Source organism: Pinus tabuliformis, chromosome 7 (genome assembly GCF_031772625.1).
Source record: "Pinus tabuliformis cultivar Carrire ecotype Pingquan chromosome 7, CPIR1, whole genome shotgun sequence".
Taxonomy (NCBI): Eukaryota; Viridiplantae; Streptophyta; class Pinopsida; order Pinales; family Pinaceae; genus Pinus; species Pinus tabuliformis.
The window spans coordinates 869,166,675-869,238,763 of NC_142293.1; positions in this window are offsets into that span (position 1 = coordinate 869,166,675).

Consider the following 72,089-nt stretch of genomic DNA (forward strand, 5'->3'; position numbering starts at 1 on the left):
TTATGATGCCACATGGTAAGAAACAACATTCATAAGAATGGCATGCTCCATTATTGAAACACCACCATCAATTAAGGCAACTATAATCATGACAACGGTATTCACAACATCAACTTTATCAACATCACCTCCAACAACAACAAGAACAGGCTCTTATTATTGCCTTCCACATTCCCCCCACTCCTCCTATCGGCGTGGGGGGAATGTGGAAGGCGATAATCAAGTGAAATATATGGACAGTGAAATACAATCAAATGCGGTGCGTACAAATGATTAGTTGAAAGGTACTTGATCTTTCTCAGATTTCTTCTCTAATTTTTTTTAACGTTTGTTGGCTTGAGGGGGTTTGGACCCAAGTTCAGATTTCGCTGCGCTAACCAACAAAACCCTACACTACTGGCCCTTTCGGCAACAACATGCATAGTGTAGGCTGCAGTCTCACCCAAGACAGTATTGGGGGATGCTAGAACCAAACTTCTGCATCTAGAAGGCTATTTAATGTGGTTTAATGTGCTTCTATAGTTTTGGTTTTGATCTGACCTTCGCGAACCCTTATTCATGAAACTCAAATGATTTTCAGTTAAAGAGAGTTATAAGCTTTGTGTAACCATCTAATCATGCATAAAATAACATCTAACATTTGATCCAGATCTTTGCGGAGTAATTAAGATAAAATACAGATAAATATCATTCAGTTGCGCGTAAGTACAGAAAATACATAAGTGCATAAAAATAGACATATAATTGCTTGAAATATATTTTATTACTTCAGATCTTCCTTATACAACTTTCCAAACCCTGTGCACATAGCTGCAGGGGCCTACACACTCAGCTGCAGACTTACCAAGGTCTCTACGCACTCAACTATAGGAGCCTTCCCCTCGCCCAAAACAGAGAAAGATCTATAGTTATAGACTCAAAGTTGTTTCATCCATCCAATACTTATCTAATTGATTGCCTTAGACTCGCTAAGACACCCTTTTATATATTTTTTTCTATTACAATACCACGGTCTATAAACCATGGGCGGATCTCAAAACAATACCAAAATATAAGGGGTTTTGACCTTCCTAAAACCCCTTGACTCCTATTTGACCTATGCTACTCATGCTCTGCTCCTCAAAATGTGGAGACTTACAATATTTTAACAAAATTGACCCAGGGGACCCCGTCCCAACAGGGTCCAACAAAATTATGTGACTCGTCCTTGAGTCACTCTGTTGGTATGCTCTGGATATTTGCTTTCAGGCTGGTGAACGAAGACTTCACTAGGTGAAGTGCCTCCATGCATTGAATGGCTTCCTGTCGAACTTCTTCGACCAAATTTTTCATAGTTGGCCCGTCTACTACTAGGCCGATGGTGCATTATGTCTGTTGCATACTCTTAAGTGTGCCTTCCACAGTCTGTGAGAGATTCCCTACTTCTTCTTCCCATGGCTGCATTCGTGCAGTGATGATCTGCATCTTCTTCCGCAGCTCCTCGATTTGTCCTTGCAAGGGTGTCCCCTCTTTCAACCGGGTGAATCATTGCACAGCGGCTAAGGTGCATGTCATTGCCTTTATCTCGTCATATTGCAACTGCTTATCCCGAATAGCGACTTCGATCTTCTTCACCTGTGGGTCCTCCTAAAGTGAGGCCCACAGTTCGAGAGTCTCTTCAAACAACTGGCTACACTCCTTGATTGCAACATCAAGCTTCGTCCTATCTATTTTGATGGTAGCCTCGCGCTGCTCTCGAATCTCTAGTGGTGTGGTGGGTTGCAGCTTCAATGGAAGCTCAGTAATTTGGAGCTGGAGATCAAGGTGAACTTTATCCACTGGTGCCCTGGATTCTCTAAATGCATCTGCCAGTTGTTGCACTTTTTCTTTAGAAGTGGCCTCCGATTGAAACTAGAGCTTGGGGAGTTCACTGCATGCTCTGGATATGGCCTGCTGCATCTGTGCTCTTCTCACAGCTGCCTCATCACGGCCCTAGAGAGATTTGTGCTTTTCATCGCACATATGTTGACTGGTGATCTATGCATCCTTGATCACCATGAGAGCCCATTGCTCTCACACCTTAATCTCATCTGCTACACCCTGGTGTAGCTCATGCAATGTGGATAGGGGGAGCGCCACGAGGTTAATACTTATGTCTTTGGGCAGCTGGGCACTCTCCCGTTCTACGACATCGTTCAAATGTAAAGATCCATTAGGCATGGGTACAACGTGAAGCTATGAGGTGAAGACCGAATGCACACTACCCAATGTCATTGGCTTCGCGCTCGCTTGAGACCGGTTCGCTTGAACGATGCTCACTTGAACCTGGCTTGCCTGAACTTGCAACTTTGTGAGGCCCGCTTGGACCATTGTCAAAATGGATTGCTAATGATCTTCAATATGGCCCTACATTTCTTTTGTCTCGATCCTAATAATATCTCTAATTTCATCAAGGTCCCCCTTAGTGAGGACCATGGCCTCTGCACCGATGGACTTATCAAACTTGTGCTTCTTACATGCGCCTCCCATACTAGACTTTTGTCATTTTTTAAGAATAAAGGGAGAATCAACATTCTCCGGGTTTACAAAGGGGTCTTTGATACCCTGATCCAGTTCTTTGGTATGTTGTGCTTCATCTTGCTCATCCTTTGGTTCCTTCATGTATTTTTCTATAGGTAGATGGTCACCTTCTTCTTTTCCTTTCGCACTACTTTATTAGTCCCTGTTGTGCCTTCTACACTAGTCCCTATTATACATTTGACAATATCTGTTGGAATGAGCCAACCAATCATCCACTGAAGGACTAACCGTGTGATATCATCTTCAATGACCAAAAGTGGCAACGCTGTCCATTTCTTCATCAGGTCGCACCTCACGTGGATGTGTACATGATGGAAATCAACCTTAAAATCTGTGTGTCGATATTATTTGAACAGAGTGGGCGACAAACATGGTTTATGTTTAATTACCATACACAATTCCATTTGCGATGGCATAGGTGGGGTCCTTCATTGCCCACAACGAGGTAAATTTGGCAGCCTCGCACAACTCTGGATCCATCGTTGGGAACTAGGAATCCTCTAGCGTCCTCCAATCTATCAACACAATCAATAATAGTAGCCACACATAGTGGAATTATTTTCCTTCCTCTTGTGCTTCATGCCAATCATCCGATAATTCTTGGCAGAGTTACTTTTCCCAATTGAATTGGACCCCCTGGCTGCACTACGCAGCCAAGGATACCATTAGTGCTGGTACTTCATTGGCACGACACTTTCTCATGATTTCGCTTGCCAAGATTTGTGCAACAAACCACACAACTTCATCTGAGATAGAACTAATGGCATATCCCTGAAACTTCTTCACCAACTCAAAGTCACTTTTCATTTGGTCTGCGATATTTTTCTCCTATGACTTCCCCACAAAAGCATCTGCGGGGTTCGTGCCCTGATATGGTTGTGCTGTGATTCTGTGGATCATCATATCATCAATTGGGATGGGACCTCCTAGCTAGAGACACTCATCATGAACCAACACCAACAACTAGTGCACACAAATGGTATTAATAATATTGCAGCTAAAATGTGGGACATACAACATATTAAGCAACCTTGTGCGCTCAAGACTAGCCGCCCACTTCATTGGTTCAAGCCGTGTAACACCCATCTCCTCATAGTAGACTGTTTTCAAGTATTTACTGGGTTCCAATTTCAGAAGTTTCTCATGATCACCCAAATCCCAATCCTCTGTGTTCAGAAATGGTACCTGGGCCAACAAGTCACCCTCAATAGTTACTTCCTCCGGCAGCAATGGCATGAATACCTTGAATTTCAAAGAGTCAGGGTCCTTAGTTACTTTGGTAGCTGGTTTTCATGGGGGTATATATGGCGGCAGCCAAGGGCTCGATGCCTTCTGTGTTGATATCCTCAATCCCCATGTTCATCTCTTCTTCGTCCAGGTCTTAGGGTTCCATAGGCTGCTTGTTTTTATCCATACAACCCTTCTGTCTCTGCTCAATTGAGATTTTTCGTGGCGACTTCTAAACGGGGGGTTTCTGTGGCTTTTTCTACTTTTTCTCTCCTGCCGCGGAGGCAATAGGTTTTGGCCTCAGTGACCTGGGTGCTATAGAAGGGACTGGTGGTGTTGCAGTCATGATGTTTCCTACCCTCTCTTCAAGAATTCTTTCTCAACTTCTGCCCAACTCAGGTAACCGGTTATACAACAATACACTCGGCTCTTTAAGCGCAACAACACTTAACAAATTCTCAAGAAGCAAAGTGGCCAAGGGTGGAGTGGGGTGCAGAAACACTCCTTGTGGTGCAACTACCTCACCGAAACTTCCATCCACGCGTTCTTCCAACACCCTGCGCAACCTTCCTCCTTTGATAAAATTTTTCCTTGGCAGCATAGTTTATAGTCTTGCACTTTCTTTGAATTGCCAAAAGTACTAAGAATTTCCTGTGTTCATGTAGTCATTGTGTAGGGGCGTGATCATCCTTATAAACCTTCACCCTACTCCCATTAATCCTTTCTGGAAATACTTCCCCATACAACTTTGTGAGCTAGTGCATATGGTCCCATCTAGTGCATTTGAAACTTCCCTGAAAACTTGGTAAACTTGCTGTCATACATTAGTACCAAATCACCATTTTTGAAGGTGCATTGCTTGATGTGTCGATCGTGCCATGCATTTTCTCTATATTTTTGTACCTTTTGATGAAAGCCAACCAAAAAGTGATCTTCCTCTAATGCCAACAATTGCGCGAGGTATTCCTCCATGATGTCGCGATCTTCCAACTCAGTTATTCCTGTGATACGGCTGGGCACTATGTATTCCATCGACATTACCACTTCTTGTCTGTAAACCAGTCGAAAGGGTGTTTTCCCAGTTAATTTCTTACAGGTAGTCCTATAGGCCCATAGAACCATTGGTATGTGCACATCCCAATCATTCCTATTAACATTTCATACCTTTGTGAGGGAATTCTCCAAGATCTTGTTGAAAGATTCAATAGTGCCATTCACTTGGGGGTGATATGGTGTACTCTTCTGATGGTATATCTGGAACTCTTTTGTTAAAGCTGCGATTGTCTCATTCAGGAAGTGTGACCCTCTGTCACTCATCAGAATTTTCGGGCATCCAAACCTTGATAGAATAAACTCAAATATGAACTTCGCAGCAGTGTCTGTGTCACAATCCTTCACAGGCTGTGCCTCGGCCCACTTGGTTAATTATTCCATTGCAGTGATAATATAACGCGCTCTCGTCTTTTTTCCTGGTGGTTGAATAGGTCCAACAAAGTCAATTGCCCATTTATTAAATGCTTGTAATGTGACCCATGGATTTAATGGAAGTTCATCCCTTCGCGATGGTTTCCTAGTCCTTTGACACACATCAAACGCACTGCAGTATTCCTTGGAATCTTTATGTACTGTTGGCTGCCATAGTCCCGCGCTTAGGATCTTCTACGCAGTAGCCTTACTTGCATAGTAGCCTCCAGTGACACCACCATGTGCTTCAACTAGAATACATTGTCTTTCATATTCAGGTACATATCGACGTAGAACTTCATCCAACCCCATCTTATATAGTTGTCCTGCAATCACAGAAAAATCAATAGCCCTGACAACTAGTTCCTTCTTTTGCTGCATCGTATAACCTTCAGGAGCTACGCCAGTAGATAAAAACTGAATGATGTCTGCAAAATGCTCATTCGCAACCCTAATAGCAAAGAGTTACGCGTCAGGTAATCCTTCCTCAATATTTGTAGGCTCTTCACCATTTTTGATCCAAGAAAGGTGGTCTGGTCCAACATTCAATCTCTCGGGATTCACTATGACTTCAAAATCATATTCTTGAAAAAGGAGCAACCATCTATAGATTCCCCCCCAACACAGGATTATTGACCAGGTACTTCAAAGCAGAATGGTTCGTGTACATCTTAAAGTGCACACCTAGTAGATAATGCCTGAAATTTTGTAGTGCATAAACCATGGCCAAACCTTCGCACTCTGTGGTTGAGTAGTTCCTTTCGGCCTTAGATAGTTTTTGAATGGTGAAGGAAATCAAGTGATCGATATCTCCTACCCCTGGTTGTATTAAGACGAATCCCAACGCTATGCAAGACGCATCCACATGCACATGAAATTCCTTCTTCCAATCTGGGAATATTAGGATTGGTGCCATAACCATCTTCTCCTTTAGAGTATCCAATCTCTTCTGACAATCGTCATCCCAGCAAAACGTAACATCCTTCTTTAATAGCTTCTCCATGGGCATGTGATTTGTGCATATGCCTTAATAAACTTCCTATAGCACCCAGTATGACCCAATATTGTGCGTAGCCACTTCACGTTCCTAGGGAGATCTAGATTGATAATGACAACGATCTTAGCAGGGCCTACCATCAATCCTTTCTTACAGACATGGCCTAAGAATATTCCGTAAGGTACACAGAAAATACATTTCTTCAAGTTCAGAGAGATCTGGTACTTCCTACAGGTATCCAACATCAGGCGCAGACTAGAGACATGCTTCTTGACCAACCCAAACACTGTCCAATCATCGAAGTAGACTTCCAAAAACTTATGAATGAACTCCTTGAACGCCATGAAAACCACCCTAGAGAAAATTGCAAGAGCATTTTTGAGTCCGAAAGGCATAATTGTATACTAGAACGACCCCCATTCGATAGTGAAGGTAGTCTTGCTTCTATCCTCTGGTGCGATCTTAATTTGGTGGTATCCCGAGAATCCATCCGTAAATGAGTAAGCTTCCTATCCGCCAACATTCTTGAGAAATTCATTTGTAAACGGCGTAGGGAATGGATCATGGAAACATGCATCATTTAACTTTTGTAGATCTACGCAAATCCTGATATCACCTTTTGTTTTCTTCTCTTGGACCACCATAGGAATGACCCACTCAGATTCCTCTACAGGCTTGATTATTCCAACCACGAGCATTTTATTGAGTTCCTCTCGTACCTTTTCCTTTTATTTGGGGTTCAATTGATATGGGCACTTCTTAAGTGGCTTCACATCAGGTTTTAAATTGATCATCATCACCCCCAAATCTCCTACTATCCCCTTCAAGTTAGAGAACTTTGTTGGAAATAAATCTTGATATTCATGTAATAATTCAGTTACCTTATCCACTATATCTTCATCCCAATAGTCGCCAATGTTTGTGAATTTTGGTTATGCTTTTGAACCAATGTTCACCTGCTTTGTGCGCACTGGTTGCGAAATATCAGGGATTTCAGCACTAGGTCCCCCAAATTCGTGTTGTCCCTTTGATTCAGGGATATTAATATTCCGCAGATCCTCATCAGCTTCTTCGATTGTAACATTGTAACATTGTAACATTCTATAACATGCTGCAGCTGCGTACTGCAGTCATGCTGTACCCACGTGATAGGTTCGATGGGTGTTCAAAAGATTGTTGCTTTAATCTCCTGAAGTACTTCATCAATGCATGCGAACCCATCATCAAAACTGAACGTGGGCAAGAAAGTTTCTTTCATCTCATCGCAGTCAATAGTCCTGTGTCGTAACTCTGTTTCTAAATACCAGTTCTTCGGGATAACATCCAGCGTATGAATAAAGATATGCACCCACTCAGGTTGAGGTATTTCACCCCTCGCCTTAGTCCACAACACTAGATGTTCGCCCAAATCATCCTTCCGTGTGTATTTTCTAGGGAATCAGTGTTCGTGTAGCCAAATATTAATCGCATCATTCGACGATATTCCTTCATTCAACAAAATTATCCCTATGCGTACCCCACCATGTTGCAGGCGTAGCTCTTAATGCTAGATCTAAGGCATGGAACTGACGCTCCTCTGGTACATCCCTTTGAAAATGTTCAAGAATTATATTGTCATCACCCAAGCCATCATAATAGGATAACTTACGTCCCTCAGTAGATACACAACGTAGCAATTTTCTAAGCCGATTACATCGCAACGTAGAGACCTCATGCAACTGATTCTGCCAGTTTTCTATCTCTTCATCTGAGTCTGGTTGACATGAGCTGTCCTTCTCCTAGCTGATCCTTCCATCCAGAGTGGGATCGATCTAATATTCATTTTGCGCAGTTAAATTATAGATGTGCTCAATGTCGTCATCTTCATAATAGTCACGATTCGGTTCTGTGTATCGCGCACCTTCAGCTGGATCCAACGGGACAATTACTCAAAGTTCATTTTTCTCAAATATGATGCTTCGCTTCTTTAAGTTGATGATTTCCTTCATGCCAAAATCCCGATCAATCCTTAGCAACATTGGGTAGGGATTACTATGATCGACGATCTCAGTAACTTCAAAATTAACCAATGCTCTTGCACCTTCAATATCTACAGTTACTCCATGCAGGCGCCCCATTGGAATTATCTTCTGCTGATTCGCCATGCACAACTGAATTGGCGACCATTGTAACTTAGGCTTTCCGATACGTTCCTAAGTTTGCTTCGGAAATACATTAGCATCGAAGCCCAAGTCTAGGATTACTTGACCCATTTTGAAATCGCCGATCTGCGCAGTCAGCCTCATCTCCCTAGCGGTTCTTTTCTTGCTTTGGTTTACCTTATTGACTATGCGTTGTCCTAGTAACGACTTATCCTTGTTGGCACAATTATCTATCAGTTCTTGTAGTCCCTCCACTGCCTTATGATCTCGTAGTAAGTTCATATAGGTCTGCAGAAACGATTTCAACACAGTGGGACCTGAATCTTGGGTTGCAGTAGCATCTTCAGGTTTCTCGTTTTGTGAGGCTATCAGCGTTGGGTTCTGAGATGTAGAAGCACATGGACTTGTAAAATAATTTCTTGCCTCTTTTTCTTTATGTAAATCAAACCCAACATTATTTTCACCAGCTTTTCAGAACCATGACTTTGATTCTAGCTATTTGCCTTCAACCTTGTCTTCACCAGTGGCTACACCACTTCGCATGACTATGTTAATACTAGGATTATCTTTGCGTGGCTCAGATCTCATCATTTGAATATTATATGTCGACTGTTGGGTCTTCTTCTCCTGCATCTTCGCTATTAATATTGGGCAATCTTCTATAACATGATCAAATTGATGATAGTACTGACATGAAGGGTGTGTTGGATTCTGACAGTCGCGCGCAAAGTGGCCTAGTTCTCCACAGTTCTAACAAATAATTTGGCCCCAACCTCTTCCAGCTCCCCCTCCTCATCCTCTTCCCTGTGCTTGAAATCCTCCACAAGCTGTAGGTGAGCCTTGGTCATTCTACATGCGGTTTTCAATATGAATCCTATACAACAAATTTCTGTCTACCATTAGTTCATAGCTTCGACAATTCCTCTCATCATGACCAACTTATTTAAAAAAGCTACAAAAAATTTTCTTTGGAGACTGTATAAACTTTTGTAATAGGGAGCAATTATTGATTGAATGTTGTCTTGAAACTTGGAAAATACTACACTAGGTACTTGCACCAATGCTTGATCTAGTGGAAGACTCTGGTTTTAGTGGGTTAGGACCTCCCATAGCTATATAATCCTGGAATACAGGGCATTGATCCTTACGATGACCTTCGGCCTTGCATTTGGTGCACCGAACTTCAAAATGTGTCTCTGACTTAACCTCCTTTCCCTTCTTCAAATCCTGCAACTCCATATGTAGTCTTGTTAGTTGCGCCTAGATCTGCTGAACTCGTACATTCGTATCCTGGATCGGTGAAGCTTCTAGGTTCATCGCGATTTCCAATGCTTCGGCCTAAGACTCAATCTTCTGTTGAGATAACGATAATCTTAAGTGAGGTAATAGCGAAACTATGTACCGGTCCCTATGTTGCTCATCTGAGATCCGAAGGTTAGCTTGACTTAGTAAGCACTTCAGTCACTGATCTATATCCCATGAAAATTCATTAACCCTCTGCTTAATGTCTTTGATCTGAGTCACACACTGAACTTTTGACTTCAGCATCATGAATTCCGTGTTTAGCGCATCCTTCATATTAGCCAATGAAGTAACCGGGCGAGTTGCGATTTTCTAATATACCAGGTAAGTGCCCTGTTCTGTAGCGCTGTAACGAGTTGCGCTTTCTTCATATCATCATCATTGATATGCTATGCTTTCCACACAACTTTTTCCATATTGAATAGTGGAGGTGGAGGTGTAGGTGTATGAGGTGGAGGCAAAGATGGAGGTGGAGTGGTCGGATGTTGAATTCTAGAAGTACCTTGATCCATAGTTTGCGCTGCACCTCTAGGCGTACTAGGGCTACTTCATTCTTCTTCACTTTTAGACTCTCCCAATAAGGGAATGTATTCACTTTTGACAAATTTGTCTTGATCTACTTTGAATCGCTTTCCACTTCGCGTAGATACAGTTGGACCCCCTTCAACATTAAGGTAAAGGCATAACCCTCTTTTCACACAAAAGCATTTTAATCCAGGTTTTTAGCAATTTCAGGTACTTACCTCTCGAACCTTTGAAGAATCGTCATTCAGCTTCGCTATAGGACACAAATGTATCTATTGAAAATTCAGTGATGAAACCACCCAAGATACTATCAATTCGGTAATAAACATCCCTCGCAACCTTATAACTAGATTTTTTAAGACGTTTGACTAATTATGGAGTCCACACAATAGGATCGTCACACTTACAAGTAGGTTCACTATTTGCTAATTTGGACAACCACTCGTATAACTCACAGGGGAACGATGAAAAGAAGACTTTGTGTACTTCTATGTAATGATACCTTTGTAACCACTTTTCTTTTGATAAGCGTGGCTTCCTATTCTCCTGGTCTGCAAACTCATGTAACTTTCGATCTATCCACTTCTCGATTTCCTTCTTAGTCGGTATCCACTTATGCCACATCACACATCCCTCAGATAGATCCCGGTCCTAGCAATGGAACCATTTGTTGGCTTGAGGGGGCTTGGACCTAGGTTCAGAGTTAGCTATGCTAACCAAAAAAACCCTACACTATCGGCCCTTTCGGAAACAACCCACGTAGCACAAGCTACAGTCTCACCCGAGGCAGTATTGGGGGATGCTAGAACCAGGTTTCTACATCCAAAAGGCTATGTAATGTGGTTTAAGGTGTTTTATGCAGTTTTAGTTCGGCTCTAACCTTTGCAAACCCTTATTCATGAAACTCAAATGATTTTCAGTTAAAGAGAGTTATAAGCTTCACGTAATCATGTAATCATGCATAAAATAACATCTAACAGTTGATCTGGATCTTTGCGGAGTAATTAAGATAAAATACAGATAAATATCATTCAATTGTGTGTAAGTACAAAAAATACGTAAGTGCATAAAAATAGACACATAATTGCTTCAAATATCTTTTATTACTTCAGATCTTCCCTATACAACTTTCTAGACCCTACGCACACAACTGCAGGGGTCCGCGCACTTAACTGTGGACTTACCAAGGTCTCCGCACACTCAGATGCAAGAGCCTTCCCCTTCACCCCAAACACAAAAATATCTACAATTAAAGACTCAAAGTTATTTAATCCATGCATTACTTATCTAATTGATTGCCTTAGACTCACTATGACACCCTTTTATATAATTTTTTCTATTACAATGCCATGGTCCACAAACCATGGGCGGATATCAAAATAATAACAAAATATAAGGGGTTTTGACCTTCCTAAAACACCTTGACTCCTATTTTACCTGTGTTACTCGTGCTGCACTCCTCAAAATGAAGAGACTTACAATATTTTAACAAAATTGACCCAGGGGACCCTGTCCCAACAATGTTTTCCAAGATACTGTGATAGAAAGTCATTTCATTGAAACTTCAGCTAGAATTATATGAAGCAGGTCACTCCCATGTTTTGGCTACTTGTTCCACACTCCTCTTTTCGACTTTGCTTGCACATCACAATTTCGAGCATATATTATTTCTTAGACACTGCTTGTAGATCAAAATTTTCATAAGACTTGACATTCTTTCTTAGACCTTGCTTGTCCATCACAATTTCTGCACGACTTCTTTCTTGAGTGTTGATTGATCATTGCTTCCACTCATATTTTCTTAGGAATCTATCTCGTGTTTTTTTTCTCGGTAACAGTGAACTGCTTCGTCACATGATCAAGTGGCACTGCTTCGCCGTTGCTTTTCACATTTAGAAGAAAATGCTAGTTTAGGTATAATGGGCTATGAAACAATGAAAGTTGAAACTCAAACATCCAAAGTAAAAGATATGAAGGGAAAAATGCATCATAAATCCAACACAAAGCGCAAGGAAACTAATGAGTTAAAGAAGAAAAAATCTTAAAAAGTGAAAGATTTACTTTGATGTTGACGGTTGTAATTAGTAATCAAATATCCATCAAGATGAAATTAGATGGGGTTTTCATTTATTAGATAATAAACAAGATGATATTTTTCCTTCGTATGCAGTTCTCATTGTGCCAACTCGAATGAGTGTTGTTTGTGATGTAGGTAAAGTTCCCTCTGCAGACAGAGGCAACCCATCTAGCCCTACAGTGGGTCTAGTCACAACAAGAAAAATACAACAACTAATTCCTTAAATAGTCATTGTTGAAAGAGCCTACCTTATTCTGGTGTTTGATGCAGTCTTCGTTACACTGCTCCAGCTATCGTTTTCTTCTCCTTGATGAGTGATTCACCTGAAACAACACAAGAGAACAACAAAACACATAATAGAGAACAACAATGAACTATTTACTTACAAAGTCAAGGAACCATAAGCTATCAAATATATTTCATACATGATATAGGAAATAACCATTGATTGTATTAAATATGAGCAAAAGTAAAGCTTACAACCATGCCTTGACGTCGCAAGCTTCCTCGAAGGGTCCAGTCAGTATGTCTCCACAAGAATTCACTCTCAAAAGGTCTCCCAAAAAGGATGATGACTCTCTCTCTCACCCAAAAGCACTAATATAAGGCTAAGGCAATCCACAACCAATTGCTAGACTATCAGCAATTCACACTGCAAACTATCAATCTCACACCAAAACTAGCTAATTTGCTCAATACCAAAAAACTCGCTGATCATAACAATGGAGGATACTTTTATAAGAGGAGGAGACTCATAAATGAGGGGGAGGAAGTTTATCTTCATGGGAGGTTACTCAAAAGGTGGAACCACCATTTCAAATGAGGAAAGGTGAACTTCCTTGACCCAACAACCAGTTCTAGAACCACCCAGAAGCATTCTATTTGAACTAATTCGCCATATCTGGGTCGTCGTGAGGCAACAATATATTCAAATTTATCGTCGCAAGCAGGATACAGATGACTTGTGACGACCCCTAAAATCTATTCGTCACAGAGAACATATGTACTCTTGCGATGGTGTCGCGAGGTTCTGGTTTACTTTGGTCCATCATCGCAAACGTGATATTGATGTCCTGTGACGATCTTGAAACATAAGTAAAAAGGGGTCAACTTCAGGATTAATGAGAATGGTTGATCTTCTTGAGTGATGTGGAAGATGTGGACACATATTTTGATGTATGACACAAAATAGATGCCATTCAGTGACCGACTCTACCCGAGATCAGGGGATGCGGGATCGATGACAAAATACTGTGTAACAGATGCCCCCTAAAGCATGAAGGCCGAGAGAGTGGGAGGGGTGAAATGCTTTACGAAACCATAACTGAACCGGAACACCATCACGGAGAACCTACAGATGCAAGTACAACTGATATCTCTGATAGTGAAAGAAATACATGTAGTCGAGGTATGGGTGCAACCATCCAAAAGACAAATAGAATTGGTCTGTGGTATGGACGCAACCATCCAGTCGAAAATACCATATGAAAACATAGGTATGGTCACAACCATCCAGAAAGACTCAGGTATGGTCGCAGCCATCCAATCAAAGAGTCATGTATGCAATCATAAACCAATCCACGCAACCTGAACTTATATAATTTGAGTATGGGGTCTTGAATCCAACCCGATCATAGTACAATTTCTAATATGCGAATAAATGTGTTGAAGTCGAGCATACTAGAAAATCACTTGATTACCAGCCAATGATGTGAACCGTTAACAAGCACGAGAGAGACCACCAGTAATGTCAATGGTTCTCAAGGTACTGCTAGTACAATCCACAAAGTGTGAAGAATGATTTGGAGTCGAACACTTATGGAATCACCTGATCGAAGACCAATGATGTAAGTCTGTCGTTGAATGCGAACAACTTGCCATTAGGGCATGCAAGCTCTAAGGTACCTGAAAGGAGTCTCTAGATCAACTTCCTGGATAATGAGTCGATGTCGACAGGAAGTGATCCGTCACAGGAGGGCCATAATGTTTCCCACATCAATGATGCGAGACAAAGGAACAAGATGTAGATGGATGAAACAGAGAATTAGAGGAGGATGTAAGGGTGCAAACTGCAGAAGGATTAAGCTCTTGAACATATCGGTGACACAACTCCGGAATGTGGTAGCATTTTGGTACCAAGGGATCGAAGGTCATACGGAGACAACAGGGATCGAATGGAATGAGGCAAAATGAAGAACCCAAACCCCGGAAGGCCAATGATGAAGTGAGGATGTCCCAAACCCAGTGAGAAGCAACAAAGGTGTTGATGTTCAAGAGCGACAAGCTGCCATAGGTAATCAACATAATATTTCCAAATTTTCCCCACCATTGCTGGCGAGTACCCCAATTATTTTTGAAACACAAGCTTGAAGGGGATAGCATATGCTTGCAATATAAGTTTTTCCTTCGGACAAATCCAACCTAGTGAAATTTTAACGATCCCTAGGGAGGAGAATCTCGGGTATCATCATGGCTACGAGTCCAATGTCATCAGGTTTTAACAAGTCCAACATAGGTAAAACTCGGAGTCTTTTTCATGTTTAGAGAGTTTGAAAAAGACATAGACAAGAAAACTCCAGATGGGCCCTTTTCATAAGTTTGTGTCTCTCAAGACTGAAAAGGTAGAAAACAATACTTGAGAGAACTGCTTGACCATTGTCAAGGAGTACTTTTCGTAAATAGTGCCTCCAGCCTGAAAAAGTAAAAAACTTGCTGGGGACATGAAATTTCGTAACCATTAACGAACTCGAAACAACAAGGGCTCGACAATCTTTTCATATTTCGAGAGTCAGAAAAGAGCTTAAAGTTGATTCGGAAAGGGTTTTTGGTACTGCTTGAGTATATAATTCAGCGTCGATCATCACCAATGCTTAGAACACCTGTCACTACACACAAACAAAAAACGCAAGCATAAGACCTGTTTCACAAAAATACATGACTAACGCTCAAAAACCCTAATTCAAAACCCTAGAAAACCTTGAATTTTGAACAAAAAGGCTATAAAAGAGGCATTAGGGTAAAAAACAATTCACTTTGTGTTTTTCATTGTGGTAAAAAAACTTTAAACCTTGCGTACCTATGAAACTGAATGATCGATTCTGGGAGATTCAACGGTCCATTGCTTCTCATGTTTCCTCCAGGTAAATACCTCATCCCTATCTCTGTTTTTTCATCAATTTTAAATGCAATTTCATGTTTTAGACCAGCATTTGAAGAGGTTTTTTGAACAAAAATTCCGCCTTGGTCATCGCAGGTTTTCCCCTCGGGGTTGCGACGACCGAGAAATTTGCATTGAGAAAAATCGGGATCATCACAGGAAAGTGATGTACTCCTGCGATGACCCGAAAATTTCTGAACTGTGCAAATCGGCCCGTTGTAGCTATTTTAAAAACAGCTGCGACGAGCACTGGGATTAAAAAAAACTTCATTTTTAAACAGTTTTAAGAGCTAAAAACGGTTGAATGGAATTTAATAAAAGGATTTTGGTGCATGCAGGGATACAAAATGGCCTTCTCTTGGCAGGAACACACTCACGATGATGATGATGAAATGGGGGCAGCCGATCCTCATTACCAGAATATCCTATGGAACTGTGGGCTCTTGAAATTCTTCTTAACACCACTATTGAGAGCTCAACTAGACCTCTTGGAGTACCTTATCCAAGCGTGGAATCCAACGGATGGAAAATTTATCATCCGAGGGCAAGAAATCGAATTTGATGCCACAAACATCTATTTTTTGACCGAATTGTCACGGCGAGGGGAGAGACCTCGCATGATGGGTACTCAAGTTATAGGGGACTTACTAGACACTCTTATTGTAAAAGCGTGCCCAGGGGCACGAAAATCATCCACCAGTGGGAAACTGCAGATTACCTCGGTGAATGATTTGTCATTGCGGGTTTTGCTATTCACTATCACTAGGGAAGATGGCTCCTAGGCCTAGCACGAGGCAACTAAAACTCAACTGTGGCTAGCCTTGGACTGTCTAAATCCCACTATGATTGACTAGGCGGAGGCTGTGTCTCTTAACATGAAGAGACAATTTACCAAATGCCATAATGGTGAGAAAAAACAGTTTGGTTATGGATCGATCTTGGTACTGCTCACGTTGGAGTGAGTACTGATCCGTTAGCTATAGGACATGCAGGTGGGGTGGCCATGACCATGAGAGACCCAAATTACTCGGTGGGCTCTTATGATTCCGCGAGGAGGCAGTGGCCAGCCAGTGTCATGGGGTCCTGAGTTTATTAAGTGGATAAGCCGTCAGTAGGTCGTAGTCGAGGATTGGCCATACGCAGGGATGGACTTCATAGGCGACCCAGACATGCTGCTTCCTCCCGAAGAACAGTGGGATGAGAGAGGTAAAATACTCAGCTTAACTGACAAACTTTTGTAACTTTTTGTTGTTTTTGGATTTTAAATATACATGCCCTGATTATTATGTTCAATTCTTTGCAGATGTTGGACCTGAGAGAACTGTAGGTCTCACTTGATCTACTGCCCGGAGGGCTGCCAGAGAGATCGACCTACCACCTCCGGGTGGAGATGCTAAGGAGGAGATAGCCCGAAACCTAGAGGGCTTGACTGAGTGGATCCTAGATTACAGAGGTTTCAAGGAGATCCCCAGACAGTACCAATGACACACCATGGGTGTGTTGAATAGGGTACACCGACTGCTTAGACGGGTGGTCTGAGTAGTAGTCTACTATAGGGAGCGTCATCCATAGTAGACTTCTAGGTTTTGTTTTCTGCAAATTTTGAGAGACATGTGTCTCACGATGTAACTTGAACACACATTTTTTTTGTTGGACATATACATATTTTTTTAGCGCCTTGGTGTGCAACACATGATATGGATCTATCTATGTTTGACTATTTCTGCTTATTAAGTCTGAACGTTTGTCTATGATTTATAATTTGCGCAAATGTCTGTTTAATACATAATTCACTAATGCATCAGTCAATATACATAACATCTGCATAAAAGACAAAAGACACAATAAGCAAGAAATCACTTGACACACCAAACCAAAAGGTACATTGATGCACGGGTTCATTTTTACACAAGCTTGAACCGTGGAGAACTATGCTTGGATTCGGTTTCATTGTTTACACAAGCTTGAAACGAAAAACTATGCTTGAACAAGGTTCACATGCCCCCAACATAATAATCCAATCGAGGTACATGCCCCCCAAGCTTCATTGCATTCAACGAGGTGGATGTAATGAAGGTTCAATCACGAAAGCCAGGAAAGACTCGACTGGGATTTGACGAGATCTTAATCGAAGAATCGATTGGGAAAAGGGGGTTGTTTCATTTTTTAATGAGGTTGACACAATGAAAGAACTATCCTCAGTACATTCGTTTCATTTGTAAACAAGGTTGACACGAGATCAAGAACTCTCCTCAGGCCTCTTGTTTCATTTGTAAACGAGGTTGACAAAAGAGCGAGAACTTTCCTCAAAAACTCCTTGATTCATTTTTTGACGAGCTTAACACAAGATCGTGAACTATGCTCTAGATTCCTTGTTTCATTTTTTAATGAGGTTGACACAAGAACAAACTATCCTTGGTACCCTTGTTTCATTTTTTAACGAGGATGACAAAAGAAAAGAACTATCCTCGGGCCTCTTGTTTCATTTGTAAACGAGGTTGACAAAACAGCGAGAACTTTCCTAAAAAACTCCTTGATTCATTTTTTGACGAGCTTAACACAAGATCGGGAACTATACTCCAGATTCCTTGTTTCATTTTTTAATGAGGTTGACACAGGAACAAACTATCCTCAGTACCCTTGTTTCATTTTTTAACAAGGTCGACACAAGAAAAGAACTATCCTTGGAACTCCTGTTCACGGGCTATACGAGAACATGACTCCCAAGAGGTCTTCACAGGAAGAAAGAACAATGGTTTGGGAGGAATACATGTCATTGGGCACCAACGATAGATCAGGTTCCAATGCCCCCAGTACATGACGTACGAGACCATCTGTATGATCAACAACAGAGGTAGAGATGGAACAGGTAGCCACATAATTGACCTATGGTGGGGAAGGTACTGTTGGCAAACAAGAATCGATAGGGGATGGTGGTGGTATAGGAGGTACCTGGTGACCAAAGAATGACAATTGATCTATAGTCACGATTCTTCCGTCATGTAGAAAACAAACCACATAGAAAGTGAAGAAACAAGAGCCCCCATGACATAAATATAGTCGCGACAAAGGAGAAGATTTAAATCCAATGCACCTTGGACGACCATCACGTCTATATAGACGGTTTTACCTCCCAAAGTAACCAGGAACTTCGAAAGGATTCCCAAAGGTTGACTAGTTCCTCTGTCGAAAGCCAACAGATTTTGGGTGACAGGCACAAGATATGGGGAACCCAAAGCTTGCCAAGTAGTGGAAGGCATGAGGCTAACTGATGCACCCTCATCCAATAAAGTGCTAGGTACTGCCTTATTATAGGCGTGCACGGTGATCTAGAAAGGCACATAAGATGGGAGGCGGAAAGCAGTCAAGTGACTCCAGCCGAAGGAAACGACAGAACTACTTGTTGGGGGTACCATATGACTGCCCCCATGCTCTCTAGGAATCGAAGAAGAACTCTCCAGAGCAGCAGGGATAGGAGGGTCATCCTTTGATTCACAAGAATCTGACGAAACGAGAAGAACATGAGGAGTGTGATCATTACGCTCTTCAGGAATAGAGTGAACAACTGGTGGTGAAACCACATCGTCACTCTCGTCGACCAATGGTTGGTCGGGAACAAACATAACACGGTCAGGCTCAGGAAGAGCAGGGTGGACAAGAGATGAATCTAAGTCAATCTCTTTGTCAACTGAGAGAGGGTCAGAAGAAAGCCGTTGATAACCAACTGGAAGTTGGGGTGAAGGGCTATAAGATTTTCCAAAACGGCGGAAGCTTTATCCATGAGCGGACAAAGGTGAAGGAGATGTTCACCTTCACATAACTTACAAGGGAATCTAATCTTCCCTTTCTTCTTACCACTGCCAGTCGAGGGTGTAACATCGACATGAGCTTCAGAGAGTGATGAGGATGGATGAGTCAGGTCTTGAGACCATACTCTAGGATCCTAGGAATACCAGGACAATCACGAAGAAAATGGTCACCCTTACACAACTTACAAGGAAATTTAACCTTCCGTGGAGGTTTAGAAGGTTTTTCGACTGGAGGTACATTCGGAGCAATAGTTGCACGGGTGGCCTCCCACTTATATAACTTCTTCTTCTTTGTCTTCCTCTTCTTCCTATTAGCCTCTTGGTTACTGGATTTGGAACTTTCACCAGGCGAAGGAGGAGAGGAGGATGATGAAATAGGGGAAGAAGGCAAAGGCTCAACCCTAGAATCATCGTGTCATGATTCAAACAAAGGAGACGACGGAACAAGAGTCATGACGCTTGGGACCACCGAGGTTGAAAACAACCAAACGAGTAAACCGATGGTTAACCCAGGCAAGGACAACGTTGCCATATATGGAGCACCAACATTTCCAAAAGAAGGAAAAGGACCAGGATTCCCATATGGGGGGAGACCTTGACTGGGAGACTCTGGGAATGTTGCCATTGGGATCGACCTTGAAAGGAACTCTAACTATAACCAGGAATATTTCGTGGGCAGTTAATTTTATGACATTGAAACAAAACTTGGCCTTTTCATTTTTTAAGAGTCGAGAAAAGGATGGAAAGGTGACTCTATCACTTTCGAAGTTTAATGAGCATGAAAGGACAAGTGCTCAGATGATCCTTTTACTTTTAAAGAGTTGAAAAGGAACGAAAGTGACTGCTCTTGAGAACTAGACAAGAGGTTTACCAGACAAACCTCAAAACTGCATATACACCTTGGTGATCAAATGAAAGAGAAATGACCAAGTACTTTCCATACGACAGTCAATCTTCCCGAACGCTGTGTTCGGTGCGTTGTGATTCGTAAGGCAGCATAATCGTCTTCCTATGGATAATAGGATGATAACCTAGTGGGGTCTCGCAATATATACTCGACGGTACAGGGAGCACAAATCCGTACTAGTACCTATTGAATCACAGAAGGAGGAATCACCCAACCTTAGTGAAAACAATAGCAACTAGGTTTAACGACGTCGGAACACATCTCTAGCCTAGACCTCTAGATATGTGTGCATTAGGTTCCAATGCATTTTTAGGTTCATTCAATAGATTTTAACAGTTGATCTTGAATTAGGTCTTGGTTTCAAGGCCCTACCAAATGTATTTCAACAATTCCTAGGATGCAACTACAATGAGTAACAAACCATTCCTTTTGATGAAAAACTACCTAAATGAGGGTAAGGAGTTCATTTCCAAGTGAACGAAAACAATAACAAGAAAATGCAAGAACAACAGTGCATGCAAGCAATCCAATCACTAGGAAACACGATGCATCAATCTCGCTTATCTCACAAACATTATGACGAAAAATGAAAGATGCAAATTTCGCTTTTCAATTCCTAATCATGAAGAATCTACTAATGCAAAATGCTTTCACTTTCACATACTATATGAGTGCAATGTTTTTGATTTTTTGGATTTAATAACAAACAAGCAAATGCAAGCCTGACTGATCAAAACAAATGTAATCTATGTTTCAATAGTGAACAGAAATCAAATCAACACATCAAACTGGTTTGATGACCAATCACTACAGACCAATCAGAAAGAATCGACAAGCAGTAAGGGAATAGCTCCAAACAAGTCAATAGGATGGTTATGGATGTAGTTCAAAATCTTGGAAGGACAAGCAACCCAAAACAAGTGATTTCTGGATGAAACATCAAAAGACTTAGGTCACACAGCCCAAAAAACCCAAAATTCAGGCAAACGGAACAAAGAAGGATGTACCTTAGCAAACAGAATCAAAACAAACTTGATAGGATGTGAGAGACAATAGAGGACAAGAAACACTGGCTTATTCAGGAGGCAAGGCTGTGAAAAGCAACCCTACAGGAATCATCTCAGAGGTTAGACTAGGAACATGAGATGAAAGCCAAATTGTCATAGGCACGACATTAGCAACTTAGCGACGTCGTTGCAAGAGTACACATGTCTTCGGCGATGGTCTGATTTAAGGAATCTCCACAGCTGTATGACAAGATATCCGCGACGTACAACTTGGTCAAAGAGGATAGGGGTGATTTGTTGTAGCTGTTAGGAATTAAACAACGACGATCTCAACAGACAAGGAAAACAAGGCAAAAGCAACTGAAAGAGACAAGGCTTGTCACTCAGACAGTGAGGTGGAATACCAGAGCTACTCAAGTGATCCAAAACACTGATGGTTCAGTCCCAAAACAAAGAGACACAATGTAATTCAATCACAAACAAATCAAGAGCAAAACAAGAGACAACACACAAAGGATTCCCCAGTGGAGTCGCCAACTTGTGATGTAGGTAAAGTTCCCTCTGCGGACAGAGGCAACCCGTCTAGCCCTAGAGCGAGTCTAGTCACAACAAGACAAATACAACAACTAATTCCTTAAATAGTCATTGTTGAAAGATCCTACCTTATTCCAATGTTCAATGCAGTCTTTGTTACACTGCTCCAGCTATCGTTTTCTTCTCCTTGATGAGTGATTCACTTGAAACAACACAAGAGAACAAAGGAACACATAATAGAGCACAACAATGAACTATTTACTTATAGAGTCAAGGAATCATAAGCTATCAAATATATTTCATACACAATATAGGAAATAACCATTAATTATATTAAATATGAGCAAAAGTAAAGCTTACAACCATGCCTTGACATCGCAAGCTTCCTCGAAGGGTCCAGTCAGTATGTCTCCACAAGCATTCACTCTCAAAAGGTCTCCCAAAAAGGATGATGACTCTCTCCCTCACCCAAAAGCACTAATATAAGGCTAAGGCAATCCACAATGAATTGCTAGACTATCAACAATTCACACTGCAAACTATCAATCTCACACCAAAACTAGCTAATTTGCTCAATACCAAAAAACTAGCTGATCATAGCAATGGAGGATGCTTTTATAAGAGGAGGAGCCTCCATAAATGAGGGAGAGGAAGCTTATCTTCATGGGAGGTTACTCAAAAGGCGGAACCACCATTTCAAATGAGGAAAGTCGAGCTTCCTTGACCCAACAACCAGTTCTAGAACCACTTAGAAGAATTATGTTTGAACTAATTCGCCATATCTGGGTCGTCGCAAGTCAAACAATAAGACTCAGAGATGACATCGTGAGGCAACAATGTATTTAGAGCTGTCGTAACACGCAGGATACATATGACTTGCGACGATCCCTAAAATCCGACCGTCGTAGAGAATAGATGTACTCTTGCGACGGTGTCGCGAGGTTCTGGTTTACTTTGGCCCATCGTCGCAGACAGGATATTGATGTCCTGCGACGATCATGAAACGTAGGTAAAAAGGGGTCAAATTCAGGATTAATGAGCATGGTTGATCTTCTTGAGTGATGTGGAAGATATCGACACATATTTTGATGTATGACACATAACAGATGCCATTCAGGGACCGAAGCTACTCGGGATCAGGGGATGCGGGGTATGCAGTTCTCACTGTGCCAACTCGAATGAGTGTTGGTTCATTTCTAGTGATCATGGAGGGAGTCTCCTCTATAGGGGTCTATGCATCGAGCGTGACTATTATTGGTCTCTGACGAGAATAGATTGTTTGAAGACCTGAAGCCAAATCCTGACGCATTTTCTTCATCAACTTGTCTTAAGGTTTGACGATGTTATTTTGTTCCAGACATGGACGACATGGGTGCGAAGGCTTGTGGTTCTTTTTCAACCTTAGTCATTGGTGGAATGGATGTGAAGAGCTATAAATAGAGGTTGGATTTCAGTGGAGTAGGCACACATTCCTCCGATGGGATTTTTTTAGTTAGATCTGTAGATAGAGTGCTTTGTTTTGTATGATGATTCTAGCTTGTTGTGCAATGCAAACACACAATATGGGATTGTCCTTTGTGGACTAATGGGGAAAACCCAAGCATAATTACATTGTGCCGAGAATATACAAGCTAAAGGGAAGTATGACAAACACGATCTGGGTTTATCTATACTAGACTGGCGATGAATAGTGAAAAATATCAAAATAGTTCATATTTTTATCAAGAGTCTTAGTGGGAAGACTTTTGTTTAGTGGATTAGAGGTTTGGATCTAGTAAAAATTATGAAGCAAATGATCTAGGAGTGTATGAGTATACCAGTACTGTTCCAAGTATTGGAATACGTAGGAAAGGTACTACGTGACTCTCACTGGCTGGAAGTTTATGGTGTGACAAAATATTCAACAATAATTTTAAATTTGAGGATGCAGGGAGGTTCCAGAAATCCAAACCCTAATGGAGCCACATTGTTCAAGGATGCACTCAAAGGGAAGGTTTCTAGTTAAGTAGATCAATCTCAAAATATGTCGGGGCCCTAAATTGTAGAGCAAATGGACAAGGTTCTAGAAATGGACATCAAAACCCCATAGGTGATTTTTTTTTATGATGATCTATAATCCACAACTGTAATATGTTGGTTTAATGGTTTTTAGCCAAAAATAGAAGATCTATACAAGTGGATTTACTCTTCATGGACAAGAAAGTGTGATATATACTTGTGTTATTAGGGATTTTTCATAGTACAATTTGAGATCAAGCAAGATATGAAAAAAAGTTCTAAAATATGGACTATGTTTTTAGGGTAGAGCTGGCCTCTTTGTCACCCATTCATTCCCTGGGTTTGATGAAACAAACATGGTGGTAACAATGATGCCGGTTTGGGTAAGGCTTCCAACCCTTCCCCTTTTTTGGCACCATTAGGTTATGAAGGATAGTAGAAACATTATGGAAAAAATAAAAAAAGTGGACCTAGACAACACTTCAAAGGGTATTTTTGCTTTTGCCAGGTTCTACGTAGAGATTGACCTTAGACGAGGTCTTCTTGACCGTATCCTTTTAAAACATGAGAATTTTCAATGGACACATGTGTTAGACCATGAGAATATGACATTCTAATGTTGAACTTTCTTTCAAATAGTTCATTTATAAAAAAGATCCCACAAGCAAGGAAGGCACGAATAAAGAAGCAGAGGCAAGCCCCTAAGCAAAGGGGATAGCCGTTTCTAGATAGTTCAGAAGATGAGAAAGAAGAGGATGAAGAAAATCAACCAAATTTTGAGCCACAAACTCACTCTGATGACAAATTAGATGACGAAGAAGGGGATAAATCTAACATTAGTGGTTACAACTTAGAAGGCTATTGAATCAATATAGATCATGGTACCAGAGTAGTAGAAAGGGGAGATGCCCATTGGAAAGGATCCAGGTGGCATAAATATATATCATGTATATGAGAGTTTAAAATCAGATGAAGAGATCCCCCCACATCCAAATAGCAACCAACTAGCAATAATAACAACTGCTCCAAATCAAGGAGTGTGGTGAAAGGTGGAGAAAAGGAAAGGAAAAAAAGGAAAATTAAGTAATTTCTATCCCACTTAATCTTGTAAAATCTTTGTAATTCATTTTGTTTCTTTTGTGCATCAACTACAAGGCTTATATGATGAAATGCTTTCGAGCATCTACAATATGTAATTTTGTTCCTTGGTTTTCAAGTTGAATAAAATTACAACAATTTTCTTTGGAAAAATTACCAGCTCAATGTGTTGTATGAATATTAGATATGAATCTCCACCTCTTTCTTTTGAACATAAAAAATTATACATAAAGATAATGAGTGTTAAACTTAAGTAATATATATATGTGTGTGTGTGTGTTTTACTAATTTATTTTGTACATTTATGTTAATAATACTCGCTATTTATTTATTTTTATAATTATTTACAAACTTGATAAGAAATATATTAAAAAATATGGAAATAACATAACTTAGTATTGTGTTTTTATTTTTTATGCAAATACACATTTGTGTATACAGTTAAATTTATATGTATTATTTTTCAGTATTAATTTCTCTTAACAAATTTATAATTTTTTAATTATTATTATGTCATTGCGATAACAATGATATCTAGTTTTCATGTTGGGGTATTAATCTTAACTGTACATAATTTTTTATTTTTTTTTCAATTTTTTTGAATTTTTACATAGTTGAATCTTGGGTTTTGGGGTTTCCTAGGTTGATGTCCCCCCACCGCCATCACCAAGGCTACAATGCCCAAGACACGACATCAGTGTTGTACGCAACGATAAGTGGGTAGCTCCGGAGGAGAGTTTCAGTTCAATAATTTATTGTAGCCTTTCATTATTAGGAGGCCTACACATTTAAGGTTATGATAGTACTTTGTCTCACAACAGACACAAGTAGATCGACTTAGTGCACATATGCACAGAGAAATAAATCAAATTCAAGCTGATCCTCCTCTCAAAACTTATGCATGGCCTTCCAACGATAATCTCCTCACTCGCCTTGAAGCGAGGAAAGCAAAGCCCAAAACTTCTAGATATGTCTTCTATGTGTATGTCTCGAGGTCGAATCATTATGGATACATCCACGACTACTACTACTCTGTATTAGAATCTCTTCTTTTCGTCACTCTCTTCCTACCCGGTGTCTTTGAGGGCCAAGAAAAGCGATGCTGTGAAGGAAGTTGTGTTGGTCAACCTCGTTAATGCCTATAACATCTCTGTTTGGGTCACTGGATTGAAATATATAAGTATTAAGATGAGTAAAAGAAAAAAGGTGGCACTTAAGGATTTTATTGAGGATTTCAGGGACACCATGGGCTAGATTCATCAATCTTTGGCGGAGCTGAAGCACTTGAGGTAGAATATGTTCAAGGATCAGATGAGTAATGTTGAAACGTGGATGAGCGTGACCCTGACAAACGACGACTCCTGTCTCGATGGATTTCAACCTACCAGAGGGAGGGTTAAGGCCATGGTCATGGGTCATGTGCAAAAAGTGAGTAAATTAATCAGTAATGCCCTTGTGAACAAATTTGCAGCCACCAAAGAAGAATATGAGCTCAATGTCTAACAACAGAAACCCTCACTGAGTTCTTTGATGTATGTTAATATATATTTTCAATGTTAATAGAATCTACGTATTAGAGGTTTCTCACCTTCAATACCTTTGACATTAATATATATTTTCAATGTTAATAAAATATGCGTGTTAAAGGTTTCTCACCTTAGTACCTTTGACATTATGCAAAATTTAGCATATTTTGAATGGTCAACTATATGCTATGTTGATATAATGTTCGTTAAATTCTTGTGAATGAATGCACATCTAGCTTTCTAAGATAAATGGTTTAAGATGTTAAAAGTAAACAAAGACATTAGGTCAAGAGTTCCATATGTGTTGTGTTTGCAGTTATGTTACACGAGTTTCCACAACCTGGAAACGACAACATAAAGGGTGAGAAACATATAAAGCCAAATAAAGCGATAAATTCATGCTAGTATTTACATTTTATTTCAACCAAGGAAAGCCTAAAGGCATTCAATCACACTGTTATATATTTGAACCCTCAAATCTCAAAAGCAAAAAAATAGTTAAGAGGGTGAACATTAGCATGGATAATTTTCCATGGATTTCGAAAGACTCCTTAATTCTCAAACAAAAGGCATTTGACTTTCTGATTGAAATTTTCTTTTTACTAAGATCTCATGATTAAAGTTTAGTTTTTGATGGGGTAAAGCGAGAACTGTCTTACCTAAGAAAGTCAAGAACTATTTTTTCTCATATTTTCATCTTGAATCCAAAATTTTGATGTGAAAGTAGCAGATGGAAATGTGTAACAAACCTGATTGTTTTTAATCTATGCAACACAAATAGGGATGAGCCATCCAACCCACGAGTTATTGTAGAGAGTTGTTGTTCAACAAGTTACTTTGTTGTGTATTTAATATCTTTGGGCATGTCAAAGTAATGACTACTTACATTCCAAGTAGAAAAACTGCATAATCAACTATACTGTCAACAAGCCCATGTTTTTCTCATCATCGAGACTTATTTAATTAGGCCTAGCCACCTTGTTTGTTGTAATTAATCCTTCAAATTTGAAATTCACTGAATTATAAGCATGGTCAAATAAATTTGTTTAAGTTTAGTGTATAAATATGATTCAAATTCAATTAAATTTGTTTAAATATGGATTTAGAATGATATATTTATTCCAAATTATCATATTATATTGTTTTGCCAAATTATTTTTCGAACTTCACAGTTGTTCAACATGCATTTGAATTTGAACCAAATGACTTATAATGAGAGTATATAAACAGGTCAAGACACCCAAAAATCCCCCCATTGAAAGTTGTATTTTATGATGTCTTCTATGGCTAACTAGTTATGCAGGTCAATAGGCTAGGTATTGTAAGCCATTAGGTTGCTTCTAAAATAAAAGTGTCCAGATTGTTGCAGTTTGTCTTTTCCAGGTGGCAACTGACTAGTAATAACTTACATTTTATTTTTACCTGTGGTAGATTTAGATGTTCATCTGTAAGGGATCTACACTTAGTTGGATAATTTATGGTTTGAAGTAATTTTTCTATAACTTTCCTGATCCAAAATGGATCCAAAACACCCTCTAAGTCTTCAAAATAAAAAACTATTGCATAAGGAAAAACCTTACAAAAGGCGGATTACACTATCGGGCCTGAAAAACATGAAGAAATGGCTAAAAATAGAGTTATCGGAGGCTTGGACAACTATGCACAAGAGCCGTCGGATCTGGTCGATCAACGGTCCAGATCCGATCGGCATATCGCAATCGGTGAAGGCAGGCAGAGGCTATTGGAGGCTACCACATAAATGTTGCGACAATGATCAGTGCGGGTCAATGAGGACTGTCGATCAAGCGCGCAGATCGACGGCCTAGGTTAACTCGCAATATCGCGTCGGCAAAACACAAGGGAGCACTTATCAACAGCCCGGGGACTATGCGATATGCGATTGCGATATAATCACATCGCAATATCGCATCGGAGTAATACAAAGGAGTGGGGCGATACAAAGGCGACTTGCGATAGCGGACCCGACGGGGTTATGGGTGATATTTGATATATTTTGAGATCCAGAAATAGGGTTTTTCTATGTATTTCACATTTTCGTTAAATAAATGAAATGCGCCCGATGCGATATATATCCGGACCTGATGGAACTTATAGATGCGAATATATAACATTTCAAGTCCGATATAAGCCATTTTGTCAGGATTTTCTTTGTATTTGGGATTTTTAACAATAAACCCAAATACAAAGGAACCTGCGACTATGCGACTTGCGATAGCGATTTAAAGGCGGACCTGATGGAAAATAGGGCAGAATTAATGATTTTTGAAGTTTGATAAACAACAGATTGGCAGATTTCCCCGTGTTTTAGAGTATTTCTCTGTGTAAACAAAGACACTATTTTTGGGATTTCAAAGGCATCGATGGTCCCTTCCGTTACAGAACAGGTGCCCACCATCCCTGAAGACGTTAGCAATGATTGCTTAATGCTCAGAGGGGGATTTGAGTGGACAGAGGCCGGGAGCCAGAGAACCCAGAAGAGGAAACGAACAGATAGTGCCGATTGGCTTAAAAGCCACACAATGACAAAGACAGAGGGAAGCAGTGTTGATACAGAGAGAAGACAGAGATAGAGAGTGAGAGAACGAATCTGTGTACTCAGAGAGGCTTGAGGGGTTCAAGCAAAACTCCTGCTGTTTTGTATCTGTTGTGTTGAGACTCAATTTGAACTCACGTTTTGTAAAACTTTGCTCTTGAAGACATAACAGAGATGTCACCGCTGAAGGCTAGACTAGGAGACGTAGCCCAAGAGTTTTGGGTGAACTCCATATTAAACTTGCTGTGTTATGTGTGTTTGTCTATTATGTTTCTCTAACTGTTCGTTGTCTATATTATTCGCAATCTTATCGATCTGTTGCACTAACTAATATAGGAAAATCCATGCACATGAGTCTATAATACCTTAATCTTAGTATAAGATCTCATTTTTAGATCAAGTGGTATCAAATCTTTAGGTTTGCTAAGGTTAGACAAGCTTGTGCTGGATTATTGAATGCTAACTATGTCAAAGTTCAAACTAAGAGAAGGAGAACTTGTTGAGGCTGATCTAGATATTGGAAGAGTCTATCCGAGGAGGAGAATGGTAGAACAAGTCCCATTGGAATCAGAATCTCAGTTCATGGACAGTTTCATGACCATGAGAGCCATGGTGGAAGAGATGTATCGAGAGTTTAAGAAAGGTCGAGGTGAAAGTACTTCAACCTCCAAATAAGACAAAGGAGCAGAGGAACCTTCTCTAGATGCCCCAGAGAATAAAGGGAAAGGGGACAATCTTCCTCCATCATCTCCCCCACCATCACCTCCATCATCCTCATCTCCTAGCCCTGAAAATAAAAAGAAGAAAACATTTGTGATTAAATTAGATGTGAAATTTTATTTGCCAATCTATGATGGAGAATTAAATGTAGAAAAGCTAGATAACTGGATTAGACAAATTGATGTATATTGCAGGGTGCAGAACATTGATTCAGAGAGGAGAAAGATTCAGCTGGCTAGCCTTCGCCTTGGAGGAACTGCCCTAGTGTGGTGGGAAGGCAGGACACAAGCTGATATGAAGAGACATGGTAAAATTATTTCTACCTAAAATGAATTTGTTTATGCCATTAAAAAACAGTTCTATCCACTAGCTTATATGCAACAAGCAATGATGAGTTGGAGAACTCTTTGCCAATTAAAGGGCCAAAGTGTACAAAGCTATACCCAGGAATTTAGAAAAAGAGCTTTAACTCTAGGCATATCCCTAGACTCACCTGAAACTTTGTTGAAGTATATAGGTGGTCTGCATAGCTATTTGAGGCACACCATTCTCATGTTTAATCCCACTAGCCTAGATGATGTATCAGTTCAGGCTACACGTCTAGAGGCTAGAGGCAAGAATGTGAACCCAAACCTCTACAAGCAAGAACAGGGAAAAGAAGAAGCAGAAATGGAAGTAGAGGAAGGAAAACGCTGTACATAAAGACAAACCTTCATGCACTCACTGCAAGAAGGATGGGAACGATGATGAACACTGCTGGTATTTGCATCTGAAGCTGAAACCCAAGAAGTTCGGTGGTAGGAAGAAGAATATTGCTGCTGCTATTCAGAAAGATTTGGGGTCAGACTCAGGTGATGAAACAAAAACGACAACCACAGGTATAAAAGGTAAAAATTCTGAAGCATCTACAAGTAATTCTGCACAATCTATTGATAATGAAGATAATGAGAGGAAAAGACATGAGCTTTTTCATATTAGAGTTATTTCCAAGCACCAAAAGGTTGATACTTTATTTGATAGTCAATCACAAGTAAACTTGATTTCTGAAACAATTGTAAAGAAGTTGGGCTTACTAACAACACCTCACAAGAAGGCATATCCATTAGGTTTGGTATGTGATAAAGCAAAGCTACAGGTGACTAGCATTTGTAGGTGAGGTTGAGTTAGATATAGTTTCCTTGGATATATGTGGTATTGTTTTGGGAAGTCCTTACTTGTATGATAGAAAAGCCATTTTCTACAGAGCTGAAAATAAGTATCAACTCACTAAAGATGGAATAGAATATATTGTAAGAGCTCATAAACTCAAAAATAACTACTCCCTCGTAAACTCAGGGTAGATGAAAAGAATTGTAAATTCATGCAAGAAATTTTTACTAATGGTTGTAAAGGAAAAGACCCCTAATAAAACCAATGTATTTGAAGGCTGTGATGCTAAACAGAAAGCTAATTTAGATAAAGTTGTTTCAAAATATGATATCCTATTTCAAGAACCTAAAGGTCTGCCACCCAAAAGGGAAATAGTACATGATATTCATTTGCAGTAAGATGCTCCATTACCTAACATCGGAATGTACAGGTTATCCACTTTAGAGAATGCAGAGATAAAGAAGCAGGTACAGGAGCTACTCGATAAAGGGTTCATAAGACCAAGAACATCACCATGTGGATCTCCAATTGTGTTGGTGAGAAAGAAAGATGGTTCGTGGAGGATGTGCATTGATTACAGAGCACTGTATAAAATAACGATCAAGAATTGTTATCCTCTTCCTCGTATTGATGATCTATTAGATCAGTTGAAAGAAGCAGTTTACTTTTCCAAGTTAGACTTGTGTAGTGGCTATCATCAGGTCAGAGGAGCAGAACAAGATGCATGGAAGACTGCTTTCAAAATAAAGCAAGGGCTGTATGAATGGCTGGTTATGCCTTTTGGCTTAACTAATGCTCCTGCCACTTTCACGAGAGTTATGAATGATGTCCTCAGACCTTTTATTGATGATTTTGCAATTCTATATTTAGATGACATTCTTATTTTCAGTAAAACATGGGAAGAACATTTGAAGCATGTAAAACAGACTTTAGATGTTTTGAAAAGAGAAAATCTCTATGTGTAGTTATCAAAATGTGAATTTGGCAAAACATCTTTAAATTATTTGGGTCATATTGTAGGGGGTGGTGAATTGAAGATAGATCACTCTAAGGTTGAATTCATTGTGAACTGGCCAAAACCCAAATCTGCTAGAGAAGTTAGGAGTTTCCTAGGAGCAGCACAATATTGGAGAAAGTTTATTGCTAACTTTTCCTTGATTGAAGCTCCCTTACATGCTTTAACAGGATTGAAAAAGGTGTTTCAGTGGGGAGGAAAACAACATAAAGCCTTCGACACCTTAAAAGAAAAAATTAGTACAACACCAGTACTAGCACTGGTAGATCTTCAACGACCATTTGAGATTGAAATAGGTGCCAGTGACTATGCCATGGGAGCAGTGTTGATGCAACATGGTAAACCCATATGCTATCATTCTGGGACATTTAATTCTGCAGTAGTTAATTATCCCACATATGATAAATAATTGTATGCATTAGTATAGGGTGTGAAAAAGTGGAAACATTACTTAATGGGCAAAGAAAAAATTATACATATAGATCATCAACCACTTCAATATTTGCACCCACAAACTAAATTGCGGCAATCAAGACACTATAGGTGGATGGGTTTTTTACAACAATTTCATCTTTTCATTAGATATAAGAAGGGCATACACAATAAGGTTGCAGATATGTTATCCAGACCAATCATAAATGCATCTACTATACTTAAGCATAACTCAGTAATGCAAGAAAGCTACATTGAACAATATGCTCAAGATATAGATTTTAAAGATGTATATGCAACCTTAAGTCATGAAAAACAAGTAGAAGAATTGGATTATTATGTTAAGGACCAACTCTTGTATCATTTGGGAAAGTTATGCATTCCACAAACTAAAAGAGTTAACATAATCTGAGAAGCACATACTTCTCTTATATCAGGTCATTTTGGTGTAAGTAAAATAGTTGCACAACTGCAAATATTCTGTTATTGGCGAAGAATGCATGAAATAGTTTCTAGATATATTAAAGGGTGTACTATGTGTGCTAAAAGCAAGCCCAGCAATAGAAAACTAGGCTTGTACACTCCACTTCTAGTTCCTTCTCGTCCTTTGGAAAGTGTTTCGATGGACTTTGTTGGGGGATTGCCAAAATCTAGAAAGGGTCATGATTATTTATATGTTATTGTGGACAGGTTCAGCAAAATGTGTATTTTAATACCTTGTAACAAGCAGATTACAACTGAACAAACAACAAAGTTGTTCTTTCAGCATGTATGGGTTCATTTTGGGTTACCCACTTCCATTGTATCTCATCGAGATTCTCGATTTGTTGGGAAGTTTTGGTCAAGTCTATGGGAGTTGATGGACATCAGATTGAAGAAAAGCACAACATTTCATCCACAAACAGATGGCCAAACAGAAGTGGTAAATAGGATAGTGATCCAGTTGCTCAGGGGCTATTGCAGTAAGCATCCCAAGCTTTGGGATGAACATTTGTGTTATGTGCAACATGCTTACAACCATGCCAAGCACTCTTCTACACAGAGATCTCCTTTTGAGACTTGTTTTGGTTTTACACCAAGGTCTCCCTTGGATTTTGTCTTTGGAAAAGACATAACAGTTGATGGACACAGTGATGTGGACAAAGCACCAAGTTCATTGAATAGATCCAAGAAATTCACCAGGTAGTGTAGGAACAACTAGAAAGAAGCCAGGCCAAGTAAAAGGCAAGGCATGATAAGCATCGAATTGAGCATGGCTTCCAAGTTGGTGATCAAGTCTGACTGTACATCAACAAAGACAGAATGCAAGGTGAAGGTAAGAAACTAAAGCCAATAAGGTATGGGCCTTTCAAGATACTTTTCACCTTGATTTGCCAGCTTATATGCATGTCTATTCAGTCATTAATGCAAAGAACTTGAGACTATATGAACCTTCATTGATTGAAGATCCTGAAGAGCAAATTCAGTTGCCTTCTATTGATGATCTGTTGCCTGAATATCTCAATGAGTTGTAGGAAGACATAGTTCTGGATAGGAAGGTGAGAACTATGCACAGAGGGGATGTTGAGTACCTGAGAATCGGACTCAAAGGTTCAAAACCAAGCAGTGCAAGATGGATAGAGATTGGAAAAGTGAGGAAGCTATATCCTCACTTGATTGATGGTTAAAAACCAACTTTTGGTGGTCCAAAAGCTTTTTTAGTGGGAAGGCGTGATCCAAAATGGATCCAAAACACCCTCTAAGTCTTCAAAATAAAAAATTATCGCATAAGGAAAAACCTTACAAAAGGCGAATTACATTATCGGGCCTGAAAAACATGAAGAAATGGCCAAAAACAGAGTTATTGGAGGCTTGGACAACGATGCACAAGAGTCATCGAATCTGGCCGATCAATGGTCCAGATTCGATCGGCATATCGCAATCAGCGAAGGCAGGCGAAGGCTATCAGAGGCTACCACATAAATGTTGCGACAACGATCAACGCGGGTCAACGAGGACTGTCGATCAAGCGCGTAGATCGACGACCCAGGTTAACTCGCAATATCGCATTGGCAAAACACAAGGGAGTGCTTATCAATGGCCCGAGGACTATGCAATATGCGATTGTGATATAATCACATCACAATATCGCATCGAAGTAATACAAAGGAGTGGGGCAATACAAAGGCGACTTGCAATAGCCGGACCCGACTGGGTTATGGGTGATATTTGATATATTTTGAGATCCGGAAATAGGGTTTTTCTATGTATTTCGCATTGTCGTTAAATAAATGAAATGCACCCGATGTGATATATATCCGGACCCGATTGAACTTATAGATGCGAATATATAACATTTCAAGTCTGATATAAGCCATTTTGTTGAGATTTTCTTTGTATTTGGGATTTTTAACAATAAACCCAAATACAAAGGAACCCGCACCTATGCGACTTGCGATAATGATTTAAAGGCGGACCTGATGGAAAATAGGGCGGAATTAATGATTTTTGAAGTCCGATAAACAACAGATTGGTGGATTTCCCCGTGTTTTAGAGTATTTCTCTGTGTAAACAAAGAATGACCATTTTTGGGATTTCAAAGGCGCCGATGGTCCCTTCCGTTACAGAACAAGTGGTCACCATCCCTGAAGACGTTAGCAATGATTTCTTAATGCTTAGAGGGGGATTTGAGCTGATAGAGGCTAGGAGCCAGAGAGCCCAGAAGAGGAAACAAACAGACCGTGCCGATTGGCTTAAAAGCCATAGAATGACAAAGATAGAGGGAAGCAGTGCTGAGACAGAGAGAAGACAGAGACAAAGAGTGAGAGAACAAGTCTGTGTACTCAGAGAGGCTTGAGGGATTCAAGCAAAACTCCTACTGTTTGTATCTGTTGTGTTGAGACTCAATTTGAGCTCACATTTTGTAAAACTCTGCTCTTGAAGACATAATAGAGAGGTCACCATTGAAGGCTGGACTAGGAGACGTAGCCCAAGAATTTTGGGTGAACTCCATATTAAACTTGTTGTGTTATGTGTGTTTGTCTATTATGTTTCTCTAATTGCTCATTGTCTATATTATTCACAATGTTATCGATTCGTTGCACTAAGTAATATAGGCAAATCCATGCACATGAGTCTCTAATACCTTAATCTTAGTATAAGATCTCGTTTTTAGATCATTTCCACTTCTAACAATGCAATCGAGGAGTAATGCATAAAAGATTATTCCACACACTCTAAAATGACATAAATGCAGTTGGTGCAATCAAAATTCAATCAATATAGTCTAGGTATATAATTCACTAACTCTTTTTGACTTTTATAGAGTAACATCGATGTGGAAAATCAAGAGGATATTTTTCTTAACCATTTTGTGTGTGTTTTTTATTACAATTTCGGAGGATAATAATTTTTGTTTGTCTTGCATGAATGTTGTAAGAAATACTTCACTTGGGTACATCAACCAAGAGGAAAGTATGCTACATTTCTAGCTAGATAATAACTAATGAGCATGGTTGGAATCTATTACTATAACCAAATTCTACTTTTTGAAATAGCCAGAAAACTCAAGTTTCTGTCAAATCATCTAGCTGGTTTATTATTATAGGTTTTCCAAATGTGCAATAAACATATTCTGGTCAAAATGCAAACAATTAAAAGTTCTTAAATATCGGAAATATGAAAATGAAATTTGAATTTTTTGAATGAGATGGGGAATATTTAAAAAGAAATGACACTGATATATATATGTGGAAATCATCAAAACAAAACCTTTATGGGCAATTATTAATATTCTAGACACTATGTGACATGAAAGATAACTTTCTTGAGGTGTGGATGCTAACTTTGGCCTAAGTCTCTTGAACAACAATGTGAATGCCACCCTTTTCCAATGATGTAGTCTCTCACAAACTACTAGCAAGACAACATATTTAAAATATCCTCTACTATTAAGTCTTAAAGTTTTATTGCAAGCTTTCATTTCCATTTTTACCCATTTTTCTTTGCATGTCGTATTAACATTTTGTGATAAAACATTGAAGTTTTATCGAAAGCTTTTGTTTCAAATTTTGCCCCCTTTTTTTCATGTAGTATTAATGTTTTCTAAATTATCTCTTATCAAATAAGTATAAATTTATAATCATTTTTAATATATACATATTATATGTCAATTTCATATTAAAAAAAATATTATTCATTCTTTAAAATACTTTTGATTTTATTTTTTTTGAATTTCTTGAAAATATTATGTTGGCACATTAACTCATGTCATTCTTGCACAATAAACAAAATCCATGTGGTGGCAATTTCTAAAAAGCAAGAGCAGTGACATTGGCACCACATGGCTCTAGTTAATTTATAAATAATATTTAAAAAGACACATTGTTTTTCCATGAAAAAAAAATGTATTATCATTTGTATATAGAAATAAAATTACATTTTGCATATAGCAAATGGCATTCATATGTCTATCTACCTCATATATGTATCTGAATAAATTCTCGCCCCTTGTGTTTGGGGATGAAAAGACTATCCTTTTTAATGAATTTCCATACATTTTGCATATAAAAAATATGTCTCATATACATCTTCTATCCTAAACCCAAAAAACCAAAAAATAATGAAGTGACATATATTGTTGCGAAGAGATAAAAACTATTTTTTTTATCAGTTCCAAGGGTTGATAAAATATTCCTGTTACTAGCCTTCTTTAGTCTTTGTAATTTTAAATGTACTTCGGTCCATATCTAGTCTAGCTTTTGACAAGGAATCTAATATGGAGTTCCTATGCCTATAAATGTGATCAAATGAAATATGAGAAAGGTGAGCAATCTACTGTTTAATTTTCAAATAAATGGGAAGAAGAGTATAACATTTGATTCTAATAGTTCCCTTCATCCAATTTATTACAGTCAGAGAGTCTCCATATATGTGTATGGAATTTATCCCCTAAGATAGAGACAATTGTAGTGGTAGTTTTAGAGAAAATAATTTAGCATAGTTATTTATGGTTGTCCCAATGTTTGCAACAAGAGAGAGAGAGAGAGAGAGAGAGAGAGAGAGAGAGAGAGAGAGAGATAATTTGATATATTAAGAATTTTGTGTACCCTTCCCAACAAGGGGGGATCCTTGTTCTGCCCCATTGAAAAAATCCCATGGGGAGCCCTTTTGAATTTATATTTCTAGAAGAGAAGCTTAGAGGGAGGAGAATTTTTTGGTTCACATATTGTTTGTTATAGCTAGATTGTGTATGGCTATCTTTATCAATGATATACCTTTATCTTTGAAAATGGCATGGTTTCTCTCTAACCATGTACCCCAAGCCACTATTAATGGAAGGGATTTGTGTTATAATTTATGATGGGTTGAGATCCAAAGACAATCCTAAATGGAGGTACTATCCCATACATATGTATTTCCTTTAAACTGATGAATAGTCTTCTAGACAACTTGTGTGAAGGGACATGTTATGAAAAGTGTTCCACTGTTTCAGTTTATAGAGTAGAGAAAGTAGACACTTGGGCCATGGAAGGATCAATGTTTAAGATTGTCCCATGTTAGGTATTTGTTACAAAGGAGAAGCCACATTAGAAGTTTTGCTTTTGGGGAACATTTTAGTTTCCAGATTTTTTTCCCCCGCCATGGAGGCTCATTGTACTTGTTTTCCACTTCCATGCAAAACTAGCCAACTTTTGAAGAGTATTTTCCATGTGGAATAGGGGCCCAAATTAGAAAATATTCAGTTTTAGGGAGGGTGACAATTGAGTGTTTAATTTAGAGCTCTAATGCATTGGTTTCGTGCAACTATACAATTTTCTTTTAGGCTAAGATCTTCAGAAGACAACTAATATTTATTTCCCATTACATAGTTAAAACTAAAAAATGATTTAGTGTGATGAAGCCTTCATTGTTTAGTTTTTGAATCAGTGGATGAGGTAGTTGATGATTTTATTGACATCTTATTAAGGATCCAAACCGATTTGGACCAGATAACCATTTCCCACTTCCACATGGGATTATCACCAATGAGTGGGAAAGTTGTTATGATATCCTTCCAGATGATGGATACATTTTATCAGTTTTTGAGGAGTTCTGATCCATTCCAAGAAAGAGAGGGGACCTATAAAATTTTGATACGTGACATCTGCTCATAGACTAGTCCCCTATATGAGTTTCCAAATTCATTTTTCTACAAGGGCTTTTGAGAACCAAACAATATTTTTAGACCCCAACCTCCAAGATATTTTGGAAGGAAATTTGACTCTAAGGAGTAATATTGAAGGCGTGTTTCCCCTCTTGACCAACCCACAAAAATATGGACGATAGTTGGTGAATGTAACATCCCTCGCTTTGCCCTTGTCTAGGTAATATGAGATTATGTCTGTACTGCTAGCATGGAGAGCCATGGCTAGCTGATACACTAATTAAGTATTTAAAATTAATTATTAAAATTAAATTACTACCAAATGAAGGAAGGATTGCCTTACGAATATATTACCCGAGGGAAGCTCACTTGCTTGTGTGCCATCAAAGACATAACCCAATTGAATTAAATTACTGAGCCATCAGTTCTAGGTTAATCACGCTATCTAATAGATTTTGGTGATTAAAGAGAAGCCACCCCATGACATAAATTCAATAGATTGGATTGGGAGACTAAGGGGCAAAGGACAATGCTCATTCCCACTCGTGAATCAAGGAGACAATGAGAGAAAGAGGTCGATGCCTAGTTCCTTGAGTAGATCAAAGAGCCAAATGAACACTTCAATATCTCTCTCTCTCTCTCTCTCTCTCTCTCTATATATATATATATAGATATATATATATTGTTATCACCAAAAAATAATTGCCTTAACTAGGTAGATCGAAATACACCATGTGGATTTAATTTTACCATAGTAAAATCACTTTCACTGTGGAAAATAATTTAGTAAACCACTTTTATTAAATTATTTTCTGATGTAAATAAAAAAACCACATGAGAATAATTAGATAAATCATTATTTATTTAATTTTCTATGGGAATTATTATTAAATCATTATTTAATAATTATTCCTTGTCACATTTGACTAAATCCCTTAGGAATATTTAAATAAATCATTATAAATTTGAATTTCCTTATTTACGTTATTAGAATAATTTAATAATTATTTTGATTTCACAACTTTCTTATTTCTCGCGAAATAATTAATAAATCATTTTATTTGTTAATTATTTCTAAATAAAGGAATTTAACCAGTTTAAATTCATTTTCCCTCTCCAATAAATATAATAAAGTATTCCAAATAGTTAGATCTGAATTTGGTTAATAATATTTTATTATTTTCCATTTTCGAGATTAACTCCATTCTTTGCTATATAAAGGAGGGTTTTTCATCTATTCTTCACCATGATCATTATCATCGTCAACATTATCGTTATTTTTTTGAGCTCCCATTTGAGTTCTTCACTTTGTTTGAGTTTTTCACACGATTGAGAGAGGAAATTCTATTTCTAAAGAATCAAGGATTTCAAAGGATCCATCCCCATGGAGGGGGACTTACACACCAATCTCTAGATTTCCTTCACCAGGTGCTATCAATAAAGATTTATTCATTTAAAATTGTCTTTCCAATTGGGTTATTATTTTGGATACATTATTTTGCTGCTATTTGTTTTAGATCTTGTTTTCTTTTACTGCATATTTTTCTTTTGTATTACAGATCTAGAATGACAACAACCATCAAATTGTTGTTAGGGTCACTTATCACCTAGTGACTTAAGTGAGGATTTTTGGTACACCTTCCAAGAATTTTCACACTAACAAATGACGACTCCACTGTTTAATAACCATGTTCTTGGGTGACTGAAGTTTAAGAAATTTTAGGGTTTCTTCAACCATTTTTTAGGCCTCCCAATTTTTATTTCCATTTTTAAACCCTATTTTATCAAATTTTCATATTCTGATGGGTTTATGGTCTTTTCCGTAGGTCACAGGTACCATTCGAGTAGGGGATGACAACTTCTATCCAAGATCTACTGACTGAGACTCTCGGGGACAGAGCACACTTTTTTTCCCTTTTAGTATGCTCCAGAGTGCACTTTTTGGCCCAGGAACTGCAAACTCACTGAAAACAGGTCAGTACCTATGTTTTGAAGCTTTTCTGGATTTTTTTCAAAATTTTTACAGTGTTGCCGAGAGTGTTGTCTGTAGACTAGTTTAGGTTATTAACCTTTGTTAATTTGTCTCCCTTAGGCCTAGATTCACTTGTTTTGTCTCTTTGAGGAATGAAATACTCCCCTAGGGTTTAGAGTACTCCTCCACATTGTTAGGAAGACATTTGTTGAGTGAGGAGTCTAGGGTTTTCAACATTTTTAGCCTCTATTTTTCAGATCTGATCCATCACTTTTCAGATCCATTGGATAGGTTTATTTTACCTTTTCTCACTTTAGATTTTGGGTTTTCATTTTCCCCCTTAGGATCCCCTTGAGCATCCTAGGTCTTAGAGCTTCATACCTGTCCTTTACAATAATTTTCACTTCTAATTTTTGTTGTTTGTCTGCACCATTTTCAACAGCTTAGGGCCTTTAGATCCCAGTCCCTTGACATCAGATCTTTTTGGCCTCTTTATGTGTCTTTGAGTAGCTTGTTTTCCTTCTCTTTCTTAGCTGCTTAGTATCCCTTGTGGGTGGGGTTGTGTATGCTTGATTGATTGTTTAATTTTTCTATCATTTCAGATTCATTTACAATATTTCAGCATTTTACTTTCAGCAACATATGACATCATGAAACATGCTTAATTGAGTCATCCACTTGACACATCTTTTTCATACACTCACACCTTAAGCGAACGAGAGCAAGGAAAATTTTATGGAAAATTTTCTTGAAGTTAAAAAACATTGGCGAATCTCACTAATCCCTAATATGCAAACTATAAAATGTTTATTGATATATTTGTAAAATTATTCAAATTTATAATGATTTTATATATAGTCTGTATATAATGTTGGTGATTTTTAAGGTAAAATAATTTTATATTCTAAAATTTGGGTGAATCATCTTTTATAAAAATTGGAAATTGGCGAATCTTTTTTGTGGAAAAATCATGGAAAATTATCCCATTAGGTGAACATTAGCCCCTAAAATTTTCCATGAACGAGAGTTTTGTTAACAACGCCAAGCCAAGACTTTAAACACTACACCTTAATAAATCAATACACATAGATTAAGCCCACTTGGGCATCATGGCCAAACAATCTTTTTAGTGTAGGTGTAGGGTCAGTGGGATAGGCTTCCAATAACACCCATCGGTCACTTTTCATTGAGACATAGAATTTGTCATATTAGGGAGCTTAAAATACTTCACCATCCCACGGTCAAAGCTAGAGTGCATCAGAAACCCGATTCAGAGGGGGTTAGGCTAGGTCATCATGTGAGCAGTTCTCCTCGGGGCTACCCAACCCGTGGTAGGGAATTCCGTGTGCTGGCTGACTACCAAGAAGCTCAAGACTCAACCACCCCTGTGGGATGAAGGTAACCGTAGTGACCAATCTTAGGAAAACACCTTATAGGATTGGCTGTGGGAAGCATTTGGTCCTCTACCCCACCTTTCTCTGGACAACTTTGCTTGCAGAGATGAGATTTCGTCAAGTAAGAAGTTCTTTGGAAGGCCATTTGAAGTAGTAGATCTAGGATTGTTTTAGGATTCAAATCACTTATAGGCTAGAGGTCCTTTTTATTTGATAAGACATGTTTGCTTGCATTAGAGTAACACCATTAAAATAGTTAGTTTACACTTGGCACCACTGCACTAGGTGTTTGTTTGTTGTTTTTCGCTCTTGTCTTCCTATCATTATCACATAGTCTAGACAACATAGCGTCTCCAAGGTGTTTATCGCGTCGAATTCGAGGGCTTCACCCTTAGTTCCCATTAGGCCATATCACTCCTCCCCGTCAGGTGCGAGTTCATCCTCCCAGTCCTTCATCAAGTCATCATTCTGATTTTGCTGATTCGTCCCGTTCATCCTTTGATTCCACGTCCCCTCATTCTCATATTTCCATCATGTCAGGCACCAATGCAGGTGCAAGAACCCAGGGTGGTAACCCAGGTGCCAACTAGGGTAACCCCACTAGCGAAACCTCAACCGGTGTGGTCACTCTGACTCCTTTACTTCCTTTTGTTGTTGGTCTAAGTCTCCCAGATTTTAACTAGCTTATCAATGATCCCCTTCTCCACGATCCCACATGGCCAAAAATGCCTACAAAACTCCCTTTAGACATCCCAAAGTTTGAGGGTAATCCTGGAGAAGACCCAACCAATCATGTTCACTCCTTTCATATGTGGTGTTCATCCAATTCTATTACCGATGACTCCATTCGTCTTCAGTTGTTCCAACACACGCTCATTAGAGCTGCTGCGAAGTGGTATGTAGACCAGCCAGGGCAACCCATTCCACTTTAGTGACTCTTGCCACAACATTTCTTTCATATTTCTAGATACCTCTTCGTTATGATACTGGTACTAAACTTTTGACTTCATTTCGTCAAACTTCTACCACTTGCCTTTCCGACCATGTTCAAGAATGGTGTAGAAGGAGGAGCATTTGTCGAGCTCCTGACTTCGAAGACCGAGTCTATATGGATTGGTTTCTTAGATCACTATTGGCCCCCATTGTGAAATATTTCGCTTCTCACTTTCCTCTATCCGAGGAAGAAGCTCTCCAAATAGCTCTTAAATTTGATCTGATTGACGCCCAGTCAGGTTATGTTTACACTGTCATGCCCGATCTTCCTCGGCTTGGTGCTGCTAATGCACTGGGGGCATCTCATGCCGCGAATGGCATTGTTGGAACCCTTTCACACCCCCAACCATATGCTCCTCCTCGGATGAGTTATGGTTAACCTCGGGGAGGGACCAGTCCCACTACAATTACCCTCCCCCAATCCTTATCAGGGCACTCCTTATCTAGGTCCCAGTACACCATATGCATATCCCTGTCTGCCTCAATCGATGCCAGGGCCAACTGTTACGCCGCTTGCTTATACCAATATTGCCCCATCTCCATATTATCCGTACGCATAACCTAGAGCTCCAACTCCTTCAGCACTAGTGCCCCATTCCCCCATGCATGCTCCCTCTCCACCATAGCAAGCACCTCCTCCACAAGGACAAGTGCACGCTCAACAGAGTGGTCCCAATCCCATGAATCCCAAGAAAAGGAATAATGGAAAGGGTAATAGGAACTAGTAGCCGCAAGGTAATCAAGGCAACCAGGGTCCTCCACCCAAAGCCCCTCTGGAAACTCAACCTAATCCCACAACCCAACAACAGGGCGGTTAACCCAATCATAACAAGGGTCTTCGTATAAACAAACCTTGTGATTTTTGTGGAATCTATGGTCATTATACTCATGAGTGTCCCCTGTTAGCTCAGATGCGCCAAGCATGGGAAGCTTAAGTAGCTTCTTGAGGATCGCAACCCTCCGCTCCTCCTCCCCCTCTTGCTTCATCTCAACCTGCTATGCTCACCAGCCCCTTTCCCACTAAGGGTATATAGCTTGCCTACCTTTGCAAGGTCAGGCTCCTCAACCAGCTCCTCCATCTAGTCACCAGGATTATCAGATTCTCATGATAAATTTTGATGAGGTAAACACTGAACAAGTCAACCTCCAGACTCGATCGCGTCAGTATGACAAGCCATCTGTTAAGTCTGTGACTAAGTCCCAACCCAAAGTGTCTACCGAGCCTCTATTGTCACCCAACGGTACCTTAGAGATCCCTCAACCTAAGGTTGAGGTCATACCCAAGATCCCTAAAGGTTTTTTACGTCGAAATACTGCTTCCACCAAAACCGCCCAAACATATAACATAGTAGATGACTTGGCATAGTCTCTTACTACCATGTCAAGGCTGGAAGTCCTCCAGACATGCCCATCACAACGAAAGTATATACTATCTTCTCTAGGTGGCATAGATCCTCAAGACGATTAGATGACTGTCTTCCATGTTGAAAAATGAGATAACCCTCCTTTACCTTCATCCGTTGTTTTCCAAATTCCAGTCTCCATTCGAAACACTACTATCCAACGATGTACCATTGACGAAGGCACCTCCACCTATGTAATGTCTTCCAATGTTTGGAAAAAGCTTGCATCCCCTGACCTATCCCTGTCCACCATCACTTTGTGTGCATGGAATGGTCATCCTTCATAGCCCCTTGGATTATACCGCAACTTCCCAATCACAGTTGCTGGCAAGACCGTTTGTATTGATATCGAAGTCATTGATGCGCCCCTTGACTATAACATCCTTTTGGGTCGTATTTATACTTATGCCATGTTAGTTGTCGCATCTGCGGTTCACCGTAAGATGTTCTTTCCCCACAATGGAAATATCGTCACCGTCGATCAGTTGACGTATTACGATCCAAAAGCCCATACTTCACCTCAGACCAACATTTCTTCCATGGCTAATAATAAAACTATCTTTTCTATTTCAACATGAGTCTATAAAGATTCCTCTTTACTTGGTGCTTATTATGACCCCCCGCCTAATCCTTTTGAGCCTAGCTCATCAAGTGTTTGCATGCTCCAAGCATCGCAGGCTGCCCACAAATGGGCCGCTATGCCTTCGCAACTGTTTGCACCTTCCCAACTCGTTGTGCCTAACTCAACCGTGCCTAAGAATACAACTACTTAAGGACCATCTCCTTTTGCTAGTGTCTCTCCTAATATTTTTCTGCCCGGGTCCGTTCCCCCAACCCTTAACCATGTAGGAGATGTTCCTCCAGGTCATTACCCTTTTTGTCATATACCGTTCTTGTTTCCACCTCCCGAAGTTTATTCTACACATGTCATGGCTACTTTGAGTGTACCAAATATCACCATAGGGATCCCAGTGTGGTACATCGACCCCCCTACAAACACTCCACCTCATAAGTTGAAACCTTACACCACTTTGACCCCAGTCCAACCAGTCATTCTTACCCCTGCCTTTACTTCAGTTCCACAAAAACCTCAATAGGAGCCTACTTTTACTGCAAAAAAATCTAGCGAGGGGGGCAAAGCCCGAAAGAAGGGATCCCAAGACAAGGCTCCCCCAACAACTCCAACTACCCCTAAGCCCCCAAAGCCTCTTCCTCCTTGCGCTTTGTGTGATGTTGTCGGTCATGCCACCAATAACTATCCTGAACTCCCTCACATTAAAGAGGTTGTCACTGATACCTTTCCCAATCCTAATATCCTCGAGGTCCAAGTAACCTTGCTTGAATCAGCTAAGAGAATCTGATCATTACGCACAAACCACCCTTGCGCTTTGTGTGATAACTACGACCATTATTCCCATCACTGTCCCCATCTTGAATATTTTTGCAATACACTTCAAGTACTTTGCGAAATAGAGGCTGCTTGTAATGAGTCCACTTCTCCTTTACCTACGGAGTTTGGTCCCACCCCCTAATTCAGAATAGGAGGTCTCCCAACCACCCATTGTGATCCCTCCCCTTGATGTTGAGATGATGGACAATTCTGCTCCCATCCTCTACCTATCATCATTCATGAGATCACTCCCTGAGAAATCCCTAGGTATCTCCTCTCATGATTCTATTGAACCTCCTTCAATGGACACATTGGTCTTAACATTGGTAGATGTCCCATATACTAGACATATGCCTCCCAGTGGTGACAATGCATATGTGAACCTCGTTTCTCATGAAGATGCTTCAGGTAACTCTTCCTCGAGTCCGCCCATCTTCCACTCTGATGAAGACATCATGGAAGACATGACCACTCCAAATTACCCTTGGGATGATATGCACCATCGTGCATACTTCCTTCCGCAACAAACCCATGACCAATATGCTGTGGAGTGAAAAGACTTCATCCATAGTGAGGTCGATTGGTTTAACTACCCCTTACTTCAAACCCATAAATTCGAACCGCATCCACCTTGTGGCCATTACATTGCCACCTAATGTTTGGGTAAGGGAGCATCCATTTTTGAGAGTCTAGGAGAAGCAATTCTCCCCAACCCTCCTAGTGCATCTGGTAGTGTCGACTCTAGTATCATGATTCTTACCCATTTAGAAGAACCTCTAGATTATCATATCACTATTGGGATGATCCACTTACTCATCCATCTATCTCACCTCAACAACCCAGTCCCTTAGACATTGTTGGTGTTCAACCACCATGCTTTCTAGGTGAGCATCAATTCATTATCTCTGAAGCCACTCTTTGGTATAGTGACCCATGTATGCAGACCTATAAATTTAGTCCATTTTATTCATATATGTAGTACAAAATGATATTGGTAATCCACCATTTCCTTTCTCTAACTGTATCTATCCACTCTTCCCATAAGAATCCATCCATAAACAAATGGCGAACCACATCATCAAATTGTGTTTTGAGTCCACTACTCTAAACACATCCGGTCTGCCCATAACATGACTACAAGGCACATATGCCCCTACATCTCCTTGTCATCCTTTGGAGGATATCGTGCCCGTTGGGCCGAGATGATTGAATCCATTTTTTTAGCGCTTAGAACATAATGACACTCCAAAAACTCCTCCTGCTAGGGGGCATCATACCCACCTTGGCATACCAGATTAGTCCCCTCGATCACATATGCTGGGGGGCAGTATCTCTTGCTTGGGGGCATGATGGTTCCCCCCACCTAGCCATATTATCACTTTATTAACATAAGTCTTGGCCTAGACCCCAATAATATAGGTATGGTAAATTATCCTTTCATTCTTTAGATGGTTTGTCCTATCGGCCTCTCCGGTGAGCCATATACACATCACGTATCGTAGATGTTTGATACCATATCTTTGAAACTTCTACTCTATGTCATACCAAATTTACCATTTGGTCCCCATGATTGACCTGGTGGGTATGGATGATCCTAGACCTGCCCTAGTAGTTCATTCCTGTATCCATTTCTTACCTTGATTCTTCACCAGGAACCATTCTTCAAGAAGCATTAAGACCATATTTAGACAAGTAAGGTCACATACCTGAAAGTTACAGATCCTGATTCTGACGGTTAGTTTGTCTGCTATGATCTCCACAAGATTTAGAACCTTCTCCTCCTCTACAAATTCTCGACATATCACTATGCAAATGAATTTGATTTGGAGGCAAAAATCCCTTTTAAAGGAAAAACCCTAGTTTTTTTCGTCGCCCATTGTGACCAAACCATAGCTCTGTTTGAAAAACCGTCAACACTGTTGGAAATCTCTCACCAAGTTATATAATGGGCCTCTCCTTGGTTTTGGTAATTTGACACTTCACCCGGAAGCCATTTTTCTATGAAGTTTCACTTTGTCGCCCTTTAAAATCTAATCTCTTCATTCGATCCACCCATTCTCTTGTACCACTTTACCTTTGCACTGGTTGACTCTCGTGTCGATTTTCATCATGAGTAACCATAATTTAGTCATGTTTTTATGGTCCCCACCGAGCCTCCTCCGTGTGGTAGCATCATCGAGTCACCGTTGTTCAAAGCATCTGAGATGTGTCACCCTTGTACTTATGGAGTCTGTTCCGAGTCCACATTGTGTCCCATTATAGTGTTTCATTTATCATCATGCCACATTTCTTCCATTATACTTATATTTGGCCTCTAGTTCTTCTACTCTATCTTTGCCAAACCCCCGTTTGAGTCATTGACCATTCGCTCTGGATTTGAGTCAATTGCTGCTAGGTCAACCATTTTTATTATGCTTTGACAAGGGAAGTCACCAGTCTGCTATCGATCATGTTTCCTTCCATCGTAATCCCTGGTGTCAATCCATCAGTCACTCTGTTATGTTCCCTCGTGCCTTTGTTGAGGATTCCTCATTGCCTAAAATTTGACAAGCTCTCTTTTGTCGATCTCATCACATTTATTCTAGAAGAGTAGTCTAGAGGGCGGTGTACCTTGGTTCCATCTCCCATCTTTGTTTGATACCTCAGATCAAGAAAAGGGACTCATTATTGCACTTTGAATTGGTTGTTTCTCACGTGCTCGACATCAGATCCTTATCGCACGATTGAGATTTGTACACTTGATGGTTCGGTGATCCAGATGATTATCCCAGTGCTTCTTGGGTGTGTGTGAGATGTTTCAGACCTCATGAGGGGGTGGCCCTTCAAGTATCCCCCCACATGCTCGAATGACCACATATGTTGATCCAACCTCAGATGCAACTCCACATATTTGATGGGTTCAGTTTCCGCCGCTTGTAATGCCCACTGCATGCATGTCTCCTTTAGATGATCCATTCAGATCTTCAGAGCCCTTCCCTGTTTAGCAGGGCTTCTTCGGTTGTGATCCCCCCTCCCCATGTTAGTTTGAGGGGCATTATATCTCATGTACTCAGATGTTATTATATTCAGTCCTGACCTATGTTTTTCCAGGCACATTATGTATATGGGATCCATTGTATTATTTTCTGGCCCATTGATGCTAGTGTATCATGTATCATGTATCATGTACTTTGTAGCTCATTCCCACATTATTGGGCTCACCATTATTCTTTTTACTCAGTTATCTCGGGGGTATGAGTATGCCTCCCCTGCCTCATTTGAGATCATGTACTACCACAGAAAAGGAGACTTCTATTAGTATTGTAGGTCTCACCCCCTCCATTATTTGTCCATCCTTGACTTGCTTCAGATCTCTCTCTCTCTCTCTCTCTCTCTCTCTCTCTCTCTCTCTCTCTCTCTTTGACTCCCCTTTTGGTGTCGTGTGGAAGTGTAATCTACAACGTATTTTGGTCATATGATTTGATCCTAACACTCATACGTGTGGGGGAAATTTGTTTTCAACAAAAAATAATCACTTAGCCATTTCTAACTAGGTGGATCGAAATACACCATGTAGATTTAATTTTACCATAGTAAATCGCTTTCATTGTGGAAAATAATTTAGTAAACCACTTTTATTAAATTATTTTCCGATTTAAATCAAAACACCCCATGAGAATAATTAGATAAATCATTATTTATTTAATCTTCTCTAGGAATTATTATTAAATCATTATTTAATAATTATTCCTGGCCACATTTGACTAAATCCCTTAGGAATATTTAAATAAATAATTATTTATTTGAATTTCCTTATTTCTTTTATTAGAATAATTATTAAATCACTATTTGATAATTATTTTGATTTCACATCTTTCTTGTTTCTCATGAAGTAATTGATAAATCATTTTTTTTTGCTAATTATTTCTAAATAAAGGAATTTAACAATTTCAAATTCCTTTTTCCTCTCCAATAAATATAATAAATTATTCCAAGTAGTTAGATCTAAATTTGGTCAATAATATTTTATTATTCTCCATTTTCGGGATTAACTCCATACTTTGCTATATACAAGAGGGGTTTTCATCCTTTCTTCACCGTGATCATTATCATTGTCAACATTATTGTCATTTTCATTAGCTCCCAGTTGAGTTCTTCACTTTGTTTGGATTTTTCACATGATTGAGAGAGGGAATTATTCTTCTAAAGCATCAAGGATATCAAAGGACCCATCCCATGGAGGGGGACTTACAGACCAATTTGTAGATCTCCTTCACCTGGTGTTATCAAAAAGGATTTATTCATTTAACATTGTCTTTCCAATTGGGTTGTTATTCTGGATACATTATTTTGCTGTTATTTGTTTAGACCTTGTTTTCTTTGACAATAGATTTTCCATTTGTATTGCAGATCTAGAATGATATCAACCATCAAATTGTTGTTAGGTTCACTTGTCACCTAGTGACTTAAATGAGGATTTTTTTGGTTGGTCATGTGCATGAGCTTTCTATCTTAATCTCCCTCATTGGAGAAGAAAGGATGTTAAAATCTAAGAATGGAGTTGTGAATTCAAAAGACAAAGCAATTGTGCAGTTGATTACTGAACCCCGTGTTTGATTTGAACTAATGCAAAATTGGGGGAAGCTTATGAATGAGCTTAGAGAAGAGTGGGTAATCGCGGTGTTACTACTAGAGAATAGTTGATAAACCACCAAGATATGGGCTCTGTTGATGAGTGAAGTTTTATGCTTCATCGAAAAACCATCGAATCTCATAGAGCATGTGAGATAATGGGACTTGGCCCAATGTCTAATGCTTTTAATGTTATCTTCTATTTATTTACAAAAGGTTAATTACAACAAAAATAAAGTATATGCAATATGATACAGATTTCAGGGAAAGAAAGGTATGTGCAAAAGAGACAAAATATAATAGTTTTGAAATAAATATATGAACAAGAAATAACTGAAATAAAAGATAAATTTATGAGTGAACTTATAGAAATACCCCGTCAGACATAAGACCATGCAAGTATGTAACAAACCAAAACATTTTATTTTATTTTTTATTTTTTATTTTTTATTTTTTAATTTTATTTATTTATTTATTTATTTTTACTAGAGGAATCGGCAATAGCGATGGTATCGTACTTGCGTTACACGGGGTTGAATCCCATCGGCTACCTCTATAACCTCTAGGAGGGTCCGCCCAGGCCGCCTTGAACGTCCCTCGGGTATTCTTGGGGTTTGAACTCGTGACCTGCATAGCTGCACGAACGACTTAACAAATCGTTCGCTTGCCACTAGACCAAAACCCCACGGCCAACAAACCAAAACATATAACTCATAAATATACTTGCAATTTTTAGCATAAGTTGTTCATATATATGACTAAAAAGTTCATAAAAGTATTCATCGTAAAATGGCTAGAAAAGGCCAATTTTATTTATGGAAAATTGAGTACAACTTGTTGTTTGTCCAATTCCTATGAGAATTGTTCACCATAACTTAATTCAAAAGTGTCTAAGACGTAAAAGACTCACACATAGATTCTCAAATGACAAAAATAAAGTAAGACAACATTGATAGTCCTTCTCGAACCACTTTGATATGATTAATTCAACAAAGTTCTCTGCATAAGTTTAGCTAATTGGAACTGACATTAAACATCACACCTTTTACTAGCAAAAGAAATTTAGAAAATAAATGATAACCTGAAAAGTTCACACAAGAAATAAATGAGCTTTCTCTTCTCCCCTAGACTCTTAAAAAAGTTCTACTACCACCAAACAAATCAACACTTTGTACTCAAGGGAAATGATAAATCAAAGGGAAAACGACAACAATAAGATTTAATGCATACCTCTCCTCTCTATTTTTCCATTTCATCCTTCTTTGCCTTCTTCCCAATTAGTATTCTCTTGTAACAATTAGGGGATTTAATTGTTTTTGTAATTAGTTGATTCATTAATTTAATTATCTTTAAATGTGTTTTATCATTTGGGAAAAGGGCTTTTGAAGGTGTTACAATTAATTTTTAAAATAAGTTCTAGTAGATGACCCCCCCTCATACATCTCATAAAACCAAAATTCACCCTTGTGACTCTTGCATACAATATCTGCATTCATAAAAATATAAAATAATATCTCGAGTGAATAAAAATTCCATGTCATCCATCACATATAATCTAATGCAAAACTCCTTGTGTCTCCCTAAATAGAATGCATATCCCATATATTATAAAAACAAGCAAAAATAAAAACACTATGCAACCTATCACGTAACACCTTGTACCTCCCATAATATTATGCCATAAAAAATATATATTATGTCCAAAATAAGTTGTTATCCCAAAATAAAATGCGCTAAAAAACATGATGTAGGATGCACCAAAAATAGAAAGTTCGCATGAAACAAGAGACAATGAAGTAAATCTTAAACACCATGTAAGTTCTAGGCATGTACTGTATCTATCATCTAATTCCCTGCCCTTAATTTTCTCTTTCTTTATTCCTCCTTGCACCTATGGGTGCATGTTTTCGAAGGAAACATCTCTCCTCTCACATGTCCTTGAAGCACCAGTGTGAGAATGTAAGGAAGTGGCCCTTGAGGAGGAATGTGAGGAATGTGCATGAATGACAAGGGGGTGGATCTTGGCTACAACTACATGAGAAAATAGATGAACATGTTGGCTGTGGTGCTAAGTCATGGCTTGTGAGGCAGTTGAAGGTAATCTGTGGATAAAGAGTAGGGGAGGCACTAAATGGTGTGAAATGGATGGCCATTGTGCATGAAGGTGCTACGATCGGATTTGGTTCCATTCCATCAAACTGAAGTAGTTATTGTAGTGGTTAAGGCTATTGTGGAATCTCAACTATGTTAGGACATGGAAAAGGTATTTTTTGAGAGCCTCGTGGAGTGGGTTGGTGGGGTGGTGGGACTCCTAAGTAAAGATTCCCAGTCTGAGTGAGTTGATTAAACTCCTCACAATCTGCACTGAAATTGATAAAAGATTTGATTCTCTTGTTTCGGTTCTCACTCCATGACCCATTCCTTCTTCTTCCATTGCCCCTACTGTTATCACATGAGCCTCTATTATGGTATCTCATTGTATATAGAAAGCAAATGAGTCTGTGTAAAAATTAATTCTCATGATATAAGTACATGAATCAATAAAGTACAACATGTATAAAATCATATTTCTGAAATCGTTGGGTGCATGGTAGAAACATTCATGGGAAAGAAATTATATATACAAGGAAGGGAGAGTGCTCATGCATGCCAAAGAAATCAGACCATATATATGTATCATGGAGAAGGATTATAGCAATAATACCAATTCCCACATTGGTATATGAAATATTATCATTTTTCATGTTTATTTAAAAAAGAAAAGATAGACCTATAGTACCCTTACTTTCATCTGAAATATAATTGAAATAAGATCAAATGACTCAGCATTCTGTGAACATAAGTGAGACATAGCAATATATTTGATTAACAAAGAGTATGAATAGGGCTTGAAAAATTTAATACCAAGATAAATAATATCCAGTAGCTTGAGTGATATTATTATATTAAAATGAGCGGAGCTTAATTCCTTTGAAAGAATGCTCGGGTTCAAATATGAACATTTTCCAAATGATTATTGTGCGCTTAGAAAGGGAAAATTGGAACACTGTAAGTGAAATAGGGAGCACAATAATAATGTTGGGATATGGAAAATGGTATAATGGTGAATGGATGGCATTAAAGTAGTCTCCACATGACCTCATGTTAAACATAGAATGACCATGACTTTTCTCTATTATACATGTTATTTATTTACGATGAATGCATACATTGCAACTTCAGGATGTATATCAACTTTAATAAGGCGAGGATGTGTAGAAAGCACTTTTGTTATACATAAGGTTAGATCAAGAAATGACAAGATCGCACGACTTATCATTTGCAAAACTATTGGATGAATGCCAATCAACTATATGGAAGAAAATACGTAGCAAGTTGAGGATAGCCAAGTTATAAACCAGAGGAAAAAAGGAGGCACATTGAACTGGAGTCAACAAAATGGTAGTGCTAAGTCTTACAAAATATAAAATTATAAAATGCCCACATCAAATTAACATGATTGTGTATTTACATGGATTTGGGTTTCTTTTGATTGATCTGCTTTACATTTAATACAAAGATGCTTCTTTCCTTCGAAGGTTCGTCAAAGCGGCACAACAAAGAATTGAGAGGGAGATGCCTAACTAACAAATGCTTGAATGCAGAGCCTTGGTAATATGGCGAGTGAAGTGTTAATGCAAATTTCATGTATAAAGATACCCAATTTAGCTTGTATGTGTCGATATAAATTATAGTGGTAATAAATGGACCAAAATGAAGGTTTAATAAAATATTAATCACAAAGGCAACATATTCACTGAGCAATATGTAATCTTGGGTCATACATGGAGACATTCTATGTTGATTCTTTCTATAGGATAAATAGAGCCTCACAAGTTGTGGCCTTCTTGCATGGTGTAACTATAACTTTGGAATAGGAATTGTGAATAGCTCAAAGCTATGAGAAAATAACAAATTTGAGACGTTCATATGCATTTTCTCTCATGAGTGGTAGGTGATCATCAAAATGAGTCTCGAACGACAAATGAAATTGGGTGAATGAAAAATGAAACTTATTTGGAAATGGAATTCGTTGTTTCTTTAGCAAAAATTGGCAGTGTACACAGACTCATAGATATTATGTACACAGGGAAATTGACTTAAGTAAATGTGTTCTCTTCGCATGTAGAGCTAAACTTGACATAGAGGAAACACTAATGGGAACAACAATGAAATGAGATTAACCCCTTACAATGGTGCTAAATAAACTTAAACAATGGAAATACTTTGTTTATTTCTTCTTGTCCTTGATGATGGGTGAAGTGTTCACCCGAAATGTCAGACGTTTCACCTCTTCATCACACAATTTTCTCCAGAAATCACTTCTACACCAATAGAAATACCTGTATCCATCATTAATTTCTCAGAAGTAGTGCTGAGCTAGACCATACCTTTGTCGCAACGCTTAAAATGGTGTGAAAGGGGTGGTTACATGTAGTTACAGAGCTTCCTGATGCGTTAGGAGAGGGTTTCATGGTGCTCCAAGCTTTCCACAACTAAATTTTTCTATCAAACTAAAATGAAACTTACCTACTCCCTTCATGCAAGTTATGGCTCGAAGCTTGACTCCAATTTTAGAGCATGTCATATCTATTAACTTACTCAGCTAGCCACCATTAAACCACTTACAAACACAACTCATACACAATGTAAATTTTTAAACCGAAATTTATTGTGTGACATGCTAAACTATCCAATTTCATATCATATATCACTCTATGTTGGACATTAAACGAGACTTTACCACCTTACAATATGTGCCAATATAGCATGGTTTAATTTGTGCCACATGGGGTGCATTGTTTACAAGGTTACGCTATATATCCAGGACCAAGTTCATTGTTATTCAAAGGTGTTTTATACGTTGGTATTATGTGTCTAAGGTTACCACTTATAACCTTAGCTTTGTAAAATCATACAAGTTTGATATATATAGTGCGATTTGTTATATTAAAAGATTAGAGTATGGAAAATTCATAATTGTCATAATATAATGAGTAATATTGGTGAGTTTACCATCCAAATATTTTTTCCCTGTGACCATTATAACTTTGCAAACAAAATAAGTAGGTTAGCCAAATAAAAATAAGTGATGAACCTTATAACATCTTTCTCTTTTACAATTCATTCCTTTCATTGTTAACACTTGGTTTTTATTTAATATGATACTTTTAAGAATTGAAAATAATGTATGCAAATGCTCCATTTCTTTTCATATTCATGACAGTCATAAAATATTTGAATTTGAAGGAACATTCTAATAATTCACAACTTCGTCTAGGGTCAATGCATAACATACTTATGTGATGCAGAACTACTTGTATCAACCTTTACCCATCAAAATATGGTAGAATTGTATACTTGCCTCCTTATTACACCAAGGGAGTAGGGACCCCACCTACTATGCTTCAATTGTGATTTTATTTTTAACATTTTTTTCTTTTTTTTTTCAAGAAAGGAACTTATAAAATGTTGCAATGGTCTGTGCTTTTGGAGGTAGGTGACTCAACATGCTTCACCTATTGGTTATTTAGCCAAGCCTTCTGTGTGAAATCCATGAGCGAGAAACCCCTTAGAATGTGGATCTGGCTTGTGGTGGGTCAACTACAAGAAAGACTATATTGTAACTTGCATATGGTTGGGTAGAGAATGGAAGGCCCTCCTTCACTTTCTAGTCAATATAACACATTCATATAAGTATAATTAGTTATGTATATTTGGATTATGGGCTATGACAATACTTCTTGTGTTATTAACCGATGCATGGCCATGTATATTCATGGATGAATGTCAGAGGTTCACTATTATATTAATGATTGACAACTATATTATGTATATAGTCATAATGAATGTTTCCACTGTGAATATTGCTCACATACATAGGATGATAGGTTGTATTATATGTTATGAATGGAATGAATGCCAAGTTTGTGCTGGTGATTAATTAGTTCATGCATTATGTGATAATCTGTGGGTTTATGCACACTCTTATTATTGCTATGGTTGAAGATCGTAATAGTTTTAATGATCATAGATTCATATTGCTTTAAGGATGGTTTGTATCTCTCTTTGAGTGGGATAAAACCCTATGTATTATGTATTATGATTGACCTTGTACAATGTTGCAATTTGTGTGAATTGGATTTTAGATCCATGCTCTTATCTCTCATTTGGTTTGGTGCACTTCAAGCCTTGCTAGGGCCCAAGTGTTAATTTTGGTCATGGAATGGTACTTTGAGGGTTGAGTTTCAGGACCTGGTCCATGTCTACCAGGAATTTTGGCGTTTGGGCTATTGCACTTTTCCTTAGGAACTTTTCCATTTTTCCCATTCCTTAGCACATTGGTAGAATCCAGAAATTTGGGGGTTCGGGGATGGCTAGGAGAATCCTATGTTGTGATAGCTGGACTTTATCCAAGACCAAATTTTCTTCTAAGTGGAAATCACATATGGGGGCGTCATCCCTTATGGAGGCCCAAATTTATCCAAGGCTAAATTTCCTTCTAAGTGAAGTTCACATCCAGGGTGTCGTCCCTTGTAACGACTCGAAAATGACTTGGGTCAGACTTCATTTGGTGGGATCTACACCAAATTCAATGTACAATAAATAGATCGAGGGATTTTAGGGTCTAAGAGTGGCGAGGGTTAAGACATCTGTAGAGGCCCACATATGACTTGGGGTATTATATCAATTGGTGGGCCCCACGCCAGAATTAATTCACCAGAAATGGTTCTGGGGGTTTGGGGATGGCAAGTTCACATACCTTTCGATAGCTCATATGTGTTTTGAATTATCTATTGTTCTTAGTGTTGGAGGGTTGGCCCACTAGTGGAACTTTGTCACAACAATCCCTTTACAGAGGCTATACGAGAGTTCGAGGATTCGAGTGTGGCAAGTGATTGCATAAATGTGCAAGCCCAGATATAGTGAAGGTTGGATACACTCGTGATATAGCTGAGTGCTCTATGGACCCCATGTTGAGTTAGCTTGGAAGTGCCATGGGAGCCAAGTAAGGGGTGCATAGATGCCACATGGTACTATAATGATGATGTGGCTAAGGTAACATGGCATGGCGTGACATGTCCAAGGTGGGATGGCTTGGGATGAACCTTACTCTCCAATAAATCCTAGTGGTTCCACCCCAGACTTAAGGTAGGTTAGAAATATCCTTAAATGGGGAGAAATCACTTTAATTTTTTATGTACATGGAGAGTGGTATCACCTTTTCACCCATCGAGTTGGTGTTAAACTTCATGCAAGTAAATTGGGGAGAATATCTACAAAGCCGAGATCGACGGTCGAGATCAATTGAGGTGGCCCCCTCGTGGTTAATGTTTAACGAGTATGGGGGCATGGTTGGGATTAGTGCTAATCTACCCCTCTCATGAATGGTTGAGGTTAATTAGGGGGCACTCCCTTCCCCAAATTCAAAACCACCATTGGGGGGGTCCACGTTAACCAATTGTTTTGGTTGAGACTTGGCTAAAACATAACATGTGTGTACAAAAATTAAGCAAGTGGGGCTAAAGTGGAACCCTGGTTATGGAACTATGCTATCAGGTTATCGAACCTCAACCATCAAACCAAATTGTTTGTGTGCGAGGAAGCCCTCAATGTTTATGCACCGATATCAGATCTCGACCATCGACATAGTGTGTTCATTTGCGAGGAGAAATCCCCCAACATCGATACACCAATATGACGCAACCTAATGGGATCCACCTTAGATACATGGGTCACATGGATGGAAGTGAAGTTCATGTGGTGTTGTGACCTAGAACCCATCCACGCATGATGTGGCGGTGCCGCTTGAGTAGATAAGAGGCCGCATGGGTGCCTCTTAGTGACCTGATGATAACATGGTCTCTGTTAAAAAGTCAAAACTCTAACAAGCATAAATTTTGATGTGGAACAAATATTGAGATAAATTTATATAATTGGAAATCTGTCGATGAGATGGTCACAATGGTGGTGTCAGAATTAAATTTCATAGACTTCTAAAAATGATGTTTTTGCTAACCCCATCTCCATAATAAACCTTGGGGATTAGGTAAAATAGGTAACACCTTTCTCAGCCCCGATAATCCTTTAAGGGGGTGGAATGGGAGTATTTTATAATGAAATTTATGAAGGATTCCAATGGGAATCTAGGTTAGGAAGCCCCAATGTACTTAAATGGCTTCTATAACTGATTTAAAATGAACTAGTTTTCCTGTCCTAGAGAGCCATTTATTGCACTAGACTCATATTCACTTTTCTACCTTTCCAAGTAACTCATGCCAATCAGATTTTGTATATTACTTGGGCTTAGGATAAAACCGAAGTATTTTAGGCCATGATTTATCTCCATCACTTGGAGTAGAAAATAGGATCCCAAGCAGGAGTTTTTCTTCAACAGTGAATCCCTGGTCGTGAAGAAAATATTTTAAGAGATTTATAATCATGCCTGTGGCCTTTGTGAAGGTAACAAAAAGAGCTTTTAATTATTATATATAATATATTACCATCATAGAAGATGAATATACCATCCATAAAGAGTATGAGTAAAAAAAATGGCGAGTGATGAATATGCCTTTATAGTGTACCTTGTGTTTTCCATTCGCTATGAGTCTACCAAGATATTATGAAACTATAGAAAAAAGTATAGGAGATAACATGAATCCCTAACAAAGACCTCTCTCCACATTGTTATAAGTCATTTTGTCACATTCACTCAAATGACTAGAAAACACGGATCAATACACATCCTTAACATTTTGTCATTTTCCCTTTGAAAATCCCTAAGCATCGACTCTCCAAAAGTCTAAGGATTATGGGATTATCAACTCAGAAACTCATTTTTGGCTCGAACACATCCTTCCTTTGATTCCACCTATGATGGCCACATGTTGCTTAACTGAGCAACTACATTGACTAACACAAGTTGCTCTACACTTCAGGTGTGATGGTTCTATAATATCAGGAAAACATAAAAAATATTTACGAAACTTCTTCTTCCAGAAGCTTCTAAGGTTGTTTTAACCATTTACCATGGATAGAGATATTGAATTCCTATCCTATCCTATCTTGGAGATCTTATCTCTTATCCCTAGAGATTATCCTCCCTCATATGTGGATCTCAAGCCTAGATTGGTAAATCCTAAAATACCACTTTTATCCTATAAATTCATTGCCTCTCATAGAGTATGGGTTGGATTTTGGAGACTCTTAGTTATGCCCTCATGCTGCTGCTTTTACCTAATGATCCATTATCATCCTTGAGTTGTGATTGAAGGCTTTCCTTGTGGCTAAGGAAGGACAAGTTTGGTGGGAGATTCTACATTTTCAGGAACTGTAAAAAGGGTTGTAATCTTCTCCTAGATTTCATTAATACAAGAAGATTTGTTTTCCTATGCTTTGTGTTTATTTTGTGCATATGTATTTCAATGCCCACCTGACTCATTGAATAGAGATATTAGTTTATGATACAGATGTCTTGTAGTTCTTGTGTTGATTGTCTTGAAGGTTCCACTTATAGTAATTGGAGCTAGACTCAAAGTCTACAAGTCAAGGGAAGAGGAAGACTAACATTGGAATTCAAGTAGGCCTTTCCTCCATTTATTAATTTCTCTAAGGAAAACATTGTCCTTTTTGGTTTCTGTTGTTTCTAGGTCATCCACTAGAGCTAGGGGATTCACTTTTGTCCGTAGAAAATAAATTTTCTCATAACACACATTAAAGAAAGGGGAGACCACTCATCTTATTAGAAGTGCAAGATATGTGGTACTGATATAATTTGGTACCCAAGAGACAAACAAATGGCGAAAAATCTAAGTGAATCAAGAGAAGTATGATATATATCCAACTGACCTTATTGAATTCTTTTAAGAGGTCCACTTTATAGAAGACCATTTTTTGGTGCTTTCTATGAATTGAGTGCAGACTTTGCTAGGCAAGGCCGATAGCTACACGAATTTGGTGCCTTGCTAGAAAGCCAATTATTCAAGGGAGATATGCTATGAAATGATGTCTTTCAGGTGATGAGCTATGATTTTGGAAATGATATTCTATATGGAATTAGAAAAGCATTTGGGTCTAAAGAGATCAAAAGAATTTGGATTATCCACTTCTGGAATCAGGGCAAGGAAAGTGATATTGAAGGGATTCAGTGTTTAGCTAGATGTTCTAGAAAATTCAACAACCCTTAAAAGATCATTCCAAGGAAATCAAAGTATTCCATGTAGAAATCAATAGGGAGGTCATTCAGACTAGGGCTCTTGCCTTTTTGAAAACTGTGAAGATACCTTGGAAATAAGATTTGCATCAAGTTCCTATTGATTGAAAAAATCAGGGAATAAACCAACCACTTTTGATATTTTATTAATCATTTCTCTATTATCTTGGTGAAAGATATATTTGACATGTGTACAAATTTATGAGTATATTTCCTGGAAGGAGGAGGCAAAAATTCCATCAAGGCGTTTTATCTTCGTAATAGTGTTTAAAAACCTCTAGTGATTTTCTATTGTGTGAAAATATTTCGTGTTTTCATCTCCAACTTGTAGCGAGAGGACTATACTCTTCATTCTTTCCTTCGTTTCCTTGTCCACAAGATTTTTTTTCTTTTTTCTTCTAGATCCTTGATATAATCCCTTGGATATATTATTAAGCTAGTCTCAATTGTGCTCCAATTAAGGTAATCCTTTAGTTTTTTTCCTAATATCTATTAAGAATTTTTTATCCCACTCCCTTTTTTGTTTTGATTACTCTGTGATGGTTTATTTGGATAATTTTAGGTTCATTTAGAATTGAATTGGAGGGGATTCCAACAAAAGAGGGGAGAAAGGGCACCAGGCCTATTTAGTGACATCATGCATGGAAGGATCTTTGAACGAGTGTGATGGGCCTCCTAAATAGGTATAGATGAAGGCCCATCTGGCCATCCTTCAACATACATTTACCTCTCTCTTTACATTTGATAACACCTTTTTGGAATATAATGTGTTTATTAAGGAGATTAAGGAATATTATCATATCATATGGCATAACATTTTAAATGTGAAAGAAAAAGAGTATTTAATGTGCATAATTTCAATGGATACTAGCTGGAGGGAATGTAGGAGGCTCGTTCCTCGCATTAACTAACCAACAACATGGTTGGCTATTGGAAAACTACCACACTTAGTGACTACGAGGATCTCAGGAGATTAGATCCACTTTTATAGGGATTTTAGAGGAAAGCAATCCTCCTTCAAAGGAGGTTGCTCCCCTCACTCATTCTGTATAAATAAAATAGCCCAAGATCTTAGTAAGATTTGACTTTATAGAGGAGCATAGTGACTGCTAAAGCTAGGAGCTTGCACTTATCATTTCAATTTCCATATCATGTACTTGAGCACTTTTTGAGGTCAATGAAAAGTATTTTGTTGCCTTCAGTCTGAGTGTGTTCTAGAGGGTTGATTTCCCTTGGGTTAGGGCCCAACCCAAGCACTTTAGTCTCTCTCCTCTATACATTTTTACTATGCATTTTCTCTTATGTACTTAGTTTAGCAGTGTTTTCTTCCTTGTAAGCTTTGTTTATGTAAAGCGTTATCTCTGTAGATTTTTCAATCATCTCTCTTGGAAAGTGTGGTTGTGGACTTTATATTGGAAAGCAAAAAAATATAGGATTTATTTTGATGCAATAGTTAGATCTTTATTAAAATTCAAACTCATCCTTTCCTTTCTAGTTTGATTTTCCACAATTAATATTGGTGGAATTATTTAGGCTTTGATGTTTTTCAAGGTTGAATAACCTTCTGGTGTGCAGGTAATACTATTGGTTTGTAGGGAAGAGCATTATCATTTTCATTTGTAAACTTACCATCAACACCCTCCTTTCATTCTCATCGACTCCTTCAAGCGGCTTGCATATAAAAAATTCAGGATAGATTTGTTAGAGGACATTGTTTGCATTCCCTCCTTGTGCATGATGGGCTCCTAATTAGGAGTAATAAGATTGGAAAGGACTCCCATATTCTTCTCCCACTTTCTACCATCTTTCCTCATATTCATATCACCTTCTAAGCCCTTGGAATGCTCTCAGCTTCGATCCTATAGCAATACAGGGCAATCCTGTAACATCCTGTAGTAATCTTGTTGCATCTTGTAAGACCGTGCAGAAACCATCAGAACTTAACCAAAATTGCCCTTTAAACCTTATTTTTGCTTCTTCACCCTTCAAAACATCTCCTAGGCCTTGAAACTAAGTTTTAGGAAGATCACATATCACTTAGGACCTCGTTTGAATGCATTAGAATAAGATCTTGTTTGAATGTAGTAGTTTAGGATTGAATTCATGTTAATTACTTTATGCAGCTAGACTAGGTTTATTTCTTTGTCATTAATCTTTTGAAATATGTTAGGGTTTTTATTCCAGGTATTTTATTCCTTGCAAGTATATTAGTGTTAAAAATAGCAACAATAAATTCCAATTTGATTTTTCCTTGAATTAAATTGTGAGTTAAAATTGTAATTCTATTCTCATAGCGACTGTAATAGTTAATTAAGTTAAATTGACTTAATTGACTTAGGAAATTCGAGTTGGAAGTCTATCTAGAGTCATGTAGAGTGATCCCTAAATTTTATTGGCCCAGGTCCTATAAATTTTATAGGATCAGTTATTGTTTTACCTGATTATGTGGGCTTGAGAGATGTAAATAATAATTCATTGTGAAAATATTTCCAAAGCGACACCAAGTACCAATATTTAGGGAGATTTTTGCATAGAAATGTTTGGATTGGATCAGACTATAGGTATTTTCATCATAAAGAGCTCAGAAGCATCTTTCCAATGGTATATCATGCACTCAAATCCAATTCATGGATCAAAGGCAAGAGTAAGTTGAAGTAATTTTATAGGATGGGTTATTGTTTTACCTGATTATGTGGGTTTGGGAGATGTAAATAATAATTCATTCTGCAAATTATTTCCAAAGCGACACCAAGTACTAAGATTTAGGGAGATTTTTGCATATAAATGTTTGGATCAACTTAGACTATATGTATTTTCATCAGAAAGAGCTCAGAAGCAGCTTTCCAATGGTATATCATGCACTCAAATCCAATTCATGGATCAAAGGCAATAGTAAGTTGAAGTAATTTTATAGGATGAGTTATTGTTTTACCTGATTATGTGGGTTTGAGAGATGTAAATAATAATTCATTATGCAAATTATTTCCAAAGCGACACCAAGTACTAAGATTTAGGGAGATTTTTTGCATATAAATATTTGGATTATATAAGACTATAGGTATTTTCATCAGAAAGAGCTTAGAAGCAGCTTTCCAATGGTATATCACGCACTCAATTCCAATTCATGGATCAAAGGCAAGAGTAAGTTGAAGTCTGCACCAAAAAGCATAAAAGATGATAAAAGTGAGAAATCATTTATTTTGAATTATTAAAATTAATTTAAAAAATAAATGAATAAATCTAAACTCTAAAAAAGCATGAAAATTCATTTATATTCATTATACATCCAAAAGTCAAAACCTATGGCCCACCCCACACTCATGCATTAATTCTCCCCCAATATTAAAGCCCTCGAGATATGTGCATATTAAAATGAAGGGTTATAAATATGTTTCAGACCCCACAACCCCTCTGACATTTAACCAAAGGGGGGTCCGAAAAGTGGTTTTCACTTTTACCCTCTATTGCCGTCACCCTCACGTTTTATCGGACCCCCCTCCCCCTAAACCTCTTACTACGTTACCCTACATCTGAAAAAACCCCTAAACCTCTTACTACCTTACCCCCCCTTCGAAAGTCATTAGCTATATTGTTTTGACTTTTATAATGTGGCGGGAATGGAATTTCATACGAATATGAAATAAATGCTATGTGAATGGGAGGTTGAGTGAAAGAGATAAAGTGAAACGAGATTTTAGAGGAAGTTCATGGATGGAAGGCGAAGTGGGTGAAATGAGGGAGGTTGAGTGAAAGAGATAAAGTGGAATGAGTTTTTAGAGGAAATTCATGGATGGAAGGCTAAGTGGGTGAAATGAAATGACAGGCTAAGGTGTAAAATGATTTTACAGCTACAGGGAAAATGAAATTCACGGATGCAAGGAATTTACAAGAGAAAGTACAATGAAAATTCATGGATGGAAGGCTAAGTGGGTGAAATGAAATGACAGGCTAAGGTGTAAAATGATTTTGTAGCTACAGGTAAAATGAAATTCATGGATGCAAGGAATTTACAAGAGAAAGTACAATGAAGATTTTGCAATCATATGTTCATGAAAGTAATGCATAGTGAGAAAAAAAAGTAGGGTGAAATGAAATGACAGACTAAGGTGTAAAATGATTTTACAACTACAGGTAAAATGAAATCGGATGCAAGGAATTTACAAGAGAAACTACAATGAATATTTTGCAATCACATGTTCATGAAAGTAATTGTAACACCCTTTTGTTGCACCATAATTACTTCTATTTTTACCAAGTTTTATGCAGAACTTAGAAACTTTTAATTTCACTTAACATATTTGTTAAGAAGTTAAGGCTGGAAAAGCCAAGTATCATGACATTTTTTGTTTAAAGAAATTGAGCAATGTTAATTAAATGAAACTGAATACAAAACAATTATAACAACTCCTTGAACAGTTACAAACGGTTTCCATCCCTTTCCCCAAAAGGGAAAGGGAAAGGAGCAATGGGGGTTGTGATAATTTTTCCTTGAGCTGGGTAGAGATACTAGTGGGAAGAGCTTATCTATGGCAAACAGTCAAATGGGTGTGCGACTTGAGGTTGGACAATAGTCCTAATGCCCAAGACACCTGACTGCTTTTAGTTCAAACTATTAGGAGCAAGAAGTGCTTGGTGGGGATCGTGGACGTGATTTCCAGGTCCATGGCTGGGTGGTGAGACCTTCCAGAAGGAATATTAATTGCACAGTGTTAAATAATTTGAAAACAGATAAGTACCAAAATTTATACTTATTATTGACAGTTGAAATGGTGTATAACTAGGAGTAAACAATTCAATTTTTCTTCTGTCCCTAAACTAGGTACTGCTGATTATGAGTAATCTCTTGCATATTCTGTTGTATCCATCATAGAAAAGGATTGATTTCATAAATTTTCCTAGTTTTATATTATGAGTGAAACTAAACTTTACAAAATTATAACTTTACAAATCTAAGGAATACACTACTGTATTATAAATAGATGTAAGGATAGTAGAGATGTAATAATGACTTAGACTCTGTTAATTTTATATATCTATGAAATGGAAAACTAAATTTATCTGTCTACAGTAGTAACGAATCACCAAAACCAGAACATCACGATTTCCTTAACAGAGAAAGGCCCAACTCAACCTGAAAGTATAAATACCTTTCATTTTTAAAAACATGAAAAATTCAGATTGAATATATACCTTGATTCATTAAATACTCAAGATTTAGCATATATTCGAGAATTTTCCTATTCTCTAACAGGTTATCTCCTATAATAAAAAAGAGAGAGCAAGAATAGTTAACACATAGACTGCATACTCTCAAGAGCAATACCTAGTATTCCATTATTAAAGTATTCCACCATTTAGAACTCCTGGCATAAACCCACATTCATTCAATAAACATGACATTCTAATCTGGGAATTTATACATATAAACATTATCTGTGGAATCAATGGAGAGCGGCTCCCTACCCAGCTTGTCCATGGTAAGGTCGAGACTTGGCAAGGGTTATCCATATAACTTCATACAAACCTTTAGACCAAACCAAGAAACAGAGTACCACGGTTGGACAACATATGCCATAAAATGATAACTATAAATTATTACAGTTCAAATCCATTCAAAATATTACAGTAAGGTTTGTGCAGCCAAGTTGAGAATAAGAAAATTGCTACAACCATATGACATATTCAACATCCCTTTTAACAAATGTGAATTATGGGTTACGGTGAGGGTTTGGCCATGCCGAGAGCCAGAAAACCCTCCCACCCTTCAACATTAAACTAAATCTAGTCTTAGCAGTTTAAAAGCTAGTACCCAAAGCATGTTGTCGATTTGTGAATTTAGACCAACCTGTAATCATAGCAGAGAACTTTCGAATTAGTTCTGGTATAGTTCCTTTTCGAAGGCACATTGTCTCTGGGAACATGATCAAACTATTACCTGTAAAACCCATCAAAACCCATCAGAGGTTAGTCGTCTAGATTATCAACCCTGCATTTAAATACTTAAAAATCTATGCTACTCTATCTATACCCAGAAGGAACTGTGACGTCGATGGAGCCTCACAAACCTGATAACCCAAAAATAGAATGTCAAACCATAATCTATCAGAAGGAAATGGAGCTCGTATTAACTCAGTAGTAGGGAAAACCTAGGTTTCGCTACAGAAGGGTATCTCTGTTCGTTCACCGGGCTGAGGGAAGAACTGAAACCATCCACAATGAGCAAGCCTGTAAAATAGTCTGTTATCAGTGATATTCAAAGGGAAAAAGAAAGATAATGAAATAGAATAAGTATTGTATCAGCTGGCCAATTTACCTTATCACCAAAAGTTTGAATGTCGGCTATAGTCCCTTAAACCCTGATCCGTCGGATGGTATCTGATGTCTGAGCCAAGGAGAAAGCAGAACCCCCATAACTAGTTGCACTCACAGCTCATTATAGAGCTACAACCATTCTCTCCACCGATAGAGCGAAATAGAATAATGAGGTAAGGTTAAGGTTTACGAATGGAAAGGGTTATGTGTTCAATGCTCGGAGTACCCTACGTAGGCCAGACTCGGCATTAAATTTCAAACCCATAACATTAAATCGAACCCAAGTGACAGGCGGGAGAGTCATCGCCACTATCGAGGTAAGGACAGGTGGAGTTCAACCAAGGCGACGTGTAGATAAGCCATTGTTGGCTTGTTGGGGCCTGACCCAGGTTCAGAGTTAATTAGCCAAACAAATCCCTGTACTATTGGCCCTTTCGGTAATAGTCCACGGAGCGTGGATTGAGGTCACACCCGAAGTAGTATGGGAGGGTGTTAGAACCAGGTTTCCACACCCTTGATATGTCTGAGAGGTTCGACTGGTCCACTATTGGTTCTTGTGCGCAGGTCGCTTCGTGCACTTCCCTGTTCCTCATGGGCTGATGCATTGCCTTTGCGCAGCCCTAAACAGGGGTTGTGGAGCTCCTGCATCGTGCTCTGCGCTATTACCCAAGATCTTACTTATCTTCCTATACCAGTTAATTACCTTCACGTACTTGGATGTCTCACGCTATAATTAGTTATACACAACATTAATATAAGTTCGCGCAGTAAATAAATAGTATACTTGCAAATTATATCCGATCATGCATTAAATAAGGAAAAGATACACAAAAATATAGTAAAACTTCTCTTTGTTGATTCTTTCGACGGTTATAGACTCGACCTGCCCTGCACACTCAGCTGCAGGGGTCTGCGCACTCAGCTGCAGACTACTAGGCCTCTGCGCACTCAGCTGCAGAGCCTTTCCCTACTCTACGACCCAAAGACACACTTTACACTTGCACTCAATCACTTAGACTTCTCATCTTCTTCTCTTAACTTCCCCATTTAGTTATCTTATACACTTAGAGCCTCACTTTATTTATACAATCCCATGGTCCATGGACTATGGGTAGGTCTATCTAGCCGACATTACGTTACAAAAACTAGGGCGGACAACGCTGTGACTCTATTATGATTTCACGCCCTACACCCGCAATTCGCGGAGCTTTTACAAAAGGATTTGGTCAAAACTTGGGCTTTAAGCCCTAAAACCTACCTTGGGGAGGATTCCATGCCTAATAGGCCCTTAACAGAAACATTGTGACTCGCCCTCAAGTCACTCTATCGGCGCGGAGATCTTTGCGCGGAGTCCTTCCAACTCTGCTCGAACTGCTGCAAGGTCGGCAATGCACTGAGCTACTGCCTGCTGGATTTGCTGCATGTGTTGTTCTGAGACTGCTGTGTCAGAAGTGCTTCTCTGCATCTATGCGTGTATCCCCTGCATGTGTGCGAGCTTGCCTTCAATTTCTGCTGTGATGGTGAAGGCCCCGTCGATCTAAGGCTGGACACGTGCTTTCAGGACTGCTTCCTTATGTCATGCTGCGTCCACCTGTTCCTTCAGCGCTTTGGCCTATTGCATCCATGTGAGCCTCTAAGTGAGGGCCACCATCTACGCAATTCCTCTGACGTTGTCATACTGCTACTGGAGTTTTCGCACCTCTGTTTCTAAGCATTGGATGTTGGGGTCCTCCTGCAGATTTGTGAGGACCTCAAATAAGTCTTCCAACATGTTGGCGTAGTCTCACACTACACTTCCAATCTCATCCAGTCCCGCTGTAATAGCACTAGCGCACTATTCTATGACTTACGGAGGGGTGGACGGCTGCGCCTTTAACCGCAGCTCGACGATTTGAAGGTTCAGCTCCAGCTAAACCTTTGTCATTTCCTCCCGCACCTCACACACCCCTGCTGCTAACCTATGGATGCACGCCTCTGCTGGAGTGTCTGCTGGGATGGCCAGCTCTGAGATGCTTTGACAAGCTGCATCTATTACCTATACCAGCTGTTGATTCTGCGACTACTTCGTCACGCTGCAAGCTCAACTGTTCCATATTGATTTTCTACTCTCTGAGGACTTGCAGTGCGTGACTCTCCCTAGCTCGCAGCTTTGCAATTATCCCATCCTGCAGAATGTATAAGGTCTCCCGTGGGAGTGCAGCCATATTGATACCGAGACCCTTCAGCGCGCTAACCGTAGGCTTATCGGCCTCATTTGTTGTCACTAGTGCCCCTTCTGGCAGCACTATGGTATTCGTCACTCGAGCACGCAACATCTATTCTGCTGCCATTGTTCCGACTGTGAGGTTGGTCAAAAGGGTACCAACCTGAGGAGGGCACACTTGCAATTCCTGCAGCTGCGCTCTGAGGGCCCCCAACACAATCTGGTTCTCTTGCATGAAATTTTGGAGGGCCTCAGAGGTGACATCACGCACGGTCTCACCAATGTCATCCTGATCACCCTCGGTTAGGGTGATCAGGCCAATAGACAACTTTGATGCCTTGACCTTCTTGCGCGGTCCTGTCTGCTCAGTTGGGTGCTGGCGCTTCAACTGTGTTGATGCGATTTGTGGGTTCGCTCCTCCCTCTTCTTCCTCTGCTTCCAACCCATGCGAAGGCGACATTTGGCCCTCGAGTGCCTTCGTGGCTGCCTCCTATGCTGCTACTGTTGCGATCTTTTCCTATTCAGTTGTTGTCTCTGCAGCGTCCCACACTGCTCTTGCTTCTACTGTTGTTGCCTCCTTCCTTCTCTTTTCTTCCAATGGTGTGATGCACAGTTTTGTGCCACCGAATTCTCTATCTCTGCGATGTTTAGGGCGCGCCACTCTGGTGACCATGTCTCCAGTACGTTAAAGATGACATCCTCCATGGCTACAAAGGGTAGCTTCCTCCATTGTTTGGCTAGGTCCTTGTGCGCTCTAATGTATATACTATGCATAGAAAATTTTAGGGGCGAATGTTCGCCCTTTGGCGAAATTAAGGGGTTTTAAATTTTTAGTGGGCGAATATTTTGTATCATAGTACATTTTTACAAATCACCTCAAATAGCCCACCTTATTTTAAGGGAGAGGGTAAAAAAGGTAAATTTAGCCCTTGAAATTAAGAGTTACAACCTTCCATTCGCCCATTTTCAAGAACAGGTTTTATTTAAGTGAATGCATTCGCCCATTTTCAAGAATAGGTTTTATTTAAGTGAATCCTATGGGCCAAAGACCCAAATACCATATTTATAAAAGAGGTATGGTAAATTAATAAAAATATAAATAAATGAGAGGTATGGTAAATAAATAAAACATTTTTTATATTTACTCCATAAGTGGTCTTATATACATGCAAGGGTGTAAACAAATAAAAATATAAGTAAAGTGGAGGTATGGTAAATAAATAAAACGTCTTTTTATACTTACTCAAAAGGTATGGTAAATAAATAAAAATATAAATAAACTAGACGCATGGTAAATAAATAAAACCTCTTTTTATATTTAGTCCATAACCCTAGTTCTATTTATGAAGGCTCAAGAAAGAGGTTTTATTTAAGTGAATCCTATGGGCCAAATACCATATTTGTAAAAGAGGTATGGTAAATTAATAAAAATATAAATAAACGAGAAGTATGGTAAACAAATAAAACATTTTTTTATATTTACTCCATAAGTCACCTTATATTTACGAACACTCAAAAAAATGCGTTATATTTAGGTGAAACCTATGGGCAAAATACTATGGGACAAATACCATGGACTAGATTGTTATTAATACCATGCAAAAAAACATTATTAACCCTAATATTAGTATTAATAAAAATAAAAATGGCACATGGTATTGACCCATGGTATTCACCAAAATGGCACATGGTATTGACCCATGGTATTCACTGTTGGCATTATGAGACAAGTGTTGTCCTTGATGGCAAATCACACTGATAACAAATCATAGTGCAGAAGGATAGCAGCAAGGAATTGATGATCAGTCTACAAGTATGAAGAAAAATATATACACGCTGGTTCGCTATATACCAAGTCGCGTGTACATGCTGGTTGGCTTCAGTAAAAGCGCGTGTATGTGGAAAACTTATCTTTGGTCCACGGCGGTTATTCCTTGGAAGTTGTGCCTATGGTTTTGGACCTTGGTGTCTCGACGGACGTGTTGATCCCTAGTTTTGAAGATGATGGTATTGGATTTCTATGGTTTTGGCTCCTGGTATTGAACAAGGCCTAAGGCTATATAAGGAGAAGGAAATCATTAGGCAAGAGTATCTGAAATGTCTTGAATATCTGATGAAGTATTAGATCCAGTATGCAGGTTATTGGTTGATGATGTATTGCTTGATCTGAGCTAAGGAGAGATCTCATCGGTTGATGGAGAACAAGATCTAAGGAGAGATCGGGATCAAATGGTTTGAAATGAACTATCTTTATATAGTTGATTATGCGTATTTCTAGATCCGCATGACTGACGCAATATTATGTTCTGGGTATAACTGATGTCTGGTACAGCTGCAAGTTATGAAAAATTATTTTTAGATCTGTACGCAGGTTGTCTTCGGTAAAACCGCGTGTATACGCGGGTTGCATTCATTGAAGTAGCGTATATATTTTGGAGCTTGATTTTTGGGTTGCAGCTGGGTCTGACTGTTATTGCAGAGGTCTGTAGTCTGCTCTGTGTTCTGGTGACTGGGTTTGACAGGGTTTCAGTGGTTCAGTGATTCAAAGATTGTTGATGTGAGTATTGGTTGTTTTGTAATCTGCTATGAAGGTTGAATTAATTGTGGTCTTCAGATTGTAATATTGTGCTTCAGGAATATCCAGTCTGAAAATGTATGAAAAGTGGTACCTGAAGGAAAGAAGATTGTAGGCCTGCACCTATGTACTAGTATCTTAGCTAGTACAAGAGCAAAGGGGGTTGAAGCTCCCTTCCAAGGAAGTTTGGAGAACGAGAGAAGGTTGAAGCCTTCTGCAGGTTGTAGCCTGCGTACTGGTATAAGGCTGCACCAGTACAAAAGATTGTAAACTGAAGTTCTTATTAAAGAAAGATAGAGACGACTTGCAGCAGGTGGTTTTCACCCACATTGGGTTTCCACCTTATATCATGGTGTTCATGTGTGTGGCTTTTGTGTGATGATCTGTTCTGTTATACTGTTTACTCTTAATATGGTGAATAATGACCTGATGCACTTAACTGAAGACAAACTAACTGAATTATAAGTTTTCTGGTTATACGCTGTTTTCTTTAGACACAGTAGCGTGTACACGCTGGTTCACTTAACTGAAGTAGCGTATATGTTTCTGAGCATTGAAAAAGTTTTATTGATCTGATAATACTGATTCACCCCCCCTCTCAGTATTATTTCCAACAATTGGTATCAGAGCAGGTCCTTCAGAGAAGCTTGATCGCTTGAAGG